Source organism: Phoenix dactylifera, chromosome 18, assembly GCF_051530095.1.
Source record: "Phoenix dactylifera cultivar Ajwa chromosome 18, Ajwa_hap1_PhDact_Kaust_v1.1, whole genome shotgun sequence".
In the NCBI taxonomy this organism is placed as follows: domain Eukaryota; kingdom Viridiplantae; phylum Streptophyta; class Magnoliopsida; order Arecales; family Arecaceae; genus Phoenix; species Phoenix dactylifera.
Window position 1 is genome coordinate 11,219,604 of NC_143207.1, and position 72,089 is coordinate 11,291,692.

The 72,089-nt window shown below is 41.9% G+C and overlaps 3 protein-coding genes and 1 long non-coding RNA gene across 6 annotated transcripts in view; 3 read left to right on the forward strand and 1 right to left on the reverse strand.

The window, feature by feature from the left end:
• Positions 1-658: 658 nt before the first annotated feature.
• Positions 659-31,246, reverse strand: LOC103722459 (RNA recognition motif XS domain protein). Its single transcript, XM_008813026.6, has 3 exons — positions 30,047-31,246; positions 11,467-11,774; positions 659-1,223 (listed from the first exon to the last, which is right to left on the reverse strand). The coding sequence occupies exons 1-3, from the start codon at positions 31,093-31,095 to the stop codon at positions 868-870; spliced, it is 1,713 nt and encodes a 570-aa protein (XP_008811248.4). The 5' UTR covers positions 31,096-31,246; the 3' UTR covers positions 659-867.
• A 14,905-nt stretch (positions 31,247-46,151) lies between these two features.
• On the forward strand, positions 46,152-46,909 carry LOC149750915 (uncharacterized). The gene is made up of 2 exons (XR_016399017.1): positions 46,152-46,336; positions 46,535-46,909. It is a non-coding gene; the product is annotated as an uncharacterized LOC149750915 (long non-coding RNA).
• A 12,718-nt stretch (positions 46,910-59,627) lies between these two features.
• Positions 59,628-64,531, forward strand: LOC103722458 (small ribosomal subunit protein uS13z/uS13y/uS13x). The gene is made up of 4 exons (XM_008813025.5): positions 59,628-59,786; positions 59,903-60,063; positions 61,040-61,228; positions 64,101-64,531. Exons 1-4 carry the CDS (start codon positions 59,784-59,786, stop codon positions 64,204-64,206), a joined length of 459 nt encoding a protein of 152 aa, XP_008811247.1. The 5' UTR covers positions 59,628-59,783; the 3' UTR covers positions 64,207-64,531.
• Positions 64,532-66,115: 1,584 nt separating this feature from the next.
• Positions 66,116-72,089, forward strand: part of LOC103722457 (uncharacterized) — a 48,395-nt gene continuing 42,421 nt past the window's right edge. The window contains exon 1 of one of the 3 annotated variants that reach the window (XR_016398991.1): positions 66,116-72,089. This exon is cut by the window's right edge and continues 1,738 nt beyond it. The gene's annotated coding sequence lies outside the window, so the exon portion shown is untranslated. The other 2 variants (XM_039131813.3, XM_008813023.5) reach the window with 2 other exon arrangements.

Consider the following 72,089-nt stretch of genomic DNA (forward strand, 5'->3'; position numbering starts at 1 on the left):
CAATGTACAGTTTGTACCATGAAAAGTTGAGAGATGAAGTTGCCGCCGCATGACCATGGGATTTGCCACGCGCGGCACACAGAATGATGAGCAATGACAGTAAGGTTCGCTTACACCTAGAGCTGACTCATCTCTTCAAATTGCTGGAACTCCAATCAGGAGGAGATACACACGCTTCCAGTCTACCATCTAGAAAGCAGAAAGTAGATTATCAGCTATTCCATAGGAAAAAAGGATGAGTGTATGACACAATTGGAAGATGAGAGATGGCTCTTCCCAGCTATAGTATACTTCCATTTTTGCTATGAGTAAGAAAAGGATGAAACCAACTTCTGTCAGTATTCTCATGTTCAATACAGCTGATGAAGATGACAATCATTTCATAGAGAAACCGATAGAACCTTTGAAGCCGCCAAAAGCCGCAGGCTAACTAATAGCCGTGACTCACAATGGCACCTTTAACTCAACAGCAAACTGGCAAGGTGAACCATTTTACTGATAAAACCCCATGTGATGTAGGAAGGTATGAACTTGTTGAGTGCAGTAAACCTTCACCAATGCCGTGGAACCTAATTTCTGGAGACAATAGGATGCAGGGTTACAGGGAATGAACAGAACCATCTGATCAATTTCAGTGCAAATAAAGGGAAGAAACAAATAGGAAAAAATTCCTTCATTGCATATAAATTCAAAGGAGACTTTTTTGCACCTTTCAACCCCCCAACCCCAAGGAAAATGACTAAATTCAAACAATCAAGTGCACATGCATTCCTCATTTTCACACCATTGAAAGGGTGGCATTACCTAAACCATGCATTCATGTTCATCGTCTGATTCTGCAAAACACACGAAGTACTTTCATAAGCACTAGTCAGATAGGTCAAGCTCCCTTCTGCTCTTGATGACGACCTTTTTCCTCGTATCAAAATCAAGTTTATCAAGATCTGAACCAGTTGCCAGGTACCCATAAAAGATCCTCTTCCTCTCACCAGTTTTCTCATCCACCTTGACCAGCGCTGGATTCTTATCATCATCACCACCAGAGCGAGAAGCTTGTGCACGTGCCCAACCTCTGCATCCATGGTTTTCCCTCTCAAAGTACTCCGCCAGGCGCTCAGCCTCCTTCAAGCCAGCTTGAGTGCTGGCAAATTTCACCATTGTGACACCCGTATGGCCCTCCTTTCCATAAATTGACTTTGACTTGCCGCCACCGAAACCCAGTTCTGCAAACAAAAATAGAGAACATAGTTCAGCAAATATTATTTAACTTCAGATTGTTTCATGAATTCTAGGGGCCCATGAGCACAACCAAATATCACTTGTAGGCATCACCGAGTGCTGTTCTTATGGAATGAAAAGAGTCCTCTCTTCAATTAAATAATCACTAGGTTACTGTAGTACTCGATGTAGTCGATGACAGATTTATCACTTCACAGAATATCTGGTTCAGGTGATTCTGACATGACAGCTCTTCTATTTACCTGTCTTTTTTACCAAAGTGAGGATACTTTGCTCCGAGCTCTTACAGATTGTCTTTAGACCTATCATGCAGCATTAGTTCCATGCAGTAGCTTGTATCACTGACATTTTGCAGCATTTTATCTGAAGGTCGTCCAGTCCGGGTAGCCACTTCAAAGAGGGTCATTTTCATCTGAAGACAACATATTGTTTCTTTTGTTTGGTGCAAGTAGATTTAAATATCATTTGCAACAGGGCAGGTCTGCTACCTTACCCTTTAATGCAAGGCATCCTCTTTACAGAAGATACCCCCAACTGAAATTGCTAAAATCTACCGATCATAATAGGAAGAATTATGAAAATTCTAGATGAAAAGTTAGTCGAGCCCAAACAAAGTGAAACTTTGGTGGCAATATCCTTGTATGCAATTAAAACAAGGAGATAAGGTTTCCTGTACAGATTGTTCTTGTTCCCTTTGTTCTATAATCATGGGGGAAGGGACAGAGAGAGAGAGATGCATCCCAAGTCAAAATCTGAAGTTTCATACAAGGTAGGCAATGTGGAGATGTACCTATTACAAAATCATATACAGTTATTATTGGATAATTGATTTTATAAAATTTGCCCAAATGTTGGTACATGATGATGGACCCAGCACATACAAGGAGGATTTGTTTGGTGGACATGGTGGTAGCGGCAGGAATGGTTAGAATATGTGCAATGTATGACAAGCTGAGGCTAAAATTTGGTTAGCTGGAAAAGATACTAGAAGATGATTTCACTCACTAATGTGGAAATCATTGGTAGCTACAGGAATGGTTAGAATATGTGCAATGTATACCTTCTTCCACATGAGATAGGGGGAAAAATGTCAGCAACTTTCCAGTCTTTTCACTATAAACAAGGGGAGTAGAAGGAACTGTGACCAAGCTACAAATTCCTAGAGGTCATGCTGCATCACTCGAAACCTGATATAAGAAAATGTGAAATGCAATTTAACTCATATAGTATTTTTTTCTTCAGGAGAATTAAGGTCATGATTCTCCGTACTGGCCCGAACCGGACGGTATGGAGCATACCATACCATACTAATTTGGTATTGGTACCCGATACAGGTGGCGTACCAACATACGGTATGTCGCAAAAATTTCGTACCATACTGTACCGACACTGCTATTGTGGCACCGGTACGGGGTCCGGTACCGAGATGGCGAATCTTGATCAAGGTGGTACGTACAAAAACGGTGGATGATGGAACTCAATACTCAAACTAGCAAGTTTAACTGTAGATATTTGTGAGACCAACAGAGAGCCCTAGTTATTAGCAAAATAACTAATATAAAGAACAACGCTGAAGCATAACAAATAAGATGCCAACCAACCTTGCCATTATTAGATTAGAGGGAGATGAATTAGTGCCCATAAAAGGAGAAAAGGTACCTTCCCTAACCAATTAGAGCCACAATGTCAGTTAAACTAACTAAATGAGACAAGTGAAGACAGAAATCATGTTAGCTAATCTCCGTTAATGTTGACATATTCATCACTGAGTCAACGATCAAAGCCCATTGCCCCAAAGATCAATATCTAGTTTCATATTTGTGATTCTATGTTAAATATATATCAATAGAAAGTGCAGTAACTGAAGCAATCAACCATAATCTCTCCAGCAACAATTATTTTATGGGAAAGGAAAAAGGATAGAGCAAAGATTTATGAGTGTTCAACACATATTCAACAATTTATAATGTGGTTAGGTAATTAGAAACGCATACATGTCCATCTGACTGTGGCTGGCAATCAAAATGAGCAGCAGTCTTTGCCAATTCCTCATATCAAATGAAATGCAATGATTAAAAAACATCAAAGTTTATCTATTACCTTGACTACAATTCTCATCATCAATATCACAATGACACTATCATCAAGGTTCATGATACTGGTTAAAGTATCTGTACCGGTACCCAACTAGTAAGTGTCCATATGGTACCGTTCTTGATACCAACACTCAATATGGAGGGGCATGCCAGGTATCGATTTACTACTGGTACGAGTTGATACGCCTAATATGGACCAATATTGTCGGTATTGAAAAAACCATGATAATTAGTAGAAGATCTAGAATATTAAGTTTTTGTTAGCTGCGCACGAAAAAATAATATGGCATTTACAACTACATCTGCATAATTACGGAAATTTTTTATTTAAATGTACACCTCTCTTTCACAACACAATTATCTATTCAAACATTATTATTACCTGAAGAGAGGTCTTACTGCTGCTGTAACAACAAAGGGCCTCACCCAAAATGGCTAGCCAGAAGGTATTATTTGGGTTCCTTGATCCTGTATAAGCACCCAAGATTTATCCAGCGAATAACTGATGTAGGACTAAACACACGCCCGCATGAGTCCTCACATACTCCTCCCATTTAAATTCTAACGTCCTCATCAGACTAAGAGTTCAAATCCATTCAAATCTATCGCAAGTACCACGATCAGCTCGTGGTCAGTCTCAATGGATCCGTGCTGCAGTGTCCCCTAATCCACATAGGTTATGGGCTGGGTCCAGGATCTCACCCAAAAAGGCTAGCCGGAAGGTATTATTTGGATTCCTTGATCGTATAAAAGTACCTAAGATCTACCCAGCAAATAACCAATGTGGGACTAAACACACCCACATGGATCCTTACATACTCCCCCCGTTTAAGCCCTGACGTCTTCTTCAGGCAAAGGGTTCAAATCCATTCAAATCTAATCACAAGCACCACGATCGGCCCGTGGTCAGCCTCAATGGATCCATGCTGCAGTGTCCCCTAATTCACATAGGTTATAGGCTGGGTCCACTCTGATATCATTTATAAGAACGCAGGACCTCACCCAAAATGGCTAGCCGGAAGGTATTATTTGGATTCCTTAATCCTGTATAAGCATCCAAAATCTACCCAGCGAATAACCGATGTGAGACTAAACACACGCCGGCACAGGTCCTCATAGTCGCAACATCATCAAGGAAGTCAGACATGTATGACACAATGAGAAAAGCATAAAGGCCAAAACATAGAGGTTATACAACTCATAAATATGACCTAGTTAAATATATATGAGAAATAGGATGCATTTAAGAAAATACAAATGAGATTGTCGAAAGTTTCTGAAAGGAGGACAATGTCGTGATCCATTTCCAAATAGACGATATGGTGAACAAGTTCCAAGTCCCCAAGATTTTTTTTTGTTCAGCGCAATGATATAAAATCCTGAGAGCACTTCAACAATGAATTTAGTTCACACCCAACACCAGTTGAGATCAAATCAGTAGTAAGAGACTGAATTGCAAAGCAGCAATAGCATGTGGAACCCTGCATCACAAGAGCTATAAAAACTCCAATGTGGAAAAGCCAATTCGACTTCCAAGCTCTTCCAGCTTGTGGAACCTAGATGTATATATTGGCAAACCCATAATTTAAACTCTTAAACAACAATGGCAGCGCAATTGCTGATGGGTCAGCCCCAGTCAACCTGAACTATCAAGGGCAAGCCCAGACGCACCTATATTAGATTTTCAAATTAGCACAAACCTAGCCAAATCAAAATGGAGAGAGAACTGGGTTTAGGACAAGGATAATGTGGATGGTAGCTATCACCAATTGTATGCAAACCTTCTAAGGAGAAGGATAGTCTGGCATGGACAATGAGATGGGAGCGGATTAAATTGCATGATTGGGAGTTGCCAACGCCAAACAGCATATAATGGTGGAGAAAGGTGACATGACAACGAAGAGCATCTATGAGATGGAACACCCAATAGTGGAGGGGTGGAGGAAAAAGGGGAGGTAAGGAGTCAAGAGGAGAGGAGAGGTGCAATAATAATTTGAAAAGGGGCAACACAGTCAAGGGACTACATAGCCCATAAGCAATTGGAGGAAAGAAGCAGAGAAGGAAGAGGAAGAAACAAGTAGGTAGTAAGCTAGAGGAAAGGAGAAACAACACAAGAAAAAGAGGAGCTAGAAACACATGAGGAGAAGAGTAGAGGAAAAAGAGGGGGAACAGGAGACCAGCAAGAGCAAGAGCACTAGGAAAGTGTATAAGGAGAGGTGGCAGAAGAAGGTGAGGCAAAAAGCATGAAGATATAAAGCTAGCAGTTGTTTGCCGCCACAATCAAAGGTACACTTTCACGATTCTCATACGACGCCCCTAAGGTTGAAAAAGGTCAGGCTAACTCGTGGCCCAACACAGTTCCAACATGGTTAGGTCCAACCAGACCCAATCATTTAGGCTCAAGAGACAATTTTACATCCAGAATATGACTCATACGACGCCCCTAAGGTTGAAAAAGGTCAGGCTAACTCGTGGCCCAACACAGTTCCAACATGGTTAGGTCCAACCAGACCCAATCATTTAGGCTCAAGAGACAATTTTACATCCAGAATATGACCTAGATAACAAGATGGATATAGGTCTATTTTCTTGCACAAGCCAGCATAAGCAAACCCATGGACTAGTAAGGTCAAAGTCAAACATTAGACAACCCAAGCTGGTCTAGCCCGACCCATCCCAACTTAACCCAAGATCCCCTGACTTCGAGACTAACAACTCTATCATTAATGGAGTTCAAAAAGATTTTAAGACCTAGCAATGGTATCAATGAAGAAATGCGTGCTCACAAATAGAAGGTCATTAGATTTTAGATTATGTTTAGCATCAAATTTCATCAAGTGTTTCGCTCTGTTTATTTTGGTTTTATATTAGATTGAGATATCTATGAATTCTAAGTTTGAAGGACTTGCTCTAAAATTTTCAAGGACTTTATTGTAATCATATTAGTTAGAAGGGGTCCTACAAAAGTGCCATTTCATGTTACAAATAGTGGCCGACCATAAAAATACTTTATTATGATGGTTGCACAGTGAAATAATTAAAAAACTGCTGTTCCCTTCGTCTTCTTCCTGCATTTCACGTAATCAAGGTGTGAGAGCTCCTCCAAAGCAAGTTCGGTAGTTATCCTTTCTTCCTTTCTCCTTCTACTTCTTCCCACATCAGATCTGCATCTCTCCTTATTTCCTAGGGTCTATTTGTTCCCCTACTGTTGCTATGATTTAATTAGAAGCCATATTTGCAGCATACACATTTAATATCATTCTTAGGTTTAGTTTAGACAATTTTTTACATTCTACTGCATTGTTGTTTCTGTTCTTAACTAGATCATGCATTTTTTCTCATTTAGGAACATCTAGTCTCCTATATTTGAGGTTTGTCATAGGTTTAGCTTTCAGACTCATTCATATTGCTTGCTGTTTTGCATTCAAGTCATTTTAGGACAGCATTTAAATGCTTCCCTCAGGTGGTCCTTCATTAATCATGCACTTTTGGTTTGTAGGGGTATTGAGGATGTTCCTTTGTAAGTTGAGGACTAGGGTTAAATACTTAAATTGCATCTTTCTTGACAAAATTAGTGGGAGCAATCCATACCGAAACCTTTTTTATTCTTCTAAACTTTGTATCCACCTCAACTCTCAAGTGAACTTTTCTTTCCTCTTGCACTTGAACCAAAGCTAGGTCCAACATAATGTGGACCCAAATATATGGATCATGCAAGACCTACCGCAGGCTGGATGGGTCCAAACAATTTTCATGGACTCAGCCCGATCCAACCTAGTCAGCAAATCGATTGGGCCCAAGTATAAAATCATGTCCTAAAAGGAAACCAAGCCATGTTTAGATCAGGATTTTAAAATGTAGAGTATGGCTGCATATGTAAAGGTGGTTCCCAACCATACTAACCACCCATACTACATTGCTTGCCACATATAGGCCTTAAAAGCAATCCACCTAACATTTTGTGGCTATATATGCAGCCCTGCATATGAGGCTTGCTTAGCATTATGCCATACGTAGCATGCTTGGCATTGTGGGGCGACATATGCGGCCCATGGGCTCATGCAATGAAACTCTCTCAAGCTCCATTTGCAACACTAATTAATTGCAAGTAAAATTTCTGGGGCCACATATAGAACAAATGGACCAAGATTCGTCGTCTCGATACCGCACCCCATACTGGTGCCACACTAGTACGGTATCGGTACAGTACGGAATCTTTTCGACGTACCGAGTATCGGTACACCATCTAGTACAGTATGAAATCTTTTCGGCGTACCGAATGTTGGTACGCAAACCATATCGAGTGTCGGCACGCCATCCGTATCGGAAACCGATACAAAACTGGTATAGTACGGTACATCCTGTACCGTCCGATTTAGGTCGGTACCGCGAACCATGCAATGGACTCTTGCAATGAAACTAGTTCAAGCTCCATTTGCAATAATAACTATGCAAATGGAACTAGGTTTGGACAGCCAAATGTCAGTATTACTAATAATGTTAATATGTTACACACATTATAACTATTAATAAAAAAGGGTGGCCCAATGCACAAAGCTCCTGGCACTATATGTCTAAGGAGGGTGAGATGTACACAGCCTTACCCTCCCATGCAAGAAGGTTATTTGCATATTTCGAACCATGTCACCTAGGTCACAATAGAATAACCTTACTATTGCACCAACGCTCACCCTCTATGTTTTAACTATTGATATTAGATATTAAATACTTAGAAAGAAGCACCAATTTTAGTTGCTTTTATTATTAATATTACTATTATATATTCAAAAATATTATCAAGACTTTTTAATGCATCTAATGCATGGTAGGACGTATTGGTGCGTACCAAGCATACCGTAACGTATCAATACTGAACCAATATGCAATACAAGGAGCGAATTGAGTATCATGTGCCAAAATGGTACCAATATAAGGTATTGTATCGAAATTGAAAACCTTGATTTAATGTATTATATTTATTTTTAAATAGTTAAAAAATACTAACCACACATGTGCCCTCTTATGTAGCCCGCATATCGTAGCCACCTTTTGAAACTTGGTCTAGTTCATGCTAGACCAAGTCCATGATAGTCTTGGTTGAAGGCTTAGATGCCTCTTTCTTCTCTTCCTCTCCTTATTTCTCTCTTCACTCTTGATAAGGGCACGAGGTAGTTAGGGAAGAAGAATGTGTAGAGATAGCATACTCATACTGCACCACCTATGTGGCACTGAGTTCTTACTTCAAACCATTACAAATTCTCCACCTAAGTTCAAAGTAACTAGTAGTCAATATTGGCACACCATACCATCTTTGAGCTCCCTCATCCAAATGTCAGCTTAGACCATGAATTTACAAGAATCATCTTTAACCTCCAAGGAACCATTCTGTATTGAAATAGACATAAGCACAATATTTATGTATCAATGTCCAAAGCATCAAAATCATGCACATGCAAGCTCATGTTAATCCTAAATGTAACCTCTGCCTATATAAACCCTTGTTTGAGAAATAATTTCATGTACAAGGCTTGTACATAGTCAATAATAAGAATATATTACATGTTTGCATTATCTCTTCCCACTTAAAGCTTAAACATTATGCTACTTTATACTGCAGAAACCGCATTGTATCACCATTAACATGTTGCCTCCACTTTGCCTTCATCTCGAGCATATTATACCAATACTAATTACTCTTCCATGAGCATGATCCAATTAACAATCCTAATAGAATATATCTGCCATCATAAAGAATATAAAAACAAGCTTTCTTAAAAATGTCATCAGTTTAGCTAAAATTTACAAAGCCATCCATGAGGTCTTGTGGGTTGCATGATATACAACCACTTAAGTCCATCACCATGCTCCTCATGTATTCAAAAATCGTAAGCTGGACACTACAGTGGTGAAGGTTTCAAATGATGCGCCTAAAAGCGACAGATCAGATATTGACATTCAGTGTGTGTGTGTGTGCTTTTATATATATATATATATATATATATATATATATATATATATATATATATATATATATATATATATATATATATATATATATATATATATATATGAACAATCTTCTCAACACTCAAAATCCAGCACCCCATTGCATTGAACATAGTTCAGATGGCAAAATTAATTTTCCTTAAGTTGCCACTGTACTCTGATACACAACTTGAATCATATAAAAAAAAATGAAGCGATTCTATTTGATCAAATAATAAAGTTTCTAAATAATCTTTTTCAGATGCCACAACTGTTTAGAAGACAAATATCAAAACAAATTAAGATCTCAGCACATGTAACCATAAAAGATAAATATGGAAAATGAAAGCAAAATAGTCTATTTCACCTCTGATAATGTTAATCAGAGCTGACTCTTTAAAAGAAAACTCATAACCAAATAATCAACAGGAAACATGTCTATACTCTTCCCCTCCACTGCAGTTTTGTGCATCTCATACAAAAATAAGATCCTCACATAATCCATCTAGTTGCAAACCAAGAGAAGCAAAATAACAGAAGGCTAGCGATAATCAGGACTACACTTGTTTATGCCTAACAAGGCATAGATACAATGGAAACCTCAAACTATGCAGAAATTTCAGATTTTTATGGCAACAAATAACATTTCACTGAAGAGAAAAAAGGGACAGAGGGATAAGTTCCGTAAGCTAGCAGCACTGCATCTCGAGGGATATATAACACTATAGGTTTTAAAAAAGAGGGAGAAAAAATGGAACAAGGATTAGAGCAGGAAATAGGGAGCAGTGCAAACTGAGCTACATAACCATGCACTCAGGGACCACTATAAATGAGGTCAATTGAACAAGCCTCTACATTGGCCTATCATCAATATGCTCGCATCAATATACATGGGCCAAGTATATGGACCCAAAAAGGTCAAGCTGTGTATAACCCGAAATAGGTACATGGACTATTGCTCGCCAAATCAGAATAAAGTTTTGACCAATGTATGTTGTACCGGTACCGAGCCCCATACCGCTTACCCGGCAGCAAAGGTTGGTACGGCTCCGTGTCGTGCCATGATGGCCCTATACCAACACAGTAGAGAGGAGAGAGGGAGAACAGGAGAGAGAAAAAAAGAGAGGGGGGGAAGGGAGGGAGAGGTAGAGGAAAAAGGAGAGAGGCCGGTCAGGGCCAGCCAACGGAGGCCGGGGAGTCGCGGAGGCGGGGCTCCGCCTCTGGTCCCTGTTTCGTTCGAAATAAGGGCCCGGAGAGGACCCCTTTTATTTTTGCGAATTTTAAGTGAAAGTCTGCCGCCTCCGCGCGGAGGCTCCCCTGCTCCACCAGCCGGCCTCTCTCCTCCTTCCTCTCCCTCTCCTTCCCCTCCCCCGCTCTCTCTCTCTCTTTTCCTCTTTTTCCTTCACTTTCTTCCCCTCCGGCGACAGAGTCTCGGTTTCATTGCTAGAACCGTCCCAATCCACCGCCGGTATCGCTCAGGATGCCCCGAACCGAGTGGTCCGGGACGATTCCGCCGACTATAGTTTTAACTATGAACTATAAAAACTTACCAAAATTGAAGACCCAAACAACTAAAAAACCATGGTAGACCTTATTTGATAAGCAACACCAGAATACATACCATATCACTAGAAACTAATGGGAGTTGTTGCCTTTGCTGAAGAAAAAACAATATGGCTCTAGTTATTTATGTGTCACCAAATAAGGCAGGAGCAGAACACAACTCAAATGGGGCAGTGTTGAATTTTATGTAGCTCAAAAATTCAAAGTGACATAGAGAACCGAAGGGGAGTGAGCAGCAATGTGGTTCATGAAAAGATGCATGAGATGGGATACCACATTAAAAATGTCACTACAAAAATTAGAAGCATAATGACAGTTCAACAAAAATCAACTGGCAGGTCAAAAAGGAAATTAGGATAAAACAACTGACTCATTTTAAAACACGACCAAATATATATTAAGGAGCCAAACCAAGCACGTTTCTGAATAGAACAAATAAAATCAAAGCAACTTTCGATCTCTTTGGATCAACAAAGTGGCTGATGAAAAATATATAGAGCATGACTAGTGAATCTTCAATTGTATAAACATTCTGATACGTTATCATTCAAAAAGGAAAATGAAGCCAATATGTCATAGATACCTTTAAGTTTAGTATCCATTTCTTTATTACCCATACCCTCCATGCGACCATCTTTTCTCCTTCCTGAATTTGTGTTATGAATTATCACTGCTGGTGGCCATATAACAAGATCTTCCCTATTTGCATGAGCATCATCAGCAGATAATAATTGATATGCCCTGGAGTTCTCAGGGGCCTTTGTGTGGTTCCATCCCATAAGAACACACAAGGCCTTGTGTAACCCAAGATGATCAACCCGCAACTCTGCATTTTGCGAGTTGTATGCATGCATAATAAGTCCATGCACATCTCCAAAGTCTTTAGAAGCCCTGTAATTTGGCACACAAGCACATTGAATAACAAAGAATCAGAGTTTCCCTATTGAAGAGGGGGGAGAGAAGGAAACTGGAATTAAATGCATATCATTGTGAAAAAGAATGATAATAATTCCAAGTCTAGGAAAGCATGCATATATATTAGGTTACTATCAGCCTAACAGAGAAATGACGAAACAGTTTGCCATAATCACTAAGTTCAAAGCTATATATTCTTTGCAACCCATTGCATTGCTACATAAGTCCTTGTTTCATCACCTAAACCTCAACTACGGATTTCAACACAAAATCAGCATCCAAAACAAAGGTCCACAACCCAACTCAAGAATCTACTCAATAAAGGCAAGGTTCACCAAACCAATATCAGGGCTTGTACCGGTTGGCGACCGGCACGGTATGGTATAGGTTCGTACCATGCCATTCCTGGATGTACCAATTTTTTCTGTTGATTCCAATTCAAAATTGGCAAAAAAAGGCAAAAAGGGTTCCCCTGTTTCAAAACGAAACAGAGGATCCCTTGTTCCAAACTTTCGATGAGGGCTTTCGAGCTCTCTCTCTCTCTCTAGGCCTCTCTCTCCCCCTCCCTCTCTCTCCCTCCCTCGCTCCCTCTATTTACCTCTCTATCCTTCTCCCTCTCCCTCCATAGGCAAGGTAAGACTTCCATTTTGAATTGAATCGATGAACCATGCCAGTAACCAACCGGTCTGGTTCGGTACGCTCCGAACCAGCCAATTTGGCACGATTCAGCAGACCTTGCAATAAACCACCAACACATAAATACAGAACCAAACTAATTTTCTGATTATATAACTCTTCACGAATTATCGCTCCCTTTAGAGCATTGCAATATAAGAAAAATAACAGACAGGAAGCATTGCAAACAATTCTAACTATGTATAATTGAACATGAATTAAAGAACGGAGTCCAAGCCAGTACAATCAATCTGGCAATGGAAGGTAGAACATCACAAAGAATTCTTTTGCACGACACCTTACAAATATTTCAGTGCCAAGCGTACCAGCAAAAAAGACAGCACATATAGCAGCATTCACAAAAATGTCCCGAAAGAAAGGATATCATAGGCCGATTAAATGAATAACAGCAGCAGCAATAGTTATGACAGCATGGGTGAAAAGAAGACCAAAGTGAACTCATTATGCACAACAGCTAAGAAATAAGCCTACAATCAGAACAAAATTAAACTATAGCAGCTAGCAAAAGGGTCAAGGCAGAGACAAGTTAACAATCGCAAAGAAATGAAGCAGACAGATTAGAATACAAGCGATCACACACTTGACATGATTAACTGATAAAGCAGTTTTCAAGGTGAGCAAGCAGACAAGCTAGCACCACTTTGTAGCAAGTTTAAAGAGCATCTCACACCAAACAGACAGAAATAAACATGCCACAAGTGGTATCTGTCCTAGTCATCCACCAAAAAACACTGGGCAGTATAAATAAAAGGTAAATTGTTCTTGCACAAATTAAAACACAAGAATCAGCAGATAACCCAATGAGAATTGCACAGCAAAATAAACACCAAGGAGGACAAAGAAAATCTCCAAATCCATGACATGTCTACATCTCAATCAATGAATAGTTAAACTTACATGCTCTCACCAAAAGGACCTGACGTATAAGCTTAAGGACGTATCCGAGTACCTACTTATGTACCTTAAGAAGGTACTTTTCTGTCTATGCAGTCAGCAGTCAACTGCAGCAATATATATCAGACATGGCTCAATAAGTAGATCACTTAAAAGCACGTTGCAGTTAAACATTATAAAAACCTCCATGTGTTTTTCAACAACTACCGCATCCAAACAAAAGAGGTTTCATACATGTAACTGTCATGGACAAGGTATGTCGCACCGGCCCGAACTGGGCGGTACGGGGTGTATTGTACCATACTGGTTCGGTACGGATGGCATACCGTCAATATTTAAAAAAAAAATCCTCTACCGTACCGTACTGACACTGTACTAGTGTGGCACTAGTATGGGGTCCGGTACTGAGACGGCAAACCTTGGTCACGGATGCATGAATCTTGAAAATTGGTGAATCTGATCTTAGCAAAAAAAGTCATCCTTAAATCCATGGATGAGGAGCAGACTGATGATAATCAATTAGTGCCTCAATGGCATGCCATTTGTGGTTAATTAGAGAAATTTGACGAGATATGAGCACAATAAATTTGAAACTCAAATGAAGGGGGAGAACTTTCTGCTTAATTTAGATGTTGAGAAAAAGGGGAGACACAAATGAAGATGACTGTAATAATATGGGCAATCCCACACAATCATCTCCAAATTTAGGCACAAAAAAACCCAATTGCCCATTTTTATTACCAATTCTTCACTTTCCATAATCAAAATAAACCTCAAAGATAAGGATCAAAAATCAATGCAACTAATAAAAGAACTACACTATAAATTGAATAATTTCGTCAAAGACTGAACATGAAACTTCACAAGATATGAAACTTGTCTCCTTCAGAACACAGTCCCAGTTTTAGAAGATACAATTTGCTCTGTCTCTAAATCCTAGTCTACAGAGAAAAGGACATAGTGGAAGTGTAATCATCTTAAAAGAGGAGTTTCGCTCGAACCTCGAATGTGCATCTCACATGCACAGGAAAATAACATGTAAAAAATGAAATCCCCATGGGGGCATCAAAGTAATTGAAGCATGAATTAAGAGTGAAGCTCAAGAGATAATTAAGATTATCAATTACTACTTCCTTATATCACTTGTACAGAATGGCTAAATAAGGATATGCCTAACAGCACTACAGTGGATGCATGAAATTGGGAGGAATTCAAGAATATTTCCACAGTCACTACATGACTTTAAGCCTTGAGTATAAGTTTATAAAACAAGCTACTATGTTGCAGAGCAGATAAAGCACATACAACGAGCATCACATGCACAAGAATGTTAAAGGGGAAACGTATAAATCAAAAACACGAGTATATGAGGTTAGTTCTATAAGCACGAACACAAGCATGAGATTTAAACCAAGATAAAAGTATCCTACAAGAAAATAAGATGCTTAGGACAGGTACACAGATGACCTGTTCCCATTCTGGGGGAGATCCAATTTGCATTTGAGTGTAAAAACAAATGACAAGACTTCTAAAAGAATGGATATCAATTTATGTATTCTTAACCATGGTACAGGATGTAGCCTTTCACAAGAATAAATAGCAAAAAAGAATTTGTAAAAATACAAAGGGATGGGCAAGGCATGATTATTATGCTTAGTTCATGAAGATCATCTCCCTTAGCAACCTAGGGTCCAAAGAATGTGAACAAAAGCATAGCACATAATTGAAATTAACATAGTGCTTGGTTGTGGTCTAGTCTATCAGTGCCCCACAGCAATTACATAAATTCTTGTTCGCATAAAGATTTCTGCCTCAAACCTAAATAAAGATGATGATAGAAGAAAGATGATAATAATGTAAGAGTGATAATAATAAAAAAATAAACAAGTCTTCACATAGATCATAGATGTGGTTGCCAAATCACCTTTTTTTAAAACTTCTGCAAGAAACAAGTTATAGCTGATAGTTTCAATTGGTACAAGTAGTAAGGGAACATCAAGGTGATATCTCTCACTCGTACAAATGGAAAGGGCATTAGTAAATAAAACAGCACTTTAGAAAAAACCAAGGCATAATAATTGAACTACCATACATTTGGCCATATAAGTCAGCAACTGACAGCCTATCAGCCAGTATTGAGAATATAGGCCTGTGCTATCTCGTTATTATTGTATAAACCGGAATTGAGATTACCTGAGTCATAAATCATTTGTTGACCATGTTGCAAGCTTAGGACTGCCTGAGTCATAGTCACCAGATATGCAGCTAGTACAAACACATACAAAAACTTGAAAAAGTCCAGATTCTACAAATCCGCATATTCAAAATTTCCAGCCTAATCCCTTACAAATACCAACATAATTGCAACCATCAAAAACAATCATAAAGAATAATCAACATCCGACAATCAAGCTGTTTAAAAGAGTGTTGATGGCAGGAAATGTGTTGTTTTTGGAAGCATTGGTGACAGGTAGCCGCCTGCCTGAAAAGTGTTTCAAGACCGGTTGACCCTGCCAACCCAAATCCACCTTGTTTCGGGGGTTAAGTCAGTGTAAAACCTATACTTTGAGAGGAGGTGGTGGACATAAATTCAAACAATTAAGGTACAGGTCAACAAACCAAAAAACAGAAAAAGAGAAAAGGGAAAAGAGCATGATCCAGTTCACAAATACCCACCTGATTGACTCCATCAAAAAACAATTTGCCAGAACACTTCTCATGATCCCTCTCTTGCTGTAGGCCATGGGGAATGCCATGCCAGAGAACGAGCAAAGCCGCTGAGGATGGCATCATTGTCAGAGTAGGGGAGGTGAGAAGCAGCAACAAGAGGATATGAAGGAGTCAGATCTAGAATGGAAGAGAGCTCCTTCTCTTCCTCGTGGATTGAGGTGGCGTGGCCAAATTAATCTATGGCTGAATTTTGGGGGAGTATGTGAAAAAGGGGAAACCCTCCTCTTCTCCCTACTCCTCAAAGGGGTGTGCCTCCACTCCTCCAAGTTCCAATCCACCCTTTTGGTCTCCACCCTTTTTACATTTCCCCCAAATACCCTTACATGGGTTCTCAAGAAAACAAGAGATGACTCTGCTGTGGAGCCAAGCAAGCTATAGAGAAATACAGTTTATCTCCCAAGTGCATTGCACGTACTATATATAGACATGAACAAACATGTTACAAGGTCAAAAAGACAGGTGCAAAGTATTGCATGTCAATCCTTTATAGTTCACAAAAAACATCATGCTCTTGCAACATGGATAACCACAAATATGCACCATTCACCACTTTCTTCCGAAAGAAAGTACAAGGAATTGCATTCATGTTCATCTGCTCAAAAAGCAAATATTCTCCGATTGCTGTGCAAGAGCTGCATCAAATAGTTCTGACCAGATTGTCATTACATAAGATGATCAAAGAGAGAAATTATATCTAATCTCTCTCTGTCTCTGTCTGTGAGAGAGAGAGAGAGAGAGATGCATAAGCTTGCCACCTCCACTGACCCAGTATGCAAGAAATTGTGCATTTGTTGGATATGGAGAGCAACATTCATCATGTTGTAGACCACAGTTATCTCATCATTCTCTTCATCTGATCTATACTCTCCATTTCATAACCATTCAAAAAAATGGTGAGCATAACCCAGCAACGTCTGTCGTACACCCCAGCACTCAAATGATCCCTATAAGTCTATAACCATCCAATAATTTAAGAAGACATGCAAATCATTGACAATGGACAATCTTTATTGTGCTAAGAACAGGAGAGGGGAACTTACTGATCAGCATGAAGATAAAAATATATATAATTTGAATCTCACAGAATTTGAGTCAAACCACCAATAAAGCCAGAGGTGGTAGTAAAAGTTTAATCTCATGGAATGAACTAGCTATAGAAAGGATGACTGATGCAAATCTCTATGTCTGGATCTCAAGTGTGCAAGGGAGGATAAAAGGTTTGCTCTGGTCAAACACATGGAGCAGGTCATATCAAGGACCAGATGGAAATGCATAAACATCAAGGTCTTTGCTAATGAAGTAAGGGTATGCCAGCAAAAGTAAGACCATCAAGCATGGAGATAGAAGCAAATACCACAAAAGAGATAAAGTATAATATATCAGCAAATGAAAGAATAACAAAAACAGCATACCAAAAGGCAAAGACAGCAACACCAAAGAAGAACCAAATGTGAGAAAGAAATGCAGGAAGGTTCAGAAACTACTAATATAATGATGGGCCAGTCTTGAAAGCTTGACAAAAGGTGGAACCAAGACATGAAGCAAAAGGAAGCAAATGACCTAGGAAGCACTATATATACAGGCAGCAAAATTCACTAAATATAACTGAGAAGCAAAACAACAAGATTGATGCAACCAACCTAACCCATCATGTGTAAAGACGTAGGAAGATTGGTCAATATCAAAGGAAGTGGATACAATGTATCCATGAACAGCTACACAAAAATAAGCAAACAGAAGCCATGCAAAAGGTGATCAAATTTGCCAAGGCTAATGAATCTCATCAAAGTAAACATGTGACAACATTGTTTGAAATAATAGCCTAATAAAATGTATATCATCGAATAAGGAAGATGATGAAAATCCAAAAGAGGCAAGGCAAACATGTGGATTAGCAATAACAAGAAAACGAAAACCTCAAACTCAAAAAGGTAATAGTATAGGGGAAAAAGCAAATGTAACATCAAATTCAACAACAAGCAAAACAGTTAGATCAGTTACATAGAACAGGGCTTCATAACTGCAACATAAAAAAAAAAGATCCAAAAAAGGATCAGTGAAGAAATATAGCCAAAATGAACCTATAATGATAATGCAGTTCAGTGTAGTGCAGCTAATAGCTCAAATGGATCACAAAACTGAAATAAACATCAAAAGGGAACCAAAAGAGTTTCAAACAAATTGGAATAACATGTTTTCATTTGATAAGATTTGGGAATATTCATCAGGACTGGTGCTCTAGAATCAGCAAAGTAAACCAACTAAGAATTGACTGTGGTTTAAAATACCAAGAAACAGGCTCATACAGGTCATTGACCACTAAAATGTATACCACCTCAGACCCCTATACTGGCACAAGGTTTTGACAAACGCAGCTCACACCTTGTATTATATAGGCAATATGGACCAGTATGCACCTAGCAATATGCACTATGTCAACCAGTACCTGAATAGGTGGAAATGAAACACTTCCAGATCAACAATAAAAAGCAACAAAAGAATAGGAGCAACCTGACATCTCAATCCTTGAGACCTGCCAAAGGAGATGAAATTATTGAAGTTGTATCATTTTTCACTATTTTCAATAATATTAAACAAAATGGCAAAATTAAAAGGCCCTTTTGCATATCCGACGCTAGGTTCAAGCTCTTTGATTAGTTTGAAACTAAAAGCCCATAGCTTGGTTCAGTAGTCAAAAACATTTAAGTAGGACCAACAACCATGTCATTGAAAACCAATACATAGCTTGTTATTGAGGGTGCAGCAACAGAGTGTATCAAAACAATACAATCATTCCATGACTGGCAAAAAATGAGGCAAACAAACTAAAAGCTCATCGTATCACACTAAAGCATTACAGTATAAACAAGTCATTCATATAGGCAACTGTACTTACATCCTCAAAGAAAACTGAAACCAATCTCATAGAAGACTTACTTTGTCCGGTTGATGTGACATGAACTATGAGAATGTATGAACTTACAGATAAGCAAGAAAGCAAGAAGGCAAAGAAACATATACCTAAAAAAGAAAACGAATAAAAAATGAAATGAATTCTCAAAGTATTAGTCCTCGTTTGCTTTTGGTTCCATACCAACAAAATTAAATGAGAAAGGAAAGGGAGGGAAGAAAACAGCCAGGTATTTTCTACAAAAGAAAGAAAACCGTAAAATGAAAAGAGAGATAAAATGATCATTCAGTTTTTCATTCAGGGTGCATCTCTTTGTAGTAATAGGTCTTCCTCATTGATGTATATGAAGCCCTCTTTCCTATAAACAAGACAACTTGTTGCACAGCTATCATATGATTACAATCATAGCATAAGTAATACAACCAACTGAATACAAAATCACAAAAATTAAATAGCAACTAATAAGCACAACCCATAATTGTATGCAACATAGTCAAGCTGGAAACGTGCAATTATTTGAATGTTCAACATTGAGAAAACATGACCTACAGCTCCTTGCATGTGGATGTACCAGATCACAATTAACATAACGCATATCACTCCTTACCAACATTCATAGAGAAGCATTCACACAAAACCAACAAGAACTGTAGAAGAACTCAAATTTATGGAAACCAAATAATATCAAAGATACCAGAGTTAAACAGATTTAAGGATTCAAATTATCCTTGTCTACATAATGGAAACAGGAATATGGCCACTTGAATGATATAGAATATAGCAAAGAAATACTTTGAACAACCAATGAATAACCACAAACGAATAGATTATCAATTCAGGTATCAACCAGAGATGTACCAAAGTTATCAAACAATTCAGGTACCATCTACTGCAAATGAAGCCGGCACTCGAGATTCTTCTAACAAGAGAAGAAAATTGCATAGTGTGGATTCTGGATCTGATCTTGAGTGCTTAGTCCCACATGACCATGTTCAAATGTTCACCACAATGAAATATTACATCATAATTTTAAAAAAAGAAAAGAAAAGAAAACAAACCATAAATCATACCATAAAATGAATGAAAAGCAATCTCACCACACAATACCAACTGGAACATAGGAGCTTTGGGTCGCTCATAAAGGAACAGGCTCCAATTATGAGTCATGTTAGAACCTAATAAGGCAATGCAGTAAAAGATTGTTTTCCACTGGAGGGAATAATTTACATCAGTCCTTTCCTTTAATGACCATTTCTTGAGAGAGTATCAGGCATCCAAAAAATCATTTCCCATTATTTCCAGGTACGTAAGCAGGAAGAGTACTGCAGGACAGTATAAGCAGATTGATGGGAATGGGAGGTCCAAGGAGGTATTGTCACAGCCAAAAAAAAAAACCTGAAGAGTGATCATACACAAGCCAGAAACTTGGAAATAAAGATATGCATATCCAATTCAAGCAACTAGGAAATCATTAAAGATGCTGGGACAGTTCGAAAAAATCAACCTTCATTAAAACAAAAATATTGAAAGAATTTTACAATTTATCTCCTTATGCACCACCCAGACATGGAGAATAATGTTCCAGCTCCTCTCATCTCAGCCACTAAGAATGGTTGTGAGCTACCAGCCATTTTTCTGACCTTGTATTTATTTCTTGAAGGACAAAAACAAAATGTCTAGATAGTAGCAGCACAAGTCTCACATGAACTTAAACTGCAATAAGAAATAAAATGACAATATAAGGAACCAGCTATTGGCATGCTGCCATGCCTGTCGACAAGTACTAGCCAGTATTAGATTGACATGTGGTGTTGCTACATTCCAAGCTACCTTGCAAGGAAGGGGGAAGTGGGGAACTAGAGTTTCAAAAGAGTTTAAATCCTGGTACCAAAGCCCATCCCAGTCTCGAGCTATCTCAGTTTGGTATCGAGACAATATCAGGACCAAGGTACGCCGTACCGATACCAATCGCCTACCGGACCGGTTTAAACCGGTACCGAACCAGCCAGCTCTTCCCCGCGGAAGCGGATGCGCCCAGCCGGAGCCGGAGAAGAAGAAGAGGAGAGAGTGAGCGAGGGAGGGAGGAGAGGCCTCCGCCGCCCGCTGAGAGCCGCGAGCGGGGGGGCGGGAACAGCTGACGCGGCCTCGGCCTCCGCTGCCGCACCCCGGCCTCCATCGGCCCCCCGCGGTCTTCCGCGGGCAATGAAGGCCTCTCTTTCTCCCTCCCTCCCCCACTCACTCTCTCCTTCTCTTCTTCTTCCCCAGCTCCGATGGGTTCGGCATCTACGGGCCCTATACCGGTATCCACGGCTCCGCCGTACCGGTCAGGGCCCAGACCGATACGGTACGTTCAGCATATCATGATCAGAACAGAGCAGAACAAGCATTAAAAGAATAACAAAGAGAAAAATAATAAATTTTCCTATTCGGGATAGGCTGGGATGGAGCGGAATTACCCAGTCTCCCTCTAGTCTGCCACAATACTATCGAGACCAACAAGGACGGACCAAGTCCTTAATCCTCTGTGTTCATGTGATACAGTTTGTGCCAATCATAACAAAGAGAAAAATAATAAATTTTCCTATTCAGGATAGGCTGGGTTGGAGCGGAATTACCCAGTCTCTCTCTGGTCTGCCACAATAATGTCGAGACCAACAAGGACAGACCAGGTCCTTAATCCTCTGTGTTCATGTGATACAATTTGTGCCAATCATGGGCACAACACATACTGCGACAGTACCAGCCCTAGCTCGCCACTACCAAACAACATTTAAAACCTTTTCAGAAATTCATATTCTGACATGAAGAGAAGCATGTTATCCAACACACCAAGTATAGAAAAGGGGAAGAAGATTGCAATATAGTTCCTCTAATGTTCATTTAACCAACCATTACTGTTTACTATGCCATACAAGCAAGGATTGCAAGATTATGCTATTGAACCCATTATCAGGCCACCTCAAAGAACAATCAACATAAAGCTCACCATTTTCTCCAAATCTCATAACTGCTCTATGCTTGTAAGATTTGAACCAAAGAAATGGTCTCCAACCATACATCCAGGGATATCAACAAATATAAAAAAATTCTTTTGGAATAAAGAATGGCGTAAACATAAAAGTAGTTGTTTTCTACTCTAAGGAAAACTACAAAAACAGCTAAATAGGCCCAACAGGACAAATGGAAGCAACCAAGACAAATTAGTATCATCTTTAAGTCATTATCCTGCAGATTGCCCCTACCAAGGAAATACTAGTCAAAACTCAATATACTTGTTGCCTGCAGTTATTATTAAGTAGGGAACAGATTATACATTAGTAACTGGTAACTATACAAAAGCCAAACCTGAGGACTAAGGGATCAACTGGGATGGTCGGGAAAATATCATTGCATCAGCATAATTTCATGTCCTTATCACATAAACAGACCAAAAGGCTACATAAAGATTGATATATGCATGCACACAAACATTCATATGCGAGCTACTGAAATTTTACTACTATGTATTCTAGAATTGCAGGGTCAGAGACAGCATAACTCAGCAACATGATCATTATTTCTCCCATCAAGACCAGCATCATTCACCAGCCAAAGAACATTTTAAAAAAAAACATGTTGTGATACTAGGCATCAAACAGAAACATGGTTTGCCATATCGGTGCGTACAACCCTATACCGGACGTATTGTACCATACTGAAACCGAACTAAGACATGGTACGGGGGGGTGTATCGAGTCTCGATACATCAAACGGACCCCCATACTAAGCGTGCCGATGCCATATCAATATGGTACTAGTATGGGGTCTAGTACCGAGATAGCGAACTATTTAAAATAATAAGCAATACAGGAAACTCTGTTAGATGACAACCTACTAATGGAACAAGTTCAAGCATTGAGTCCAGCAAATCCATAACCTGGCATCAGAGACACTTGTAACCACATTTTTGAAGTTACAAACAACCAAAATATGGTAAAACGTTTGCTAAGTAGCACACTGCTCAGCTGATAGAATGGCTGCCATGGGCCTTGTATGAGCAAGATGAAACATGGGATTCTACTCTTCCTGCTAACAAGTGCAACATCATTGATTCGAGTCCTAGAGCAACCACTTTGTCTTAAAAAAAAAAAAAAAAAAAACCAAAGATTAGGTCCATCCCCAGTTTGCACTCCTAGGACCCTGTCTTGGCAGGACAATAATTGGGTAATGGCAATTTATGTGCATGTATATTTTTGGGGGCCATTGCTTGGTGCAACAGTAAAGGCTTATAAGTGCAATGGCATGAGTTAGCATCCTGGAACAACCACTTTGTGTTAAAAAAAGGCCAAAGGTTAGGTTAATTTGCCCCTCGCAGGACCTCGGATTGTCGGGAACATAACTGGGAAATGGCCTTTATTATCTAATGTCATATGTTCCTTACAATGAAATTAAAAAGAAGGGGTTTCATGTTAAGCCATTTTTATGCTTCCACTAAAACATAGTCCAACCCTCTTCCCCTATCAAAAATACATCAATCAAATCTAATTGTGAATAAATCAAGCCTAATTCAGCGTCATAGAATATATTTTGAGAAATTATTATCCATGTAACCCTGCAAAAGGAAGTCTATCATAGAGAAAAGTTTTCTACGAACAACATATTATATATAAGTTAACATAAGGATCAACAATATAACTGACTCAAAAAATTCAATAGAAGCATAAATAGTAGTCAAACCAAGTGTTCATAAACCTCTAAAGCAACAACAAAGGTATAAGAACAAATTCATTGCAGATGGCTGCACTTAATACCTAGTAAGCAAGATCTACCAAAACAATGATACTTGTTAGGTTTTCAAAAAAAAAAAAGAGTGATACTTTCAAAGCAATCAAAGCAAAAATTTAGACATGTAATATTAGATGAATTGAGTTGACATAACCAGAAAAAGCTTATCAAGTTGAACAATACATTTGATAAAGGATTAATTAAAGTTTCCCATATTCCAGGCAAGGTACGCCGTACGGGTACCAGTATGCGTACCAGTCGCCTACCAGACCAATACGGTTCCGGTTCGGACCAGTTTAAACTGGTACCGAACCGGAAGAGAGGTAAAAGCGCATGGATTTTTCCCCGCACACGCGCCCCACGTAAAATGCCATAGAGTGGCATTAAATATCCTCTCGAGCGGGGCAGCGCACGAACGAGCGGGTGCAGTTCCTAGCACGGGGAACCGCGCTAGTGCCCTGCCCTGCATGCGGGCCGGTGCAAATCGGTTTAGTTCGCACTGATACGCAGCAAAAATCGCTCGATTCTAGCCCTATGGGGGTCGGAACCGTTTTCCACAGCCGAACCGGATTGGTTCGGTACGAGCTAACCAGCCAGTACGGGCCGGTTCGGCATACCATGATTCGAGGTAAGCCTACCGCCAGATTATGATAAATACCTGCATACATGGCCTCGACTTTGCCTAGGTTCCCTTTAGATCCGTCTAGTTTAAAAAAATTTAATTGGGTCCCTCAAGTTACTCGGTTGATCCAATGTCATCCTTCCGTCAATGTACGTTAACATGATCTGCAAAATTGTATCATGTGTCTATCACGTAATACTTTACTAACTTAAAAGACCAAAATACGCTTGGCTCCATCCCCTACACCTCCCCATCTCCATCACCTATTGCCATCTCACCACACACCAATCTCACCTTCAACTCTCCTTCTCCTCCTTCCCCCCACCTTATGCGACTTGGTCAGCCTCATAATCACAATGAACAACATCCCACCTAGGCCAGTCAAAACAATTTCCAAAACAATTCCAAATTGCATTTACCATAAAATGCCAATACTGATCAAAATAAGTCTTTTCTAATGGAAACTAATCTAAATATCTAATAGAAACCAAAATTAGATTGATCCTAGTGGAGAAGGGAACAAGGGAAGAAAACTAACCATTAAATTCTTCATCGTCAGCCAACAATGAGAAATCCAGCCATGTCTCCAGATGTATCGAGATGTTCCTCACAAACATTAAGACCTCCTTCATAACACCCACTGCACCACCAACAAATCTCCCCTCTGACTCCTCGACCTCCTCCTCAACCTCCCTGGATCCACATAGAAGAAAGGAAGAGGCAATCTCGGAGATAACCAACTCTGCATTCTGGCCAAAGAGCCTAATATCTCAGACTTGAATCTCCTGCAAATCTCAGCAAATTCACTTTGGATTCCCACGATCATCAACACCTCCACTGTCGCCATTATCGCGGCCGCCATGGCAAAGGTCAAGCCTCAAATAGTTGGTGAGAGACATGACAAGCCCCCGAAATTGTTGTGTTCTTCTCTCTCTTTGGAAGTGACGACAACACCGCAGTCAAAGCCTCTGATATGCCTTTGCCACCGGCGAGGAGGGGGTAATGGGTGATGGTGAGGGTCTGGAAGAGGTTAGGGTTGAGAATTGGGGAGGAAGGGAGGAGACAGTGTGGTGCGACGAAGGGGGATGGAGGTAGATTGGAGTAGTCCAGCAGGAGGCAACTAGCTCAACCAATCGCGCCACTGCCAGCCCACCCTCTTCGATCCACAACTAGCTTAGCCGGGGCCATATTGTTGCCTCCTTATCTCCTTCCATCCTCACCACCCACCATCTCCCCCTCCCCAAAGCACACCTCCAACCCACACGCAATGCCCTCTTCTCTACCACCTCTTCTAGCAAAAAGATTGAGAAGACTAAGTCCTCAACACTTGAGAAGGTAACTTGATGCCTATACTTAGTGCATCGAGCAACTGGTAAGTGTGATACAGTTGTAGACAGGTCGGCCCTCGGCAATGGCATAGGGGTTGGAGGGAGGGTGCTAGGGCGGGAGGGTGCAGAGGAGGAGGTGGGAAGAATGGTGGAGCTTATGAGGCCATGCTAGGTGGAGGAGAGCGTAGCGGAACAGTGGAGACGATTGAGGCTCGAAATAAGAGAGAGGAAGAAGAGTAAAAAAAAGATTTTATCTTTTCTTTTTTTTCCTTCATCAAGGGCAGCAAGCTTTGAGAGCAGTTCAAGGCGGAACTAGACAGCCATGGTGTTGGGCTTCACCGACAGAGAGAGGAGCTTAGGTTTTACGAAATATTTTTGGTTTAAAAAAAGAAAGGTATTTTTGTCATCAAAAGATAAAGGGCATTTTTGCAATTACAAGATAACGGGTACTTTTGTCACTTTGAACGGCATTACAAGGATATTGGATGACTAATGGGATAAAGGATGACATTAAGCCAACTGAGTAATTTGAGGGACCAAATTAAAAAATTTTAAACTAGAGGGATTCCAGGGGAGCTCGAGCAATGTCGACGAGGTGAGAATGCAATTATCCCAAAAGCTTATGAATAAGCACATGTGCTTTTCCACTATATTAAATAGCTTAAGAAGGATATGAGTATGACTACGTAAAATAGAAGCAAGACACTAAGGCATAATTCATTGCATAAACAGGCCTATCCAGATTCAAAGCCTCCTTTCAGTGAGCATGTCCATCTAACTAGGTAGAGGCCGCCCTTTATATATTTCACAAAGATTAATTACTTGTTAGTTGTTATCTATCAAAGCAATCTTCAATGATATCTAAAGTCCCGCACCCGATAAGCGTAATTAGAAAATTTAATGAAAACCAAACTAGCAATCTAGTAAGAGATGGTGCCTTGTTGAAGAGCCTCAAGCTATACTCTACAAGAAAAAAAGAAAAGATCGGAAGTTACTACAACCAACGCTTTCTAATTACATTATCATGTTGCATATATAGAAGTGTCAAAAGTATGTCGTCTCATCCTGAACCCCTCCGATTTGGGGTGTACCATCCCGTATTGGGTTGAAACTAGGATGAGACAGCCTCAATTTAGTACAAGCCCCAAAATGACCTGAATCGACCCAAACCGAGCTAAATCGCCTGATTTAGCTCGGCTAGAGGTAGCTCAGTTAGTCATTCCACCCCAATACAAAAGGAATGTGCAGTGAAGGCCTCTCGTGCCTTCTCTGCCTCTTACTCTCGTGCCTTTTTTTTTAAATCTACAAAAAAAGGAGAAAAGAAGCAGATACTTACTGGATTCAAGCCAAAATCTAGGTAAGATTCCTCTCTCCTTCCCTCTTCCTCTCTCCCTCCCTCCTTTCTTTTGGTTTTGATATCCAAAATAGGTCAAACATGAGGAAAACGAGTGGAGATCATGCCAAATTTATGTCTTTTGGCATGATATCATGATATGTCATAGATGTAAGGACAATCTACACTACGCCAAAGAAATCGTGATTTTTTTGTTAATTATATTTTTTGGATTAAAAATTTATTTTTAGATGAAAAAGTAAAAAATAAAACAATGTTCAAAAATTTCTATAAAATTAGTAGGATGTTTGGGTTATGCGTCCTACTTGCTCCCACAATTTGGTAACAATTTATTTAAATTTGGGTTACACAAATCTAAGCCAACACTTAAATAAATTTAAAAAAATAAATGGTGATTAGTGCATACCAACTGAATTAAAAAATATATGTAGCACCCCTAATTGGTAGGGTGCTACATTAACCCTAATTGACATTAATTTTTTAGATATTTTATAATTAAATATCAATTTACTATTTAAAAATATTTAAAATCAAAAAATATTAAAAATTTGTCTTATGTATAGATGATGTAAAATATTTTTTCAGAAGTAATTCAATGATCTTTCATATTACAATCTAAACCCACTAATTTTTAAATAATTAATTAAGGTAATTATAAATTTATGCAAAAAATATATTATGCGTTCGTCAAACTTGCAAAAAGGATCAAAGAAAAATAGGTTGGGAGGGAGTTTGGGAGGGAGGAGTAACCAAGTTGCAGCAACATCTAGCTGGTGGTTATCCTAACGTGTCAATTTGTAAGAAATGCCCATAAGAGATCCGCTAACTGATGAAAAAGCACTTCATCAATTTTACAGCAAGCAAGCCAAGAAAGAATGAGAAAAAGGCAGAAAAATCGAATAGAGCTACCTTCATACTACCTGATAGATCCAGAGGACTATAAGACATTGGATCTGGATGACTTGGAGAAGGTGCATATTCAGGCTGCCATACGGAAGAGCCTGAATGAGCAATGGCAAAGGTAGGAGGCTTCCAAGCATAGGGCTCAATTAGGGACCTCACAATATAAGATGGATGCTAATTCCAGATACGCCAAGCAAGGTTGGCTGAACTAGTACCGAGACCTGTACCGGTCGGCATCTGGTACGGGTCGGTACCGATTCAAACCGAGTCGAACCGAACGAAACCGTCCAGTTTCGTCCGATTCCGACCAGAGCCAATCAAATTTTGGCCCCCTAGAGGCCGGAATAGTTTTTTTACTTCCAAACTGACCCCGTCGGAGACCGGGTCGGTTCAGTTCAGCTTTCCTTGACGCCAAGACAAATCCAGACTACAAGAGAACCTCATCATTCAGAGGCTATTGATAGAAGCAATAATCTAATTGCCTTTATGTTTGGGGCCTTTGGCAATAAGAAGGGGAAGAAGATCGGAGATATACCAGCAGGGACCAACATTTACGATGGAGATCCACATGTCTTTCCAACGGATTTGAAGTAATAAAGGATTGACACTCTGCTTGTAAAGGATAAGAAAAAGACATGGAGAGCTACTGCATCATGGTTCAACTTCAATGGCATCCATGCAGATAAGGCAAACAACATGTGCTATAGGTCTATTATCAACTCCATTTGGATATTCAATTGGTACAGTAAATGACCTCGAAAAAGGAGTAGGATCTCTAAACATATCTATATCCAAATCATACACCGGATCCTATTCCACATAGCCACATGTATAGATATCCTTCATCTAGGGCATCGTATTCGAGTAGTTACTATCCTCCACAATCTCGGGCAGCTTACATGTCGAACTCTGTTCCTCGATCTTCGAATGGCCAATCCAATTTCAAATAGATAAGCAATATCAGAGTAGCTATCCAAAAGACAGAGCTTATAGACCATAGGGATGGGTGGCATATTATCTAGAATGCTGGAATAATATACCAGCCCCAAACTATGACCAAGATCTTGACATCTACAAGGGATAGCACTCCACAAAATTTTTGATGTCGGCACATTTTTTATACCTGAAATCCATTTAACGTATTGTATATATATTCAATTACATGCAATCATTCATGCAACTATATTCCAAGTGCATTAATTTATCAATTATAATGAGAATTGAGATCAAACTACATAAAAACTTCAAAACATTATTGAAATCCTAAATTAAACCACTGCAATCATTGAAACAAACATAAAAGCAATAAAAAAAATGAAACAACAACAAACTGAGAGAAAAAAAAGGAAGATGGCATTACCAATATAGAATCTACTATGTACCGTGTGTAGGCACAGTGTCGAACCAATTGCCAACCGGTACAGCACCCCATACCGGTTCAACGGACCTTGGACTCAAAACATCAATACTATTCATGCAAATTATTAAAAGATAATCAAATCTAATGTTATGTTAAAATATGAATGACTAATCACCAAATAATAGGCAGACCCAAAGGAAAAAAATGATAATCGTCAATGAAAGATTCATCATCAAATAACTAAATAATCATAAACATAACGGAACCCACATCATGGACCTAAAGAACGATGCAACAACATACAAAAATATAAAGGCATTAAGATTCTCTCTAAAAGAACATAATCAAATAAAAATAATGATTCAATAATCATACACAGGAACTAATCTCATGAAACTATTGCAGCAACATAAAACAAACAGAAATGCATTGAGTTTCCTGCATCTACAATCAAGAGAACAAGAGAAAAGTTTGTCCCAATACAATCATCAAACATAAAACAGAAAAAAATACAGGCTACAACTGAATAAACATATACATATAGATGATCTCTAGCTAACCTTAAAGAAAACCTTGAGAAACATAAAAGAAATATATATATAAAAATCCATACATAACAAGCCAAAGTAATTGCATTAGATAATCAATGGAGCTAGAATAATTAAAGTTTTCCAATTTAATCAAACCTGCCACAAACAATGCACTGCAAAGGCCCATTTTTTCCATCCTCCAAATAATTCTTCCTCTGAGATGAACTCTCATTTATTGCCTTTGAGATCCTGAGGAATGCTTTCTTCAAAGCCTGTGGATCCACATCCAAGGCCACAACAGGCACATCGTCAGGCTGAGTCCTCCTCGAGGACAAGTCCTCATAGCCTTCCCCTCCCAGCTTTACCTGCTTCGATGACCTTAGATCATCATGATAGTCCCGACGCAGTGGGCTGCCAGTCCTGCGCAAGTAGTCTGGCCGATCTCCACCGGACGCCGAAGGGAACCCACTAGGGTTGGCATTGGCGTTTCCATAATGCATCGCATGCTGCCGGTGCCATACGAAGTCATCCTCTTCCCCAAATTTCCTCTTCAGTGAGGACGGTGCCCCTTCCGGGGGTACCCGAGGGCCATCAAGCCCGAGAGAAGCCCAGTAGTCGTGCTGGGGCCCCGGGCCGCGGCCATACGGTGGCTCCCGGAAGTCCTCGGGGCTGAACCTCCCACGGGGTGGTGGGAAGCGCTCGTCGAACCCTAACCCTAGGCCGGGCTCCGGCCCATGCCCGAACCCAGGGCGGCCACCGTGGCCATATGGGAACATCTTGTCGGCGACGACGTCTGCCGGCGGGTCGGGTGGGAGGGCGAAGTAGGACCGGACGCTGCCGTCGGCGAGAACAATGGTGCGGCGCTCGAGGTTGTGGAAACCGTAGGGAGGCGGAGACGTCGGCCGCGCGGCGGCAGGGTCCGGGTGGGGGATGAGGGGTCCGCTGCCGGGAGGGTGGCGGAGTGGGCCGGAGACGGACAGCGCCGCGGGCGGGCGGTCCTTGAGGGGGAGGGAGGGCGAGGCGGCGGAGGGGCCGGCGGGGTCGTCTTTGGTCTTGGAATGTTTGGGATCGGGAGGGGCAGGGTGGTCGGAGGGATTGTGGTCGGCGGACTCCCATCGGGATTTGCGGCCCCCGCCGGCAGTGGAGGAGGACGAGGGAACCTTGACGGAGGAGCCCTTACCGCCGGTGGGCTTGGGGTTCTTCATTGTGGGGTTTAGGGTTTTGAAATAGGGGTTAGGATTAGGATTAGGGTTAGGGAATAGGGTCCGGGCGAGAGGATTAGGGTTTCGTGGCGGAAGATTGGGAGAGGAGAAGGTGCAGAAGAAGAGAGCGATTGTATTTTTTTTTTCTTTTTCGCAATTTTTTCGTTACTATTTTGTCTACCGGTTTAACCCAACTCCGATCCAACCCAATCCGTGGTTTTGGTGATTTGGTCTGATTGGACCAGAAGCATGGACTGCGTTTGGGTCGAAGTGTTAACTCGTTTCAACTTCGGTTGAAATTGGGTGGAAGCTTGGCTAACCCAAGTTGACCCAAACTTAATTTGAAATTTCATGAAATAGCTTGGAAGTTGGAACCCATGTTGAGAACAGGTTTTCCATTGTACAAAACATGCTGATATCATATACACAAGTGGAAATTGGCCAACAAAATAGAGAACATCACCTTACATTACGAGAAACTCATATTTACACCATATTGGTCTGATGTTATCTGTCAATCACGGCATGAACTTAGAGGATTATGTACCTCAAAGCACGAAAAATCTACTCTAGTCTAGATCAATATATGAATCTGGCGCTTCTTTAAATCTAGAGAGAGACAAGCATGCTAGAAAGTTTGTTGGTTGCAGAAAGTGATGATATATCTTGTGACAAAGTATGCACAAGCATGCGGCTAGTATTGAATTAGCCGTAAATAGGACAATAAAAGGATGATGATGAAAGTAGCAGGGGTCCAAGCATCTTGACATTAAGGTGGTGTTTAGTAATCCAAATGGGATTGTCGAGCTGTTCTTAGATCACTAGTGATATTTATCGTGAGCTAATCTGTAATCTCTGATGATTTAAGATCATCGCATTTAGTATGCTATTTCTAGTGACTAAAGATATCAAGTATCCATGAATAACTTATTTGGTATTTCATGAAAACCCAAGATCATTCACCATATAATACCAATATTACCCTTGATATCTATAAAAATATACCTCTTAATCATATAAAGTATATTATAATAAAATATTAATATATTTATTTATATATTAGTTATTAATATATTCTATAAAATTATCTTTATTAGCCTTATAATTTATTAATCCTATAAAGATATATTAATTGTTATTATAGATTATTATTTTTATTTATACTTATAATACATTATTTTTTAATACTAAGGAAATAAGGCAAATAGGAGTAATATATTAATTACTTTCATTATATAAATATAAAGTACGATAATATATTTCTACCATAATTTAAAATTGTCATTAAATAATAATATGACAATAATATGATTAATAATATATTATAATATAATATATCATAAATACAATATATATAATATCAATATAATATCATATCATATATAATATTGATATAATATATAATAGCATATTGATATACTACTTTTTTCTGCTGGACTGAAGGGTATTTTTGTCCTTAACTTTCTGCCCAAGATCACTACCATAGGGTGATCTTCGATTTTCGATCTTAAGGACAGGCATTCCATCACTTAGTTGAGCGGTGATTTGATGAGTAGGAGTGATTTGGAATTACTGCTTTGTAGGATCACCATAGTGCAACTAAATGTGGTTATCTTATCACTTAAACCTATATCACCCTTGATCTTGGGATGATCACGCCATACTAAACATCCAGTGAGGACTTTTGTTACTGTCTCACCACCTATTCGGAAGAAGAATGATAGCTTGGAACCGAAACCACGATAAAGTACTTTGCTTCTACTTCCACTGATAAATTAAAGTCTTACTTGGAAACTAAAAGTGATAAATTTGAAGATAAAGAAAAAACAAGGATAAATTAAAGATAAATTGATTTCATTGATTGGCCAAAGAATTTCTTTTTAGATTACAAGCTATTATTTATACAATAAGGCAATCAGTATGGTAACCGCCCACTCTAATCATAACTGCAAATGTTTGGCTTTCACTTTCCTTGATAATTCTAGTAATTAGCACCAACTGTCCTCCATTACTCACGTTGTCATAATAGTCAGACCTTGCATCATCTAGCAGATCGATAACTATGCTCGATTAGCCTCGACTTATCACTAGTCTTTATTCAACCTATCCTATAATAGTTCACATTGGCTATCTCTATCATTTAGCCTATAGCATGATCCCCATGTAGAGGTACCTTTCACCCAATCTGAACGACTCTTCTATTTGATTATTGCTACTCCAACATATTGTGTGTCTGAACTTTTTTTTTTTTGGTGAAAACGGCAATTCATATAGCTCTAACGTGAGTACATCCTGCCAAGTCGCAAGAAATTAAAAAGTATAGTGAGGACGGTAAATCTACTGTGGGCATCCAAAGGATCTCTCCGGAGTGTCGCGCAACAAAGGAGGCGACCCAGTCTGCTACCCGATTCGCCTCCCAGAACACATATGCCGCCTGGAAGTCATCCAACTCCATGGCCAGCCTACGAGTCTCACGAATAAGAGGGTGACCATCTCCGTACCTGTCTGCACCCTGGATCCAATCGATCACCACCGATGAGTCCCCCTCGAGGTATACCCGCTCGGCACGAAGAGTCTGCCTCGCGTAGGATATACCCTCCCAAGCTGCACTCAGCTCTGCCCCAACTGCAGTAAGTCTTGTCGTACGGCGTCCTCCGGCTGCAACTAGCCTGCCAAATGGTCTCTGATCACAAATCCCACACCTCCGGATACTCCATCCATCAACATGCTACCGTCAAAGTTTATCTTGAGATGGCCAAGGAGTGGGGGCACCCAAGTAACAAGGGCGAACCTGGGCGCTGTAGCAGCGAAAAGAGTACCCCAGATGTCCCTGACCATCCCAGGAGAGAACATAGCAGCACATGAAATAACCTCCCTAGCCTGTAGCACAGCTCTATCCACCACCATCCTTTTGGTGTCTGAACTTTCACCAAACCTTTTGGTGACTTCTTGATACAAAAGTTTTAGGCTTTGGCTCAAGAATTGACATTCCTTTTCAAGCCCTATTTTAGAGTCGCCATATGTGCAGTGATCCTTGGGTGTTAAAATGTGGTGAAAGCAGAATCCAAATTATTTATTTTCTATTTACATAATCAAATGACAGAATTTTGATCAATTAATAAATAGTTCTTTGATTAATTGCTAAATAGTATTCTGATTAACTTTTTGGATTACCTTAAATCCATAGGAATCACCTAAGAGGTAGTGATCTTGGAACAATTTAAAGTTGCTTTCTGATAGAAAAGGTTTGTTGGTAGTGGACTACGGAATTGGACTAGCTTCAACCTAATACTTTTAGCCCTTGAACTTTAGTGAAGACATGATCTGATTCTAAGTTACCTGAAGCCAATGCCTTGTACTGGGAAAAAAAGCCTATCAAGAACCTTATACCATGTTTGTTTGAGAGAACTGGAGAGGGTGAGAATGGGTATAAGATTTCCATCCAACCTATTTCTTAGGGACAAAGCTAGGCGGCAAGAGAGGGTTAGGAGGAGATTAGAGGGAGGTGCGGAGGGTGGTGGGGGGCAACTAACGAATCGCAACGAGACATGACAGGGTCTTCCAAGTAGGAGTGAAGGGACGCACCCAACGATGGTTGGCTGCAGCGAGACAAGGAGCCCACCGCTGGCTGCGTATCCAAAACCGCTCATGCGCCGACATGATCGCTGCCGTATCGCGCCCTGCACGCCCATCCCCCATGCATGGAGCCTTTCGGCTCGGCCATGCATGAAGGAGGGGTTGGCGGGTCTTGGGAGGGCAAATACTAAGAAGATTCTTTTTGTCTTGTGCTTGAGATCGACTCGATTATGCTATTACAGTTCTTTTAATTTTTATTCTTCATATTATTTTGAGATGAGGTTGAAGCTAGATCATTGGATTTTGAACTTATCTTCACAGCACAATCTCATGAAAATTAAATGAAGGCTCTAATAATTGTCTGCAAGTAGAGAGGATCCAAAATTTTATCCAAAACTAGTGATTCTACTACCCATCCAAATAGAAGGAAAAAAGAAAGGAATGAAATAAAGATGGCCCTTTTATGGTTTTGATCTAGTTTGATCCCTTCAAATCTCTGGTTTCTATAAGTTTCTCTTTTCTCTAGTTCTCCCAAAGTTTGAAGAAACACCTATCAAATTTCATAACTCCTAGTTCCCACATGAGGATCACGCTTGGTGTTCAGGCAAGAGCACTCTCATTCCTTGTGCTCTCCATGTCACGGCCCGAACCCAGAGTGTAACAGACGTTGCATACCTATATGGCGGAGCATGCAAGCATGCAGGGCTACAGATCATATCAAAGCAATAATAATTCTTACAAAAATATTTAATCAAGAACTTATTCAAATAATTTTTATAATAGTTCCAACATGACATAAATCAACATATGCTAACTACTTACTTAAATCAAATAAAATATTCTAACTAATCTAAATAGTTTGGCTAGAACTGAATGCTTCTTCAGAAGATCTAGTGTAGTCCCCCAAGTCTCGAGCAATCATGCATATGAATTTGAAAAATACAGAAAGTATAATAATGGGCTACACTAATCCAGTAAGCAATATAACACTCCAAAAGAGGGTCTAAGCATGCCAAATAAATCAAAAAATTAAAAAGCAATATATTGATTGAAAAGTAAATTAATTCTTGAGTGATACATATATTTCATTTTAAAGTATACTATTATTTTCATAAAGAAATACCAGAAATCCGGCATCAGGCTATGGCCACATAACCCAGTGGCATGGGTCGGATGCACAAAGTACTGAACAGCACTATTATTAACTACTAATAGTACAATGTTCAAATATTACTATTCTAATCATCGGTGATGCGGTGTCGAAACCAATTTCTCAAATTACAAGTCGACAGAGCCAATGAATAATCTCTATTGATGGGGTTAGATTATTGCCGTGCTGAGAATACATGTATATAAAATAATTTTTTTCATAATTTATCTAATCACAATTTTCAGATTTCATAACACATAATATAATTTGAAATGATGACCATCATGATATTAACATGCCTGGCTTGTTTAACTAAGTATAAAATAGATATCAAAATTTAATCAAATAATTATTATTTTACCAAAAATTTAGAAAACATACTTTGAAGCCTTAAGTTACTTATCTCTTATCACTTCAAAATTTCACTCAAGTTAGACGGGTTAGGTTGGCCTGCTTTAATATCATTAAAATATAATTAACTTTTATCAATATCTTAAAAGCCAAACAAAGTCAAAATTAAAATAATGTTGGAGAAACAGCCCCATGCCCAAATCAAATCAGTCAGGTGGCAGTGTGTGACTATCTGGATCGGTCTAAATAAGATAAACTAAACTAATCAAGTGAAGATTAATAGTGGCCAGATTTCAAAAAATCTAGCCGGGGATGAAGTAATGGGTCGGTCTACTACTTGTATGCGAGGCGGTTCAGGGTCTCCAAATTGGGTTAACTTGGATCCGAGCAATAAGAAAAGCAAAGCTTATACTAAGATCCCTGAGCCTATATAGAAAGAGAGAGGGAGAGGAGAGAGAATCGTAGCTTGGGTCTGGGTCTGCTTTGATCCTGGTCCTGGGCCCAATCTATGTGGTCCAGGTCGACCATCAGGGACAGGTCTAAGCCTATTCAATTATTTAACTCGATTAGAGAAGAGCCAAAAATTGGTTTTCCTTCATCATTTTTTCTCTCTCGACCTAAAATGGGGATGAACAAGGGTTCTTCATCCTGCTAAACTAAGAAAACAAAGAGAAAGGGGAAGAGAAGAAAGAGAGGAGGGAAGAAGCTGGGGAAGGGTGGTGGTGGCCAGACCTCAGTGGTTGACAGCTAGCTGTCACTAGCAATGGCGGCCAGCAGCGGCTGACGAGAGGGGAGAAACTGAGGACATTCTCGGTTGGCCTAAAATAGGGGAATTAACTTAACAAGAGGTGGAATAGAGAAGACAGAGGGAAGGGAGGCTTATTGACAGGTGGCAGACATGGAGGATCTCAATCGAGGATAGCCGGTCCAGCGGGCTGGCGATGGCGGTGCTCAAAACAGGGAGAAGGAGAAAAATAGGCTCGTCGGTGGTCTAGATGGAAATGGAGAGGATTTGGGGTGGTAAAGCTTGGATTTAGCGACACGATAGCCACTGGAGATAAGGAAGAAGAGAGAGATGCTTGTCAGTGGATCTAGAGGAGGGGATGAGGGAGAAATTTATAGGGAGCTTTTGAAGGGGATAAGCTTGGGTCGTTGCATCACTTGCCATCCTCGCAATGGATGAGCGTGACCGAATGACTGGTAGTCATTCAAATGGCCCGTGAAGGTCTTATCAGGCATGGCTCTGCGTGGCCTTATCTCTTCAACGAGCAAGGAAGAAGGAGCAGAGAATCGCAATCGTGGTCCTCTATTTTGAATCCTCCTTCGGCTATGGGCTGAAGTCGGTTGGGCCCGCTAGCTTGAGCCCAAAACGGTCCATTTGGGCCGGATCTTAGATTCTCTTCTGCTAAAAAAAATCATCCTCGAAATTAAGGAATCTAGGCGTTCCAAATTAGAGATGTTCAACCCATTAAGTAGCATAAATCCAAGATCTCATTCTCCTCAATCAAAATCGGTGGGACAGATAAATTTGGATCAATTATCACAATTTTTATATAAACTAACAAAATTAGCACTAGATAAGTGACTAACTAAAATCTAAGATCGAAATCTTGATGCAGCTTCACTCCAGATTGGATTGGGATCAATTCACAACAAGATTGACTAAAATTAATTGTATTTGAGATATAACTTGATATAAAATAGATTCAATACAATTATTATAGTAGAGTGTTGATCCCATAAAAGATAATGACCAACCTTAATTAGAGTCAAATCATTATATGGCTAGGAATGTCATTCACAAAATGAATATGTAATGATGGTTATTAGACAACAATGGTCTATCTCAAAAATAATTGGCATCAAATCACAAGAGCAAGTCTGAGAAGGCAAATTAGTGATACCATGATTCAATATGTCACAAGGTTTAAAATTTAATTTAAATTTCTAAATCATAAAGAGGGAACAAATAATGGATGACTTATTTGGATACTTAAAAAAATAAATAAATCACGTTTAATCAATAAATAACATACCCTAGTCATGAAATGCTCAAAATTTTTCTTAGCATAGCCAATAATAGAAGAATCTTTCCAAAAGAAGAACATAGTCATATTATGATTATCCTAAAAATCAACATTATTTGCCTTCCCATATTAACAAAAGTCTTCTTTATTGAAAATCTACTCTTCCATCATAACATATTACAAAATATAGCCAATATTTTTGACCACTTTAAGATGACTCAGTCCACAATACTTTCGCTGTACAACTCTGATCAATATTCTTCAAATTTTTTTAATGATGCTAGATCATTTTATTTAATAATATCCCAGCACAGATTTTATCCTTACTTCTTATGTACACTAGATCATGATTAACCCTCGAGATAATTGCTATACTTGTACCATTGTATGATCAAGAAATCACATTTTAGATCCAATTTGAACTAAGCCAATTCTAGATTTCCTTCACAATTACATTATACAATTTGATATTGATCTCTCTTTTAAAATATTAATTTCATGCTCTGAGAATTAAAAGATTCTAGATTAACCCACTCATTAGCATATTCAACCATCTCGAATCTTTTCTTTTAGGTTAAACTTATTTTGGCCTTTCATGAAATTCCACTAGCATTTCACCTATGGTGATACAAAATCCATGATCAACTCATAACCTTGATTTATAATATTTCTTTTTTAACTTCACAAAAATTTAATAATCTGGTTCAAAGACTTACAAAAAAATCCATTAAGACATAAGCTCTATGATTTTACATTCAAATCAAATCTACCAATAAGAAAAATATTTTTATTTGCAATATTGCAAACATACATGATCTTGTAAATCTACTAGACTATCTGAAATAAAGAAACCAGACTACCTTAATTTAGAGGATCTACTCAAAACATCATAAATTTATTAACTATTTCATCCTTTTAGTAATAGTCTCTTTCTTTCTTTTTAGTTACCTTCTTTTCATTCTCAAGACAACTAAACCATTTCAATTCTTCCAATTTTGAATCGCATCCATAATTTGTAACATGATTTTTTTTTTGTCAAAATATCAACTAATGTTAATTAGTCTAACTATTTATTTAACACCAACTAATTCCCCCAATTCTGAATCACATCTATCATATGCTAATTATTTACTTAAATCAAATAAAATATTCTAAATAGTTTAAATAGTCTCACTAGGACTGAAAGCATCTCCAAAAGATCTTGCACACTCCCCTAAGCGCAGAGCAATCATGCATATAAATTTAAAAAATACAAAAAATATAATAATGAGCTACACGAGTCCAGTAAGCAACATGATACTGTAAAATGGGGTCTAAGCATACCAAATAAATAAATAATTAACGAGCAATATATTGATTGGAAAGTAAATCAATTTTTGAGCGATACATATATTTTTTTTTAATTATACTATTGTTTTCATAAAGAAATATCAGAAATCCAACATCAGGCTATGGTTATGTAATCCAGTGGCATGGGTCGGAATGCACAAAGTGCTAGACACCACTATTATTAGCCACTAATAGTACGATGTCCAAATACTATTATTTTAATCACCGGTGGTATAGTATCGAAAATAGTTTCTCAAATTACAAATCGACGGACCAAGAAATAATCTCCATTGACGGGTTCAGATCATAGCCGTGTTGAGAATACATATATAATTTTTTTTTGAATTTTTTTGCATGAATACCCTTATAAATATCAAATTTTGTATGAATACCCTTCCAAAAATTAATATTTATATATATACCCTAATAAAACACTTTTTTTGCTATTCTATTCCTTTTTTATTCTTATTATTGCATATATACCTAGGCCATCTAATGCCATTAAAAAATTAACGGTTTCAAATTAAAATAACTAAAATACCCTTAATGGGTAGATGCGCCAAAACATTTATAAGGTGATCGCAATAGGGGATAAAAAAGTAATTTCAAAATTTTAATTTATTTTTAATTAAAATAAATATAGTTTTTATTAACAGTGTTAGAAGATCGTTATATTAGGGGCATTTGTGCAAAAATAGTGTTTTATAAGGGTACAAAATTAAATATAAATTTTAAGAGGGTATTCATGCAAATTTAAATTTTTAGAAGGGCATTAATACAAAAAAAAACTCTTATTTTTTTCATAATTTGTCTGGTCACATTTTTTCAGATTTCATAACACATAATATAATTTGAAATGATTGCTATCATAACATTAACATGCCTAACCCGTTTAACTAAGTATAAAATAGATATCAAAATTTAATCAACTCATTATTGTTTTACCAAAACTTTAGAAAATATACTTTGAAGCATTAGGTTACTTATCTCTTATCACTTTAAAATTTCACTCTATTGAGATGGGTCAGGTTCGCCTACTTTAATATCATTAAAATATAATTAACTTTTATCAATTTCTTAAAAATCAAGAAAAGTCAAAATTAAAATACTATTGGCATACAGCCCCATGCCCAAATCAGATCGGTAAGGTGGCTGTGCATTACTATCTGGGTTGGTCTGAATAAGGTGAACTAAACTGATCAAACGAAAATCAATAGTGGCGAGATTTCAAAAGATCTAGTTGGGACTGAAGTAATGGACCACTCTATCGTTCGGATAACAGGGTAGTTCAGGATCTCCAAATTGGGTTAACTTAGATCCGAGCAACAAAAAAAGCAAAGCTTATAGTTAACCTCATGCCTAAATCAGATCGGTCATGTGGCAGTGCATAACTACCTAGGTCGGTCTGAATAAGCTGAACTAAAGTGATCAAGTAAAGATCAATAGTGGGTAGATTTTAAAATATCTAGTTGGGGCTGAAGTAGGTTAAGATAATTCTTTTTTATATAAGGTTATATAAGTGATCAAGATAGATTGTGTTCGTGTAAGATAAGGGTGAAATAGACTGTATTAAATATAGTAAAATATATTCTTACTATTGAACTTTTTATGCTATAATTGTACGAAATTGATTACTTTATATAAATGAGCAACTTAGATGTCCAGAAATCTTTTAGCATATTACATCCTTGATAAATAACTTATTTGGAAAAAAATTGGTCTTTTTTTAAACCGAAAAGTTTATACTAGCCAAAGAATCTTTTGTGATAAAATATACTTCTTTAAAAAAATAGTTTTTGTAGACATCCTAGTATGTTATTTATTATATTTTAAAAATTTTGCATCCATTAATACCATGTAAAAGTTTGCCACTAGTTCAATAGTCAGTCAAGTTATATCGCCCATTACTTGAAAATCATGGCTCAATCCTTACCTGTTAGAGTGTTTAAACTAACGGGAATGCTCATTTCCATAGGTATTAGATTCCCATACACCATATATGCCTGAGTAACAATATGGGGAAATGTTGGCAAAACTTTGTTTGTCTTCCAGTTTTGCTCTGGTATCTTTATGAAAAGGCTTGTGTTACTGCCTTTGTGATGTATGCATTGTGGGATTTTCAAGAGCTGGAAAGGGATTACAATTGTTGAGGAGGGCTTTTGACTCTGGATGTGTCATGATGTGAGTTCTGTAAAGGGTGACACTAGGTTCGCTTGGCTTCTTCATAGCATTCTAGCTGGTAATCTAGTTTGGATCAAATGTTCTTGCATGTGTTTGATGAAATGTGGCTAAAAGGTTGATGGTTGGCTTTTGCTTGGTTGCTCCCATTATAGTTGCCATTGCTTTGATGCTCCTACTAAGCACTTGGATTGGTTTTGTGCTTGGTCATTAATAGTTTTGTTGAGGTGCTTTGAAGTTGTTTGATGAAATGTAGCTCGATGGTTGAGTAACCAGTTCTTTGTTTGGCTGCTCCTATTGTTGTCGATGTTGCTCCGAGACTCCTCTTAAGTGTTTTAGGTGATTTCATGCTTGATCCATCAGTATGTTCCTTGTGTTGTGATTTTTGTTGCCGGTTTGTTGGTTGATCTTGATGACTTGGTGAGGGTTGCCATGAGGGTTTGGTTGGAGCTTTCTTCTATGTTTGCAGCCAAAAGTCCTTGGATGGTTTGATGAGTGATGCCTTTGTCAACTACTCCTTTTAGTGTGTAAGTAGTTGAATGGTTGGTGGTAGTACAATGTCTTGTTTTGCTTACCCTCTAGTGAACTTGTTTGTGTTTGGGACAAAGCTCTCCTCGCTGCCTTTGAATGGACGTGCCAAAAAGCTTGTTTAACAAATAAATGGCAATATAGGTAAAAAGCTTGTTTGAGGAATGGTATTTTATGTTATTCAAATCTTCAATATTCATGAGCATAGAATATATTGGAATACTTAAATATTACGTTGGATTGAGAAATGAAACACTTGACCTTCTCCAATAATAGGTCATATCTTTATTGTTAACATTATAGTTGTAAATAATGACTACTATAATGTCAAAGTGTCACCATGTTTTAAGAATTTATTTAGTTTCTGTTAGAATATTGAGCATTATGGGAGTTAAGTTTTTAAGCCAAATTAAATGTAGGACCCACATGTTTAATTGAACAGGTCCAACAGGAAACGTATTATACTCTTTGAGTAGAATAATGTGATATATTCACATGCTCAAATTCGTTAAGTAGTGAATTAGATAATTGGCTTCAAAGTATCAAATTGGTAATGGATTATTGATGGAAAAATATGGATCCTACATTGGGAGAACATATTTCAGTAAATGGTTTATATAGTGGCAGATTTCAGTTTTTAAAACCGTCAATTGTCAACAGTTGTGTCTGTTCAAAGAATTTATTAACTTCCTATAACTGCCATTCGGTTGTAATATATAATTATCCTTCACTCCAGAAATCTGAATCTCTCCAGAAATCTGCAGGATCTTTTTTTTTGAAGTTGCAAACAGATTTTCAGATTTGCTCTCTCTCTCTGCACTTGTTTCTTTATTCCTTCCAGCCCATTCCCTAATTGAGCACTAAGCATTGAGTTTCAAACAAGGCTTGAAGATTGTAGTGCTTCATCTTCAAGAGGTTTCATACCGTTTTATCCTGGGAGACAAACGTTTATACAAACCTTAAGCACCGAGAGGGAGACGAATTTGTCTTAAGGAAATTGTGTTAAACACAAGACTCGGTTATCAAGTTCAATTGACATTCGAATCATTGTAAGTGGTTATATACAAATTATGTTTGCATTGTTTTTATTTATCTCAGAATTTTAATATTGTAGTATTGATAAATTTACCCCTTAACAGTTTCTTATACTATGAAAATCCATATAAAATCTCATTAAATTTTTAGCTCGAGAATTCCAGCAAAATTAGTAATGAATACCAAAGCCATGGTGGCTGAATTGTGACCATAAAGGCTAGTGAAATTTTCTTGCTTATTTATTGAATTTGATCTTCCATTATGCAAATCCAAGTAATAGAATGTAAAGTGTTGTTTGTACCGCATCTTGACCTTTAGGTAAGTCTCATGGTATGCTAGGAACGGCTGATAGGTAATACTAGCAAAGCTAACTGATGGGTAATATTAAGAAAAGCAAGCCAATGGATACTTGAATAGGCAAGAATAGGACAAAAAGGACTGAAAAAGGGAGTATTGACTTGAGAGATATTTGCTAATAATATAGGCTGAATGGACTACTCCCCAAAACCTAAACCATAAAAGGTTGATTAAGCTATAAAAACCTAAAAACTAATTCATGCATCATCATGCTGCAAATAGAACATGAATGGTTAACTAACGATATAAAGAAAATCGACAGAAGATTCAGAATGTGAATCCAAAGCCCGTAACTGACAAAGAAGTGAAAAAAATGGTGATACCAACTCGGATATGTGAAAAGGAGAAGCTAATCATCTCTAGTTAGTTAGTAACAAAATATGGTGATAGGGGTGTAAATAAGAATTATAAAGAGCATGAAAGGACTGTTCTTTCACATTATTTAAAAACAAATCTACTAGTTTTTATTTTTTAACTTTAGCATTTCGATTTCTCTTTTGCCATCCTTTAAATTTTAGTAGCATAGGTAGCATTCCAGTAGTCAAAATTTTTGAAGTTCAAAACATTCGAAACTAGCACCTTCTCCTCTTCATTTCGATGACAAGAAGTGGCATGCTCTCAATTATCCAACCTAGTCTTTGGCTCACCCTTTTTCCATCCCATTTCGATAAAAAGGGGGAATTTAAATCATTAGGTCAATCAAGAACTTAAAATAGCTCAGGATTTTAGAAAAGGATTGGAAACAAGTTTCTCTATGATAAAAGAAACTCCTTAACCACAAGTTTCATAGGTCCATGGTTTATATTAGAAGTCTAAAATAATAACCACAAGTCCCTCAAATAAAATAAAAATTTTACATAAACAAGTTCAATTGTGTTCATATTTAATAGGCCAAGTCTAGCTTGGATTAATTAGACTTGATAGGTCAGTTTGATTCAATTAAACACATCATCTTAGGTTCTGCTTTAGGTTGGAATCTTTTAAATAACTTGGGAGGATTAGTTAAATAATTATTGAAAAAATTGTGGTTTAAATTTGCACCGATCTTAATGGATCGCTCAACAAGTCTCTTTTATCTTTTCAAGAAAAATAAGTGAGAGTACAGAAAGGATAAAGACCAAGCATACTATTGCCCCATTATATGGGGTTAGAAAATAATATATCAAATGACCCAACAAATTCCATAGATAATAGAAATCCAGTGAGAAGTTTTCTCTACTATGCATTAAACAAATTTATTTTTAATTTTAGAGTTCAAAAGAAAAGTTTATGCAACCTAAAATCCAACTTTATTCTTTCATAATAGAGGAAGAGAGGGGGCTGCCAAAAGTCCGAGATCGGTATAGGATTTTGCCAACAAAGATACATTGATAGGGACTATATTAAAATCAAGGGTGGAAGAAGATGGAGATTGGAAGATTTGTTTGGTGCAAAAATATTGCTGGTATCGACGGAATGGACAAAATGATTGTGGTTTGCAATTCATCCAGAGTATATTAAATCAATATCATAAAGTGCAAATATAACTCAGCTAGCAGCAGTGGTATTACCAGATTAATTAATAAACAAAACTTTTTAGTTATATTTTGCAAAGAAAAATGTACTTATAGGAAAAAATAGAGGAGCAAAGTAGAACTTAAACAAGTTTAACCTTTGACCAAGGATAGGGAAAAAATTGTTAAAATTGTTATACATACTTAAGGTGAAACTTATGTGTGTGTGTCTATATATATATATATATATATATGGGGATTAATAATCTACTCTATGTTATGGTAGGTTATCAATCTACTCATTTTTTCGTAGACAAAAAATATCTTTAGTTTTTATAACTTTTAAAGATATTTTATGTTTTTTTACAATCCCACATTAACTTACCCTCTCAGCCCCCTAATTAATACTCTCTCCCTCTCTCTCTCCGATGTACATATATGTATATATATGTATACATATATATACATGTATGCATATATATACATATACATATATGCATACATGTACATGTATATATGTATGTATGTATGTCTATATATATATAAGTGGGTGTGTGTGTATGCATATACGTATGTATATATATACACATATCTATATAACTATATACATATATCTATATACATACATCTATATATATACATCTATATATATACATGCGCGCGCGCGCACACACACACATATATATATATATATATATATATATGCATGTATGTATGTGTTGCTGGGGGTCCAAACCGAGAACGATTGGCACAGCGGTGTGAACGGGGTTTCCTTTGAATTGCTTTGGTTGCGCTCCACCTTCCGCCGGGAAACATGCAAGCAAGCCTCGCACCACCCCTGGGGTAGTGGGGGCCCTCCGACGATCAAGTTAGAGGGAATCGAAGGAGAAGGAGAGGTAGCAGGTAAGATGATGCTATGGAGAATCTTGCTCACCCTCCCCCTTCCCCCCCCGTCCCATATATATCAGGCTGGGGGGTTTTTCTGGGGATTGGTCATCGTGTGGCACGATGGGGTTGCCACTGACATGGCCGTTACAGGACGTCGTGGGGCAGCGCCGGGTACGGCCATGGCAGGGCGTAGTGGAGCTCCGCTTCGTACGGTTGTTACAGGGGATCGTGGGGCAGCGCCGGATTCGGCCGTTGCAGGGAGTAGTGGAGCAGGGGGCCGCGGCGTGCCTCAGGAGAACAGTCTGTTGTTGTCAAGAGATTGCCGACCCGAGGTCGGATTGCTGGATCAAGGGGCAACCGACTCGGGGTCGGATTGCTGGATCAAGGGGCAACCGACTCGGGGTCGGACTGCGGAGCCGAAGATATCCGACCCGAGGTCGGATTGCTGGATCAAGGGGCAGCCGACTCGGGGTCGGACTGCGGAGCCGAAGATATCCGACCCGAGGTCGGATTGCTGGATCAAGGGGCAGCCGTAGTCTTTCTGGGCGCGCGTGCCGGTCACGTGGGGCATGGTGGCTAAGTTCCCCCGTAACAGTAGCCCCCCACTTCCGAGCCTGGAACCAGGAGGGGAACGGGTGAAGGGAGTGATGCTTCGAGATTGCCGCCATCCCTCGGAAAGGCGCGCGCGCTCCGAGCTCCCCGCCCCTTTTTTTATGGCGTATGGCGGTTGTCGCTGATCTGGCGGTCTGCGGATTTCGGCGGACATCCTTCCTTAATGGCGTCGATTCGCCTTTGGGGCGAGAACGATCCTTCGGTAGCCAGGCGTCCTCTGGCGTCACCGAGGCGTCACCCGCCTTTCTGCCTATTTAACCGGGGGCCCTCCCCCGTCCGCCTTTCTCTTCACAGGCATCCTCGAGTTTCTCCCTTGTGCTGTTGCCGTTGCCGTCGGACTGTTCGTTCGCTCCTCCTTTGACGCTATCGGAGCCGTTCTTCCTTTCCTTCCGGTGAGTTGCCCCACTCTTCAATTTAGGGCTCTCCGTACTTTCTCCTTTCGTATTAGTGTACCCCAGTCGTTCCGGTCCCTTCTCCCCTCTTGACTCCGTCCTGACCGTAGATTCTCTGGCCGTTAGGGATGGACGAAGTAAGAGTGGACCGCATTCAGTCGGAGCTGGTCCCCGAAGACCTAGATAGGTTCGTGGCCCGGTACCACCTTTCCGAAGCCTGCAACGTTACGCTCCCGGGGCCTGAGGAGAGGATGTCCCATCCTCCTCCAGGGAAGGTCGCCATTAATGAGGACATCCTTCGGGCTGGGTTCCGCTTTCCCCCCTCGGACTTAGTCGTGCAGGTGCTTCGAGGTTTAAGAGTGGCGCCGACGCAACTGGTGCCGAACTCATGGCGTACCCTGACGGCCTTCCAGGTTCTCTGCCGCATGCACGAGGTTCCCGCCACCCTGAATGTCTTTTGGGAATGCTACGGCCTGAACGGCCACCCCCGGGACAGAGGGTGGTGGTGCTTTGCGGCGCGGCAGGGTGCGGCCTCGTCAAGGAGGCTCCTTCCTCCATTCATGGCTGGAAGGAGCGTTTCTTTTTCATCGACGTAGATCCCTCTTGGGGAATCGGGACAACCTGGGAGACGCCGATAAAGTCCCCGATCGGCCTATCGAGGTTGTCAAGGGAGGAGTCCGATGGCGTCGCCGTTTTGAGGGGGTTGGTTGCCGAGGGCCGGCTCCCCCCGGTGGCTCGCCTTATTTCCGAGGATGCCTTGGTGAACGTCGGTCTGAGCTCGGTCCCCGCCGACCGTGAGCCCGCCATCACTTCTTCTTTTTTAGCTCTTTTCTCCTCTTTCGTTTCTTCTTTCCATCAGTTTCTCAGTTTCTAACCATCTCGTTCTTTTTGCAGAAATCGACGACGTCATGCAGTCGGACAGGGCAATGGCTGTTAGTAGGGCGTTCCTACTGGAAGCGGTCCGGAGGAAGAAACGGACTCCTCCGAGCGAGGTCCCACCGGCGAAGAAGCCCCGCCAGCAGGCGACTCCGACGCCGACAGACGGGTCCGGGCCCACCGATCAGGGGGACGCCGCGGGCTCGGACTGACAGTTGACGCCGTATCAGCCCTCCGGTGATGAGACTACCGCTTTTCCGGAGGTGTCATCCGGGCGCGCCCGAGACGGCCGGGTCGGACGCGGTCGGTCCCCAGCCCGGCCTTTGACTCGGTCGGCCTCGGATGATACGAGGAGGGGCGCGCCGAGGCCTCGGCCGAGCGGGACCCTGTCGATTTCTGGCGCGGCCCCCGCCCCGAGCACGGTCGGCATGACTCTCCCTCAAGCAATGGGTAAGGGTAAGGCCGCAGAACCACCGTCCGGCTCCGGGGCGAAGTCGGGGTCGGCCTTTACTTTCGCCGGCGCCCGAAACCTCATCGAGACGGTGCTGCTGGAGGGTGACCGTTGGCAGGTCCGGCAGATGAGGATCCCTGAAGTCGGAGCTGCCAGCTGCGTCTGCCTCATGTCGGTGAGTGTTCTTTTGGTCGCTTTCGTCATTTATAGGCTCTATTGATCCCCGTCTGACGCTCTCATTTTTCCTGTCTCTTAGCTCGCCCAGTACATGATCCGTCTGGAGGAGAGCCACGAGGAACAGGCGAGGCTCCTGGCGAAGGCCGAGAGCCGACTGAAAGCTGTAGAGGAGGGAGGCCAGGCTGCGGCGGGGAGAACGACCAGGGACCTCGAGACGAGGCTCCAGGTGGCCGAAGAGCGGGCACTCGGCTTCGCCGCCCTCGAGAGGCAACTGTTGGAGGCTCAGGAGCAACTCAAGGTTGCCTCGGGTCTCGAAAGCGAGATCAGGAAGGCGGAGGAGCGAGGCGAAAAGCAGTCCCGGAAGGCTGCCGACTTCCGGGAGAGGTGGGAGAAGGCCCAGCAGTCGGCCGACAACGCCCGCAACCGAACCCGATCTCTTGAAGCCAAGATGGCTGAATTGGAGTCGGCCTTGGAGGGGACTCGTGCGAGCAACCAGGAGCTTCATTCGCGCCTGGAGGAGGCTGAGGCTGCTCGCATCGCTGCCGAGGCGAAGCACATGGAGGCTCGGGCCGATCTGCTGAGGGTCTCCTCCGAGGCGGACGAGCGGATTGTGGCGAAGGTCATGGAAGCGAAAGCTCAGATTACGGAGCGAGCGGAGGCGGCGCTGGCCGAGAAGAGCGCAGAAATCGGGCGTCAGGCGGTACAGGCCTATCGTCAGTCCGCCGAGTTCATCCGTGACATGTCGGATGCGGGGTCCGACTCCTTTGCCTTAGGCTTCGATGAAGGCCTGGCAAGGGTGTCCACTAAATACCCCGGAATTGACCTGAGTGGGGTCTCCCTCCTCGACTCCCCTCCGATGCCATTGCCTGCCGGTTCTCCAACCGTCTCCCTACCCTTCGCGGACGTGCTCGCTGTTCCCGATCCAGGGGTTCCTCCAAGCTGACCCTCTGTACTTTTTCTTTGTTCTTTTCTTTGTATGTTGGCGTTTTGCCATGTTGTATGGGTCTCGGCCCTGATGCAACGAAAGTTAATGCAAACAAAGTGTTTCCTCATTTCACTTTCGTCCTTCCTCTTTTTAACTCTTGGTAGCGTCTCGCCGACTCCTGACTCTTGAAGTTCCTCCGGCACTAGGCCAGGCATCCGAGGGTTAGGCCTCAGGAAATCCTTCGGGCGCTAGGCCAGGCATCCGAGGGTTAGGCCTCAGGAAATTCTTCCAGCGCTAGGCCAGACATCCGAGGGTTAGGCCTCAGGAAATTCTTCCGGCGCTAGGCCAGGCATCCGAGGGTTAGGCCTCAGGAAATTCTTCCGGCGCTAGGCCAGGCATCCGAGGGTTAGGCCTCAGGAAATTCTTCTGCTCATTGGTCGGCCAAGGCTGGCGCAAGCCGAGGCGACCGGTCGGGGCTTCAGGCTAGTCTGCTCCCGGAATGATCATCGGGTTAGCCTGGCATCCGAGGACGGAGCCTCGGAGAATTCCGCTCGTTGGTCGGCCAAGGCTGGCGCAAGCCGAGGTGACCGGTCGGGGCTTCAGGCTAGTCTGCTCCCGGGATGATCATCGAGTTAGCCTGGCATCCGAGGGCCGAGCCTCGGGGAATTCCGCTCGTTGGTCGGCCAAGGCTGGCGCAAGCCGAGGCGACCGGTCGGGGCTTCAGGCTAGTCTGCTCCCGGGATGATCATCGGGTTAGCCTGGCATTCGAGGGCCGAGCCTCGGGAAATTCCGCTCGTTGGTCGGCCAAGGCTGGCGCAAGCCGAGGCGACCGGTCGGGGCTTCAGGCTAGTCTGCTCCCGGGATGATCATCGGGTTAGCCTGGCATCCGAGGGCCGAGCCTCGGGGAATTCCGCTCGTTGGTCGGCCAAGGCTGGCGCATGCCGAGGCGACCGGTCGGGGCTTCAGGCTAGTCTGCTCCCGGGATGATCATCGGGTTAGCCTGGCATCCGAGGGCCGAGCCTCGGGGAATTCCGCTCGTTGGTCGGCCAAGGCTGGCGCAAGCCGAGGTGACCGGTCGGGGCTTCAGGCTAGTCTGCTCCCGGGATGATCATCGGGTTAGCCTGGCATCCGAGGGCCGAGCCTCGGGGAATTTCGCTCGTTGGTCGGCCAAGGCTGGCGCAAGCCGAGGTGACCGGTCGGGGCTTCAGGCTAGTCTGCTCCCGGGATGATCATCGGGTTAGCCTGGCATCCGAGGGCCGAGCCTCGGGGAATTCCGCTCGTTGGTCGGCCAAGGCTGGCGCAAGCCGAGGCGACCGGTCGGGGCTTCAGGCTAGTCTGCTCCCGGGATGATCATCGGGTTAGCCTGGCATCCGAGGGCCGAGCCTCGGGGAATTCCGCTCGTTGGTCGGCCAAGGCTGGCGCAAGCCGAGGCGACCGGTCGGGGCTTCAGGCTAGTCTGCTCCCGGGATGATCATCGGGTTAGCCTGGCATCCGAGGACTGAGCCTCGGGGAATTCCGCTCGTTGGTCGCGCGCCTATCACTTGCCGCTCGACGGGGTTTCTCCGTGGCCAGCTGCGATCGTATTTCTCCTCCTCTCGACGCGTCGCCTGGGGAACACCAGAAGGCTATTAAATGCTAATTGAGGCGTTACCTGGAAAATCGGATCGGCCAGTTGCTGCTTGCGAGGAGTGCCAGTTAAGCGGCCGCGATACGCGCGTTCTTCGAGGCGGATGCGGCCTGGGCGCGTGCGGAGATACGTGTGCCGTGGGATACACGCCGCCCGGAGTGTCCTGCATAAAGAATGTAATTAAGGAGAACGACGCTTAGGAGGTCGTGGGAGGATACGCCTCGAGAGCCGGAACGGCTCCAGATTCGATGCGCCCGCATTTATTGGAGCCACCCGCATCGGAACGACCGGTGGGCCACAGTTTGGCTATAAATATAAGTGCAGGTGCGGTGGAGCCTGCCAAGCCGGAGCTGTTCAGGTTGCCATGGATCGTGGACCTCCTCTCCGGTGCGTGGCTGGGAAGCCCCTGCCGGAAGAACGGGAGGTGCGCCCCTCGCGACTTCCGCCAACTAGCCGTTTCATCTGGGATCAACGGGGAGATTCTCCCCGGTGGAACTCCGCTCTAGGCGTTTCATCCGGGATCACATCCCCCCTCTTTTCCGTCCCACCTCCCGATTGAGCTCTGCGCCAGACGCTTCATCCGGGATCGCGCCTCCTCGCGCTCTTCTCCCTTGTATTCCTTCCCTCCCCTTCTCTTGGGGAGGGCCGGAATATCCTTTGGAGGTGGCGTTCCTCTAGGAGCAGTGTGAACTCCTCCTTCGTCCACTTCTTCTTCGTCCGCGCCGGCTCTTCGTCTTTTGCGTGAGGCGTCGATGGCGCCTCCGGGGAGAAGCACCCACGCCCGGTGGGATTGCAACTGCTTTGGGTGGAGGGTTCGGGATCCCGGATCTTCAACTCTACGGAGTCCCCACCTCTTCCTTACTTTCTTTACTCCCCAATCCCCCTCTGGGAATTCTTTGTAATCACACGAACACGCCATTGCGACCAGAAATTATTGAAATGAAAAGGACTATACATTTTTTGAACTGTCTTTCTGGCTTTGTCTTTCTACTGGTAATACACCCGTAGGTTAGCGGAATTCCAGCTCCTTAGAATTTCTCGACCATCTAGGGCCTCCAACTGGTAGGAGCCAGGTCGGTTTACCCAGCGAACCCTATACGGGCCTTCCCAATTTGGCGCCAGCTTCCCACCTTCCGCGGGTTGAGATGCTTTGGCTCGCCTTAGCACCAGATCTCCGATTCTGAAAAGTTTTGGTCGGACCTTGGAGTTATAATATCGGGCCACCCTCCGCTGATACATCGCCATCCGAACCTGCGCCATTTCCCTCGCTTCTTCCAAGAGGTCCAAGTTTCCTCGGAGTTGCTCCGAATTGGCCTCGGGTCGGTGCGTAGCCACCCGAGGCGAGGGGAGTCCGAGCTCCACGGGGACAACCGCTTCCGTGCCATAGGTTAGGCTGAAAGGCGTCTCCCCGGTAGGGGTCCGATGCGTGGTCCGATACGCCCAAAGGACGTTTTCGAGTTCTTCGACCCAAGCTTGCCCCGTCCGACCGATTCGCGCCTTAATTCCTTGGAGGATTGTCCGGTTTGTCACCTCGGCCTCACCGTTGGTTTGGGGATGCAACACAGATGTGAACCGATGCTCGATCCCGAATTCCTCGCAGAAGTCACGGAAATGCTTGTTGTCGAACTATCGACCATTATCCGAGATGAGGACCCGGGGTACCCCAAATCGGACAATGATGTTTTTCTTCACGAACTTCCGGACTTGCGCCTCCGTGATAGTGGCCAGCGGCTCTGCCTCCACCCACTTGGTGAAGTAGTCGATTGCAACAATCAAGAATTTCCGCTGGGCGGAAGCGACGGAGAATGGTCCGAGGATATCCATTCCCCACTGTGCGAAGGGCCAGGGTGCGGTGATTGGTGCCAAGGGGACAGAAGGGACTCTCTGGACGTTGGCGTGGCGCTGGCAGGCGTCGCATTTCCGTACGTGATCCTTTGAGTCCTCCAACAAGGTAGGCCAATAATAGCCTTGCCTCATGATCTTGTGCGCCAAGGACCTAGCCCCCGAGTGCGATCCGCAGACGCCCTCATGGACTTCGCCGAGGACGTAGGCCGCCTCCGAGGGGCGGAGGCACCTTAAGAGGGGGGCGGTAAACGAGGTCCGATACAGCCTCCCTTCATAGAGTACGTAGTGGGCGGACTTCCTGACAAGTCGCCGAGCTTGATCTTCGTCTTCAGGGAGGATCCCTTCGGCGAGGTAGGCGACGAGCGGGTCCATCCAAGACGGCTCCGGATCAATCGCCATCACCGCTCCAGCCTCGCCGATGCTCGGGGCATCCAGGGTCTCCAGGTAGACTGCCCTCGACAAGTTGTGCGCCTCTGCGCCCACCAAGCGGGACAACCTGTCGGCCCTGGCATTTTCGCTTCTGGGGACCTGCTGGATGTCGACACTGCCGAGGTCGGAAATGAGTGCTTGCACCTTCCGGACGTAGTTCTGCATGGTCGGGCTCCGGGCCTCGAACTCCCCACGGACCTGCCCGACCACCAGCTGGGAGTCGGTGAAGACCTTCAAACGCCGGATGCCGAGCTCCCCAGTGAGTTTGAGTCCTGCGACTAGGGCCTCGTATTCCGCCTCGTTGTTGGTAACTGGAAATCCAAACCTCAAGGCATACTCGGTTATCACTCCATCAGGACTGGTAAGGACCAGCCCGGCCCCTCCACCCTCGGGGTTCGACGACCCATCGATGTGAAGCGTCCAGGTCGGGAGGTCGAGGCTGGGCGTTTCCGGCGGTCTAGGTTCCGCCTCCTGCACCGTGCACTCAGCGAGGAAGTCCGCGAGCACCTGGGCCTTGATGGCGGGTCGAGGCTGGTAGCGGATGTCGAATTCTCCGAGTTCTACTGCCCACTTCACCAGCCGTCCCGCATTCTCGGGGTTGCTGAGGATCTGTCGTAACGGTTGATCAGTTAAGAGGGTGACAGAATGGGCCTGGAAATAGGGGCGGAGCCTCCTGGTCGCGGTCAGCAGCGCGAAGGCGATCTTTTCAGCCTTCGTATACCGCGTCTCGGCGTCCCGTAGGACCCGGCTGATGTAGTGCACAGGCTTCTGGAGCTTTGCCTCTTCCCGAACCAGCACCGCACTGACCGCGGTTGGGGAGACCGCCAGATAGAGGTAGAGCATCTCCCCTTCTTGCGGCTTGGACAGTAGGGGAGGAGACGCCAGGTATTCCTTGAGCTGGTCGAATGCTGCTTGACATTCGGCAGTCCAGAGAAAGTCTTTTGGGCGTTTTAACACCTTGAAGAATGGTTGGCAGCGTTCGGCCGATTTTGCCACAAATCGTCCGAGCGCGGCGACCCTTCCAGCGAGCTCCTGAACTTTCTTTACTTTGGTCGGAGGGGACATACCTTGGATGGCCTTGATTTTGTCCGGGTTGGCTTCGATACCCCGCTGGTTGACAATGAAACCAAGGAACCTCCCGGCCGAAGCGCCAAAGGCGCACTTCGCTGGGTTCAGCTTCATGCGAAACTTCCGTAAGGTGGTGAAAGTCTCCTCCAGATCCACGATGTGCTGGTCTGCCTGGCGGCTCTTCACCGGCATATCGTCCACGTACACCTCCATGTTCCGGCCGATTTGCTCTTTGAAGATTTTGTTGACGAGGCGCTGGTAAGTGGCGCCAGCGTTCTTCAGACCGAAGGGCATTACCTTGTAGCAGTACAGCCCCCGGTCCGTTATAAAGACAGTTTTCTCCTCGTCCTGTGGGGCCATCATTATCTGGTTGTAACCGGAGAAGGCGTCCATGAAAGACAGCAGCTGATATCCGGAAGTCGCGTCGACCAGTTGGTCTATCCGCGGAAGCGGGAAGCTATCCTTAGGGCACGCCTTGTTCAGGTCGGTATAGTCGATGCACATCCTCCACTTTCCGCTCGCCTTCCGGACAAGTACAACATTTGCCAGCCACTCGGGGTAACTCACCTCCCTTATGAATCCTGCCTCCAAGAGTTTGTCTGCCTCCTGGTCGACCACCCGGATCCGATCCGGGGCACAGTGTCTCTTCTTCTGCTTCACTGGCCGGTGGGTTGGGTCGACGTTGAGGGCGTGAGAAATGACCTCCGGGTCGATCCCAGGTACATCGGCCGCCGACCAGGCAAATACATCGGCATTGGCTCGGAGGAATTCCACCAACCGGGCCCGAGCTCCCGGGTCGAGATTGGCGCCGACCCGGACCACCCGGTCCCGGCGGCCTTCCTCGAGGGGAACTTCGACCACACCCTCGGCCGGCTCCCCCTGCCGCAAGGCCACCTCGTCTCTGGCATCAAGGGACTCGACGCTTAGGGCTTCTGCGGGCTTCTTCCCTTTGAGGGTCGCTAGGAAACATTGCCGTGCGGTCGGTTGGTCGCCTCGGACCTCCCCGATCCCGACCACCGTGGGGAACCGCATGAGCAAGTGGTACGTAGAGACCACCGCGCGAAGGGCGTTCAGTCCGGGTCGTCCGAGGATAGCGTTGTAGGCCGAAGGAACACGGACGACCAAGAACCCGAGTCGCACCGTGGCTTCTGCGGGTGCGACGCCCGCAGTCACAGGCAGCTCAACGACACCTTCCGCCGGGACAGCGTCACCGGTGAATCCTATGAGGGGGGTGGATATTTTGTGCAACAATTGTCTGGACAAGCCCATCTTTTGGAAGGCCTCGTAAAACAAGATATCAGCTGAGCTTCCACTATCCACAAGAACACGCCTTACATCATAGTTTGCCATAGTGAGGGAGATCACCATGGCGTCATCGTGGGGGGTCTGAACCCCCTTTACATCCTCATCACAAAAGGTGATTACATTGCCGACCCTCTGCCTCTTTGCGACGGCCGCCCCTGACGCTTCCGTCGAGCCCCCTGAGTTCCTCACGGGCCGGGGGCAGCCCCCAGTGATAGTGTGGATCACGCCCGCAACGGGTCGATTCTGCTCCCGAGGCTCCGGAGGGGCCGGGTCGGCTGGACGCGGGTCTGCGGGGGGACGTCGGTCGCTCACATATCGACCGAGACGCCCCCGGCGGATGAGAGCCTCGATCTCGTCCCGAAGCTGGAAGCAGTCCTCCGTGTCGTGGCCGTGGTCTCGGTGGTACTCACAGTACGCCCGGGAGGGCCTCTTCCCAGGGATCCTCCGCATCTGTCTCGGGGCCGGGAGGTCCTCCCGCCCCTTGATCTCCATAAGGATTTGGGCCCGGGGGGTTAGGAGAGGGGTGTACCGGTGAAAACGTCGGGGCGGAGAACGAGGGCGTGGGGCGCCATGGTTCTTCGCCGGCGACGGGCTTCTGCGCCGACGCTGAGGCGTCGGGCTCCTCCTCTGGCGTGCCTCTTTCCGCCTTTTCTTCCCAAGCTTTTGAGGGATCTCGGCGGCCTCCTTGCTCCGGTGGGCGGACGCCGAGGAGGCGTCCGCATACTGGTTCGCCCGGGACAACAGCTCTGGGAAGCTCCGCGGTAGGCGTTTGTCCAGGGAGAAGGTGAGTCTGCCCTTCCGGAAGCCACGCTTCAGGGCTGAAAGAGCTACCTCCTGACTCAGGTTCCGGACCTCCAGCGTAGCCCTGTTGAAGCGGGTAAGATAATCCCGCAGGCTTTCTCCCTCGTTTTGCCGGACATCAAAGAGGGAGTCGGAGACCAGTCGCCGCCGGCTACTGACGGCGAAATGAGTGATGAAGAGGCGAGTGAACTGGTCGAAGGACCGGATTGAGTCAGCCTCCAGCCCGGCGAACCATGCCCTCGCCGGGCCACGGAGGGTTGCCGGGAAAGCCTTGCAGAGAAGGGGATCTGATGCTCCGTGGAGGAGCATAAGGGTCCTGAAACTCTCGACGTGATCCCGTGGATCCGCCGCCCCGTCATAGGGATCGATCGCCGGCATTTTGAACCCCGGCGGATTCGGGGTCCGCAGGATCCTCGAGGCGAGCGCCGGCTGGGAGGAGATCTCTAAGTCGGCGAAGGGATCTTTGGAATGGCCCTTCAGGACCTGGAGTTGTCGGTAAAGATCGTCCACCCGCCGGTCCAGGGAGCGCGACCGGTGGGTGGGAGACAAGGAGCGGCGAGAGGGGGACCGACTGGAGCGCGGGTTCCTCGAGGACTGGGGGGTCTGGGAACGCGCCCGGGCCCGCCTCTCGTACCCCGCGCAGCTCCGGTGGGAAGGTTCCGGCAGAATGGAGCGTGCTCGAGAATCCTCCTCGCGCCGGCGCTCCTCCCCATGGGAGAGGAAGGAGCGCGGGTTGAGGAGGACAGGCGAACGCTCAGGCAGCAGTGGCTCCTAAGCCCGCTGCGGCGCCCGGGACATCGCACCCTGCAGATTCTGCACCGCCTCCGCGAGGGTGCGAACCTGCTGGGTTAGCTGGTCGAACTGGGCAGCTTCGACTATCTGAATGGGCGGTGGGGCGGTGGAGTGTTGCTGAGAGCGTGTTGGAGATGCAGCGGCCTCCCGGCGAGTGGCGCGAGAGGCCCCGCGACCGGAAGCATTGGAAGCTCCACGACCACCTCGCCGTGCCATTACGATCGCTCTGAGATCCGTTCCCTTCCTCTAGCGCCAACTGTTGCTGGGGGTCCAAACCGAGAACGATTGGCACAGCGGTGTGAACGGGGTTCCCTTTGAATTGCTTTGGTTGCGCTCCACCTTCCGCCGGAAAACCTGCAAGCAAGCCTCGCACCACTCCTGGGGTAGTGGGGGCCCTCCGACGATCAAGTTAGAGGGAATCGAAGGAGAAGGAGAGGTAGCAGGTAAGATGATGCTATGGAGAATCTTGCTCACCCTCCCCCTTCCCCCCCGCCCCATATATATCAGGCTGGGGGGTTTTTCTGGGGATTGGTCATCGTGTGGCACGATGGGGTTGCCACTGACATGGCCGTTACAGGGCGTCGTGGGGCAGCGCCGGGTACGGCCATGACAGGGCGTAGTGGAGCTCCGCTTCGTACGGTTGTTACAGGGGATCGTGGGGCAGCGCCGGATTCGGCCGTTGCAGGGAGTAGTGGAGCAGGGGGCCGCGGCGTGCCTCAGGAGAACAGTCTGTTGTTGTCAAGAGATTGCCGACCCGAGGTCGGATTGCTGGATCAAGGGGCAACCGACTCGGGGTCGGATTGCTGGATCAAGGGGCAACCGACTCGGGGTCGGACTGCGGAGCCGAAGATATCCGACCCGAGGTCGGATTGCTGGATCAAGGGGCAGCCGACTCGGGGTCGGACTGCGGAGCCGAAGATATCCGACCCGAGGTCGGATTGCTGGATCAAGGGGCAACCGACTCGGGGTCGGACTGCGGAGCCGAAGATATCCGACCCGAGGTCGGATTGCTGGATCAAGGGGCAGCCGACTCGGGGTCGGACTGCGGAGCCGAAGATATCCGACCCGAGGTCGGATTGCTGGATCAAGGGGCAGCCGTAGTCTTTCTGGGCGCGCGTGCCGGTCACGTGGGGCATGGTGGCTAAGTTCCCCCGTAACAGTATGCATGCATGTATGTTTGTATGTATGTTTGTATGTATGTATATATGCATGCATACATACATGCATACATATATATATATACACATACATACATATATATATGTATATGTATATATATATATATATATGTATATATATATATATGTATATGTATATATATATGTATATGTATATATATATATCTATATGTATATGCATATATATATATATGCATATGCATATATATATATATGCATATGCATATATATATATATGCATATGCATATATATATATATGCATATGCATATATATATATATGCATATGCATATATATATATATGCATATGCATATATATATATATGCATATGCATATATATATATATGCATATGCATATATATATATATGCATATGCATATATATATATATACATATATGTATATCTATATATATGTATATATATATGAGAGAGAGAGAGAGAGAGGGAGAGAGTAGTAATTGGGGGTTGAGAGGGTGAGTTATTGTCATAATGTGGAATTGTAAAAAGACATAAAATATTCTTAAGAGTTATATAAAGTAAAGATATTTTTTATCCAATGAAAAATGGGTAAATTGATATACCATAACAGAGAGTAGGTTATCAATCCTATATATATTGTAAGATATAGATACAAAGTTATTTTAATATTAAATAAAATTCAAAAATAAAATTTAAATTAATAAATGTATATTCTGTTAAGATATTAGGATGAAGAAAGAAGCTAATGGGAGGCATGAAAGTGAAAAAAATAAAGATAAGTACATCGGCAGCTTATTATTTTTAAAAATAATTATATAAATAATTATTTAATTATTTTTTTGGAAAATGATGCATATTATATGTATTTTTTGATAGTTCTATCCGCATATATCTATATCTATATATATATATATATATATATTGAATATTTAACATATACTAGATTAAATTCATTGCCAAAATCTTTAGGGCTTTCCATGTTTTTGTTTTGAATAAAAGAAAAAGCTGATCCTTGTCTTGCAAAATCAGTGATCAGTAGTTAGTAGTTGTGTTTTGTTCTTGTTTATGTTTTTTTTGTGTTTTTTTATTTGGCAAAATCCGCCTGACAAAGCCCATAACAAGATGGATATATAGGCGTCCAATCATTTCACCGGCGAGCCCCACTTAATTAAGTTGTTCCACGGAGCAGTGTAACAGGGTCTTTAAGCACTCCTCACACCGCGGGTCTTTCCTAGCGTTAGGGTTTTTGCCTCTGCTTCCCTCCATCGCCGTCTTCCCCTCTCCTCCTTCCGCCGCCGAAAATAAGGAATCCGTGTCGCCATGGTCAGTCCATTTCGCAAATCCCTTCTATTCCCTTCAGATATACACCTAGGATCGCTCTTTTTTTTGTGATTTTTGCACTATGTTTGGTAATTTTCTGTGGGGTTTTTGGATCGCAGTCTCTGATCGTGAACGAGGATTTCCAGCACATTCTTCGTGTGCTCAACACGAACGTGGATGGTAAACAGAAGATCATGTTTGCCCTCACCTCCATCAAGGGTATCGGCCGCCGCTTCGCCAACATCGTCTGCAAGAAAGCTGACGTCGACATGAACAAGAGGTGCCCTGCCGCCATCCCCTCTTTTTAACGCCTTTTTTTGTATAAGTAATTTGTTTGGGACTGAACCAGCTCCTATGATTACGATTTAATTTCTGAGTTTTGAAAGTTTTATTTGATTTAGATGGCTTTTAAATGGAGATTTTGGGGTCAGTGATCTGTATTTAATGGCTTTGATATAGCATGTTGGTATTTGAGTCTGATTGTCGCTATTACTGGTACCAAGATGGGATTTTTTTTTTGGTTCATATTTGAGCATGAAAGCATTTTGCTGCGATACTTTTGATTTTCTTATATTTTGGATGCTTTCGGTATTTTAAACGTTTAATTTATTTGATGGATTTTGAAGTAGAGGTCTTGTTTCTTTACGGTCTGCCCTCTTTGTTTTTTAGGCATTTTATCTCGGTTTTTTTCAGCATGTGAACATCAGGGTTGTTGTCCCATTTGTATGGAATTTTTACATTGTTCACGACAAGAAGTTTTGCTCTGGACTGTTTGGCTGTAACATTTATCTCCGCCCGTTTAATATTTTTTCCTTATTAGGATCACATTCGAAGTATAAAATATTTTGTTCATGTGATGAATTAAATTTTTCGTGAGCTGTCTTCCTTATTTCTATATCTTTGAGTTTTGCTTTGTATCTTAGTTTTAGGGTTTTGTTTGGAAAAGCAAAATCATAATTTTAATCCAAGCTTTGAACTCTTGATCATTTTATGGCTCTCATTTACGTGGTTGGTTCAAATTGCAATTGGTTAAGGTAGAGAACTGGACTCCATGATCATGTGAAACCATAGATTTTTATTCATGAATTCTTGTCATTTTGACTTTGTTTTTAATAAACACATGTGCCATTATATTGGTATTCTCCTTCCCTCCTATTAAAGTAAAGTCAGCCAATTGATCTGTACCTTGTGGCTCTCGTATAATCTTTCATTTCTTGACCCTTCAATTGATAATATTTGGCCAAATGTTTATTTAGGGCTGGGGAGCTCTCAGCTGCTGAGCTTGAGAACCTTATGACAATCGTGGCAAATCCCCGTCAGTTCAAGATCCCAGATTGGTTTCTGAACAGAAAGAAGGACTATAAGGATGGTAGGTACTCACAGGTGGTTTCAAATGCCCTGGACATGAAGCTGAGGGATGACCTTGAGCGCCTGAAGAAGATCAGGTGGGGAACTATTGAAATCTTTAAGTTGATGTTGCTGCAAGCTTATGTACAGCTTATATATGTTTTTGTTTCTTGTTTTTCATTGCTTCCATTAGTTTATGGATTTTTTAGGTATTAACAGTTTCTCGCACTTCCTATTATTTTGAAAACCTTGTAGCATCTCAAAAATCAAGTTTCAACTTTTTAGAATTTTGTTTTCTCTTAGAATAGTCTTTTACATAGAACATGAATATCTCGTATTTTCTCTAACACTGCAAATAACCAAGAAAAACTTAGCTTTTGACCTTATGTTTTTTTTTATTGTGGTTCACCAAGGCTTTTGCATGAGATTTTAGGTTTAACATGTGGCTAGTGTATATAGAATTTTCAGTGGCTCAAGATGCACAAGAGGTCAGTATTAACAATTTGATGGATTTCAGCGATTTTATCATCATGCATTTGCATGTTATGGCAATATTATTCTATTTGAAAACTGTGCTGTCTGATCTATACCCTATATAGTTTGTTGATTGTTCGTTTGAACAAATTTGCACTAGAGTTCATTATTCTAGAATCATTTTTGAATACATCTTCAACGGATGAAAGTTGTGGAGCTTAAAACTTGAGACTTGGATGAGGAGACCGGACCATGAGTATGAGGAAATTTGAACCAATAGGATTTTGTAATTTCTAGATTTCCATGTTTGATTAGTCATTGAAATCTCCCAAGAGCCTTGTAAGAACCTGCTTTTTTATTTGGGTTTTTGGCATACATTTCCTTCTAAATATTAAAATTTGCATTATTACCTTCCTAAAATTGATATTTGCATGTATACTTGTATAAAATACTTGTTTTGCATGTATATGCTTCATTTTTCTTTTTTCTTGCATATGTGCGCATACCATCTAGCACCATCAAGAAATTAGCGGTTAAAATTAAAAATAATTGAAATATCCTTAATGGGTAGATATGCAAAAAAAATATTTGTAAGGGTATATATGCAAATAATACTTTGTGGGGGTATTCATACAATTTTACATATTTAGAAGGGTTTACTTGCAAAAAAGTAAAAATATTTTTTTTTCTATTTCACCTTGTTTTAACACTCGGATTTGTCTAGTGCATGCTCCTTAATATTTTTCATAAAAATATTGCTTAAGAAAAAGATTGATTCGATAATTAGATAACAAAAAGAGTTATAGAAGTTCTTTCACCAATCATGGAATTATTCTACCTTATTCTTCATTTATGACAACCACTATATTTTATTTCATTGAAACATAGCTTATAATATTTATTGTTATAGATCACATATGAAGGCATGTATTAGAATATAGAAAAGGATTAAAAACTCTTAAAAGGCACCCGATAGATTGCATTGATTAAGTTATCTTGCTACTGCTGTGCTCATGGGTAGAAGAACATCAATCTTTCCCAAACAAAATCATTAAAGGATTTCAAATCCTTCAGACTTATTAAAAAACTCGGCGACCATGTGGTAGAAGGCTACCCCTTACATTGTGTACACATGAGAAATTTGTCAATTCTAAAAGATAAACATTGCAAATCTCATACACTAAAAGATAAATGCTGCAAATCTCTTACAACACTTTTCTTTAAATAATTCATAAAGCTAAAGGCAAGACATGACCATCTTCATGTAAAAAAAGATATAATGAAGGTCTGTCTATGGTGGATAAGGGAGTCAAATGTATAGTTTCGATTTCGAATGCAGAAGTGAAAGAGAGGGTCGAGAGAGATTGGAAAATTTCTAGAGATATTAGTTTCTAGTGAGGCTTGTTAACATGTTACCCGCTTCAGAAATAAAAAGATACTTTCATAATTTTAATTAATTTTTAATTTAAATAAATATGATTTTGGCTAATCATGTTAGCTGAATCGCTATGTCAAAAGTATTCATACAAATATAGTATTTTGTGAGGGCATGCACGTAAATATTAATTTTGAGGACATTCATGCAAATTTCAATATTTAGAAGGGTAGTTATGCAAAAATTCAAGAATTTTTTTTGCGTGTATACCCTTTTGAATATATGAAATTGCATGAATACTCTCCAAAATTGCTATTTGCATGTATACCCTTATAAATATTTCTTTTTGCATGTTTACTCACTAAGAGTATTTTTATCATTTCAATTTTAAACCGTTAACTTCTTAACGGTGTTAGATGGCATGGGCAGATACACAAGAAAAAGAAAAAAAGGGTATACATACAAAACAAGTGTCTGATGAGAATATGAAGGGTATTTACGCAAAAATACCTTTTTTATTTTCAGTTGTTTTTGAAGGACATCAATTTGTGGTTGAGTTTCGTGGAAAGTAGAAAACCTGCACCTCTTCGGTAGATTTGGCCATTGACATGGAGTGATTGTGAGGTAAGATCTATTTCAGGAGGGGGAACTAGAAGTGAAATAAAAAGAAGTGTTGTGGATGAATTCGAGGCATTCTAGATTTTAGAACACATGTTAACTGCTTTGAATGATCTCAGATGTCTGAAGACAAGGTTATAAGTAATGGGGGGTGGAAGGAGGAGCAGTGAGTGTTTTTGAAATATATTTTGTTGTAGATGATTGCCAAATTAAGAGTATTATGGTCTGTTAATTGCTCTTGTCAAGATATATATGTGATGGTGCTTGGATGTAGAGATGTGAGGACATGGTGATTTAAAGTGTACATTGCTGTGCGGAAGTTGCATCATTGAACGCCTCTCGTAAATGAGACATTTTTCAAGGAAAGAGAATGCAAGGCCATGTTGTACTTTATTCATCATTGGGCAGAAATTGCAAAATCCTAATCAGATTTTTATGAATATTATATGTTGCATGTGCCTGTGCATGAAGTTTTCATGGGATACATTTATTTGTTGCTGCAGGAACCACCGTGGTCTACGTCACTACTGGGGTCTAAGAGTTCGCGGTCAGCACACCAAGACTACTGGAAGGAGGGGAAAGACTGTTGGTGTTTCCAAGAAGCGATGAAGCCTCTTTTCCATCTGTATGCTTCATGGTTGTGATTTTGAATTTCAACCTCTGGACGGGTTTTAGAATTATATTCTCTATCAAATGATGAACTTTCAAGGGTTTTCAAGTAGTTGTTTTTCAGTTACAATCTTGGTATTTGCTGGGACTTCGTTGTGTTTTTCCTGATTCAGTGTTACGAGCTAAGCTTGCTGCTATTTTTGATGTCCAACATTGTTCATGAGCTCGTAAGGTTTTGAATTCCATTTTGGGAGTTTGTTTTTGCCATATGTCAAAACAGTTCTGGACATGTTGGAAATGTTAGCTACTGAATAGTTTGTTTCCAGCGAACCATGCTATGATTTGGTGGAACCACAGATCTTATTTAACCACGAGCTTTCAGGTGCTTGGTTATTTCATGGCAGCCTGTGTGTTTTTAAGTTGCATTTATTATTTCTGTTTGTTTGATGCCAAGGAATCCAATATGTCCTTTTAGCGTCAATGGAGGAATTCTAGATCAGAGCGGCTAGTGGAGCTGTCGAGAGAGATGAGGTGATGCATACCCCTGTTCTCTTAAGGAAAGCCCCAAGCAGGCATGGTTAGATCAGTTTCTTATTTTTTTTCTTTATTTATTTGGTATTAGTTTTTATTTTCTTTGTTGTTTTAAGTGAGGTCTATTGTGCTGGTACCGGGCACCGTATCAGTTTTTCGGCAGCGGGGAAGGGGAGGAGAACTATGACCTCTTCTTCTCTTTTTTCTTTCCGCTCGCTTTCTCTCTCTCTTCTTCTGTGGCTTCGGCAACGAATTGTTTTTGAAGTCGGAACTTGTACTGGTAAGCCATGAAACTAGTACGGTGTAAAATGAACGGATTTACACCGGAACTGTTCGGTTCGAGATGATTTTGCATTTTTTGGTTTTAAGTCATGGGTATGTAAATCTTAGGACTTACATAGAAAGTTAAGCAATTATTTTAATAAAATTATATACAGGCCTTTCAATACGATCGAATAATTCTCCCAATTATTTCCCTCTTATGTTCTCTGCTGCCCGAAATTTCATTGATAGGAAATTTGGTTTCTATAATATTCGCATGCTGTAACAATCCTGTATATGACCTGAAGAATAAGCCTGGAGGCTTCATCTTAATGTGATGAACACTTGGCGCGACAATTTGCTTCGTGCGGTCACCTGAGAAGGAAGAATCAGTTGGAAATCCATCTCAACCATGCAATCAGTAATTATGCAACAAATGGCTGAAGCCATGCAATATTAATGTTGCTCAAAAAGAGATCATTACAATCATGATTGTGGTGATTGTGATACTCTAGTTGATCGAAAAGTTTGTTTTTATGAAAATTATTTGGTGGAGTTTCCTTAGAGAACGGGCTATAATCTGACCAAAATAGATTCCACAAACAGAATCAAAAGTCAAGGTTTTGGCTTTATTAGTCTCTAATATAGAAACGGGTGGTGCCAACTTGAAGAAAAATTAAGTAAACAACCTATTATATCATGCAAAAATATTATGAACTAATTAAAAACAATTTTACTATGGAGGTGGTAGCGCAGTGGGAGCATGGCCTTACTTCCAACCAAGTGGTTTCGAGTTCGAAATGTACGGACGTCGATTAAATTGTGGAGACCGGATGCTCTCTGTTCGGATACGGGGTCTGGAAGAACGTATCGCTCTGCTGGTAGCCTCGGTGGTGCCAGATGTAACGTACTTACATGTGGTATTCGTACCGGAGCTCAAAGGGGTAACTGAATCGGTCCCACGAGTGGGGAGGGTATGAGTAGAACCAGCCGGGGTGCCCAACATATGGTTATTTCTGACCACATCGAACATTCTTCTAGTGGGGTGGAAGCCCAGTGGGGGCTGCGGGGGTGGGCTTGTCTCTTCCTTCCCTTCCTCTTTTTAAGCAAAAAAAAAATTATTCTTTTTTTCAATTTTAATTTAATATAATTAGATTATTGAACTAATTATGGTGACGAAAATATCCCGTGATCAATTTATATATTAGAAGAGAATAATCATATGATAATTTCAATCATGTGATAATTTCATCATGGCAGCCAGAAATTCATAGCCAATGTAACGAAATTCGACGGCTTGGTTATACTAAATTAAAATTCAAATAAAAATTTTAAAACTTTTAATAATTTAAATTGTTTTGCGTGATTATTTTTATTATAAAATAAATTTATTAAGAGAATATTATATAATAAATTTAGAGGCGAAAAGCCTGGTGCTGCGCCTTTGAGGGCTGCAGTTGGAAAAGTGCCTCTTCCCACCTTCGGACAGCTCCGGCATCCTCTTCAGCGTCGAACTACTGCCTTCCTTTTCTCTGGGAGCCTCGGAGCTATCGCGAAGAGATCTCTCCTTGACAATGTTCGAAGGACAACTTCCTCCCTTCGACCCCTCTTCTACAGACCTCAAGGCATCCAATCCTTGGCTCCGGCTGGCGATCCATCCAAGCTTCAGTACTTATAAGTTTTGGAATGCTCCAGTTCCTCTCTTCTCCCTCACCAAGCCCTCCCTCTTCTGCAGTTCTGTCGCTCTTCGTCTTCTCTAATCCGGCCTCAAGCTGTTAATCCAATTATCTATTACTTGTTCATAAATCCATGTATTTCATAGACCTATTCATATTTTGGTGCCTGGCTTTCGGTGGCTTTAATCTGTGCTTGCTATTATTTTTAGATCAACTAGGTCATGCCCTGATCCTTGATTTTCTTCTTCTTCTTCTTCCTCTTCTTCTTTTATCGTTGTGGATATGTGATGTAGGCTGGATTTGGTTGCTGAGGACCATATAGGATGCCATAATACAAGTATTCATTCATTTTCCCGAATCATGGATGGAAATTTTCACTGCTGGAATAGGAATATTCGTGGTGAAGGATATTGGAACTCTCAAATGTTGTGCAGAAGCTAATGAAAAAAGAAACAGTTGAAACTTAGATTCGTATCCTGTATATTTGCCTAGAAGTTATCAGGGTAGCGAAAATAGATAAATGACTCCAAAAAAATATCATTGAATAACTATGTTAGAACTCATCATTATGTAAACAGTAGCGTTGGTATGTGCAGTATATACATTTATTAAGATTTATATGTAAGTTTCCTTTGTTCTCAATTCTTTTTATTTGTAAGATAGTAAGAAATTTCCAAAAGATGTTCTTTTACCTTCTAGGTGTTACTACCGATCTGCTTCTGTCTGTCATTATTGGTTTTTAAGTCTCAATGCAATATATAAACTTTTGCATATACTATGCAATGATACATAACTTTTCACGTGTACAGATATTTGTGATGATTAGTATTATATGTAATATTTTTTTTCTTCTAAATATTGAATATTACACTTACAATAAGGTTAGAGGAATCCATTTTCTGGCACAAGTAGTTGAGTTTGATAATGGAGTGCATGTAGAAAAACAGAGGATATGTTATAATATCTAAACACATATTTAAACATCTTATGTTGTTACTTGATACTCATTGCGAAGTTATTGTTATTTAAAAAAGATATTTTCATTCGGAAAATGATCTTCCTTTTGCTGTCCAATTTTTGTTATATTGATATATTTGTTGTTTGTAGGCTCTTCATAGATCAATAGATTTTTCTAAAGTTATGAGTTTGACTTGAGAATTTTGGTGCAAGTGTTGATTTTGTTTAATACATAAATAAACAAACTTTGATGATTTGTATGGTCTGGTTTATCCATATGGGATGATTTTGCCATTCATGTCCAAGATGAATTTGGTTGTTATTTCTAGGTTATTAGTCAAATAAAGTTATCATGTTCAACTACGTATTTAGAATGTTAATAAGCTTATGGTTGTAATTGTCACTTATTACTCGTAAGTGGGATAAAACTCAGCACTATATTTACAAAGTGATTGCATCTTCTACGGTTATGTCCAACCAAACAGCTTCTTTGAACTTATAGCTCTCAGTTACAACCTTACAACTCGAAAACAATAACATTTGCAGTTGTAGCTTTTCAAAAATGATAAATTTAGCTACAGCAACTCAATTATATGTATTTCCAGGAGCATGCAACTTGACCTATGGTGCACTTTAGTTGTAGGGAACCAACCAGTAAGAGATGGATTGCACACTTTAGAGTAATTCTTTAAAATTTTTAAGAATTCAAATTAATAAAGGACTGTGCAAATTGAAGATCCAAATTGTTAAACATGATCTTTATGACAAATAATGCCTAGAATCCAAAATTCATTTTAGTGTCTCTAACCTCAACATCAAAGGGCTACAAAGAATGATAATTTAAATGGCATGTGCTATGTTTTTACATGATCTAATCATCAAAAACTAGTGAATTTAAGTCTTTAAGATGCATAAATCATGATCAACAAAGTGGATTTTCAGTTTATATATCTTATCATGCATTTCAGCACACTAGTGTAATTGATATGGTTCATTTTGGTATCCACTTGATACATAGCTTAGAGACAATAAAAAATATGCAAATTTTGTTTTCTAGGTATTTTTTTTGTAATATAGGTCATTTTTAGCGGTATGGATATTCAATTTGGATGACTTGTTATTGATTTTGAAATCATTAAAAATCTTTTATTAGATATTCAATAGAAAGTGTATCATGTAACCCATATAGTTATGTAAATTAAAATTTGAGGATCATGAAGGTGGATTGAAAATTGAGGGTCATGAAGTTTCTAAGAGTGATCGTTTTTTCTATTTAGAATTTGATTATTCATAAAGAAGGGGAGATTGAAGAGGATGTTATCCATAAGATTGACATAGGTTGAATAAAAATGAGAAGTGTAATTGAGATGCTATGTGATCTAAGATACCTTCCAAGTTGAAGAAAAGATTTTATAGAACAACCATATGACCAGGTATGCTTTCTGGTATAGATTGTTGAATAGTTAGAATGCAACATATGCACAAGATGAGTGTGGCCAAAATGGCAATATTGAGATAGATATGGGTAATACAAGAAAAAGATAGAACTTTTTAAGAAATGAAGTCATTCATAAAAGGGCCGAGGTAGCACTACTTGAGGGCATATCGAGAGAAGGACAACTTAAATGGTTTGAACATGTATAATGCAGGCCAAGGAATGCATCGATACGAAGAGTGATTTGATACATGCAGAAAGAACGAAGAGGGACAAGATAGACTGAAAATCATATGGAATGAAGTAATAAGGACGAACTTGATACCTAAACATTTTTAAGAATGTATGGTCCTAAACCGAGTGAAATGGAGGAAAAGGTTTCATATAGCTGACCCCAACTAGTTTGGGATCAAGGCTTAGTTGAGCTGAGTTGATAAGAATATTTAAAATTTATAATTTCAATTATTTGAACCAATATTTTTTTAATATATTATTATTTTTGATAACTTATGATGAGATGAATGTGATACAATCTCAAGTCTCAACACTTCACCCCTCCTTTTTTTTTTGGTACATCGGCGGCTCACACCTGACGAGTGTGAAGATGGCCAACAAAATCAGAAAACAAAATGCTGCGCAAAGGTGTAGGCACAGCCTTGTGGTCTATCCAAAAAAAGCCTCCCGAGTGATGAGCTGCGAAGGAAGCAACCCAATCTGCAGCACCGTTCGCCTCCCGATATTCGTGCGTGGCCTGGTAGGAGACAACCTCCCCCAAAGCTCTGCGGATATCGTGGAGCAGCGGCCGGTCCTCAACTGAGCACCCCTCTTCCCGGATCCACCCGATCACCGTGGTCGAGTCCCCCTCGAGAAGGATGCGACTCGCACCTAGTACCCGCCTCGCATAGGAGACACCATCCCAGGCCGCCCGAAGCTCCGCGGTCACCACTGATGAGTCAAAAATCCTCCGTCCACTTGCCGCCACAAGTCTGGCGTCATGATCCCTAATAATAAATCCCCACACCTCCGCAGTTCCCATCCGCTGATACGCTGCCATCAAAGTTCACTTTAAGAAAGCCAGGAGGTGGGGGTACCCAGGATACTAATATCGTCCTGGATGCTGCAGAAGCAGAATGGGGGCTCCAGATGTCCCTGACCAACCCAGTAGGTGGAGCCTCAATAGTGCCGGTGATCTCCGCCGCATGCCGTAGAGCTCGGTCCGCCACCATCCTCGGATGGAGGCTCTCGCCGTCGAAAATCCGTGTATTCCTCTCCAGCTAGCAGTGATAGGCCAGGTAGGCTTCACGAATCCCCCTCTCCTCTCGTACAGACCCCCGGATCGAGGCCTCCAAATGTCGTAGGAACTCCTCAGTGGACGTCCACATCTACCTCTAGTCAAGCTGAGCTGAAGCATATCTCCATATCTGACTGGCTGTCGGGCACCCAAAAAGAACATGGTAGATGGTCTCCTCCGTCGCCTGACAAGCTCCACATCCAGCAGGAACCCTCACTCCCCGCCTCACCAGAACCCCACTAGTAGGTAAACACCCTCAAGCCACCTTCCACAGGAACAAGGCCACTCGGGGGTGAATGTGCATCCTTCAAATCCAGCCGCAGTCCATCTGTCGCGCTGAGGGCCCTCTACCTATTGACAAGAGGTCTCGAACTCTCACAGTCGTCCTCCCTGTCCTGCTCCATACCCTCCTGTCCACTGCCTCCCCCTCTGAGATCGGCAGAGCCAGGACGCGCTCAGCAAGGTGCTCCCCGAATACCTGCCGAACAAGACTCGCGTCCCACCTCCGCTCCCCCTGGGCAAATAAGGCACACACTCCTTCACCCCTCCTTTGCAGAAATTTCGGCTCCATCGTTTATGTTTTGATTTCGGAAATCTAATTTTCTGATTATAGTATGCTATATGTTAAATATGAAACCAGATCATTAAGTTTTAGCTAGCACATTAGTTAATTGGAGTAAGGATACTTGTGTTCCTATCTAAAGGTTATACTGTCATTTTAGAGGTTGTAGGCTTCTTGATTTTTTGTTCCACTATCTGATTTATTGTTTTATGCCTTCTTTTAAACTTTGATACATCAACTTGGTGAGTATAGGCATGGATCTTTCTTGGGAAAAGATTTGTGTACTTCCAAGTATGAGAAAGGGGCATCCTTCCTCTCCTTGTAAGTGGTTAGCTTTGAGTCTGCATGGTGCATTCCCAAGTATTTGAAATTGAATAGTTTATTTGAGTTGAGTCTTCCTCCCCTCCCCCCTCTGGGAAAAGAATCAGAGGGCTGGTACAATGATATCCTTACAAAACTATATTTGGTAACTAAGACAGCTTAGCATATTAATTTATTTAGAAACTTTGAAAGAGCATTGAGGATTACCAACAATGGTTACAGGAATTTCATAATATAAATAGTACAATTGGCTTCCATTTGATGCCTCTTTATCATTCAAAGCTTACATGTGATATGTGCTAAACTTAGTAGATTAGGTGCTACTCTACATTCTCATGGAAAGCACCTCAGCAAAACTTACTTTGCTGGACAAAGGGACTTTTGCAGGACATGTCAAGTTTGATCTTGCACTCTCTGTTTGTTATTGTTGTTGTCGTTGTGGTCATCATCAATTTATACTAAACTTTCAGTTCCCTCCATCAAACCATTAAGATTCTTTCTTTGCAAGAGAAGAATAACAGGTTGCATCATCCTATTCACATCCGGTGCTTTAGTCAATGAAAAGGGTAAGATTTGACCAAGCACATTATAGGGACTCCGGTTGAAAGACATGATGGCATGTCAACCTTGAGATGATGCCGACTTTGTTTCAACAAATATCCTTCTGGCAGAAGGTGCATGTCTTTACCGGACTTTTGCTTGTGAAGCAATGACCATTTAGTGCTGCACAACCACCATTGGGGACAAACCCCTTGTCAGCCATCTCCATAAATAAATTCATTAGCCTGACCATGACACAGCCCAGCACTGCATCCACCTCATCCTTGGTCAAGCTGGAATCATGACTGT

Bases quoted from the DNA above. Each gene is read 5' to 3' on its own strand.
- LOC103722459 (XM_008813026.6), bottom strand. From the start codon at position 31,095: ATGAAGAACCCCAAGCCCACCGGCGGTAAGGGCTCCTCCGTCAAGGTT. The intron at 11,775-30,046 runs GTTTGATTAAAT...GCCAAATTACAG, and splicing joins CAGTGCATTGTTTGTGGCAG to GGCTTCTAAAGACTTTGGAG. The intron at 1,224-11,466 runs GTATCTATGACA...TTTTGTTTGCAG, and splicing joins AATGGATACTAAACTTAAAG to AACTGGGTTTCGGTGGCGGC.
- LOC103722458 (XM_008813025.5), top strand. The intron at 60,064-61,039 runs GTGCCCTGCCGC...ATGTTTATTTAG, and splicing joins GACGTCGACATGAACAAGAG to GGCTGGGGAGCTCTCAGCTG. The intron at 61,229-64,100 runs GTGGGGAACTAT...TTGTTGCTGCAG, and splicing joins GAGCGCCTGAAGAAGATCAG to GAACCACCGTGGTCTACGTC.